The 67,108-nt window shown below is 49.8% G+C and overlaps 6 protein-coding genes across 10 annotated transcripts; 2 read left to right on the forward strand and 4 right to left on the reverse strand.

The window, feature by feature from the left end:
• The first annotated feature begins 542 nt into the window (after positions 1–542).
• On the forward strand, positions 543–3,856 carry GALT (galactose-1-phosphate uridylyltransferase). Of its 2 annotated transcripts, none has more exons than XM_028115108.2 (11): positions 543–690; positions 977–1,146; positions 1,375–1,450; positions 1,541–1,589; positions 1,711–1,840; positions 1,995–2,051; positions 2,194–2,316; positions 2,600–2,732; positions 2,833–2,916; positions 3,236–3,390; positions 3,685–3,856. In XM_028115108.2, exons 1-11 carry the CDS (start codon positions 609–611, stop codon positions 3,763–3,765), a joined length of 1,140 nt encoding a protein of 379 aa, XP_027970909.1. In that variant the 5' UTR covers positions 543–608; the 3' UTR covers positions 3,766–3,856. The 2 variants fall into 2 exon arrangements, with proteins under 2 accessions (XP_027970909.1, XP_087875377.1); XM_088019251.1 differs by having other exon boundaries at positions 1,571–1,589.
• Positions 3,857–5,466: 1,610 nt separating this feature from the next.
• On the forward strand, positions 5,467–20,756 carry IL11RA (interleukin 11 receptor subunit alpha). Of its 3 annotated transcripts, none has more exons than XM_088019249.1 (13): positions 5,467–5,533; positions 8,552–8,651; positions 8,949–9,009; positions 9,775–9,944; positions 10,079–10,193; positions 10,346–10,378; positions 10,464–10,630; positions 11,410–11,573; positions 12,377–12,518; positions 12,853–12,972; positions 13,082–13,178; positions 13,432–13,514; positions 20,423–20,756. In XM_088019249.1, exons 2-13 carry the CDS (start codon positions 8,552–8,554, stop codon positions 20,485–20,487), a joined length of 1,317 nt encoding a protein of 438 aa, XP_087875375.1. In that variant the 5' UTR covers positions 5,467–5,533; the 3' UTR covers positions 20,488–20,756. The 3 variants fall into 3 exon arrangements, with proteins under 3 accessions (XP_087875375.1, XP_027971033.1, XP_087875376.1); XM_028115232.2 differs by lacking the exon at positions 20,423–20,756 and adding an exon at positions 14,020–14,519; XM_088019250.1 differs by lacking the exon at positions 5,467–5,533 and adding an exon at positions 7,227–7,303.
• Positions 14,522–16,155, reverse strand: CCL27 (C-C motif chemokine ligand 27). 2 transcript variants are annotated; one of them, XM_088019252.1, is made up of 4 exons: positions 16,068–16,155; positions 15,166–15,435; positions 14,890–15,022; positions 14,522–14,701 (listed from the first exon to the last, which is right to left on the reverse strand). In XM_088019252.1, the coding sequence occupies exons 2-4, from the start codon at positions 15,233–15,235 to the stop codon at positions 14,554–14,556; spliced, it is 351 nt and encodes a 116-aa protein (XP_087875378.1). In that variant the 5' UTR covers positions 15,236–15,435; positions 16,068–16,155; the 3' UTR covers positions 14,522–14,553. The 2 variants fall into 2 exon arrangements, with proteins under 2 accessions (XP_087875378.1, XP_027971034.1); XM_028115233.2 differs by lacking the exon at positions 16,068–16,155 and having other exon boundaries at positions 15,166–15,623.
• Positions 15,712–19,041, reverse strand: LOC114218234 (uncharacterized). The gene is made up of 5 exons (XM_088019253.1): positions 18,997–19,041; positions 18,633–18,700; positions 18,342–18,401; positions 16,369–18,219; positions 15,712–16,144 (listed from the first exon to the last, which is right to left on the reverse strand). The coding sequence occupies exons 2-4, from the start codon at positions 18,677–18,679 to the stop codon at positions 18,063–18,065; spliced, it is 264 nt and encodes an 87-aa protein (XP_087875379.1). The 5' UTR covers positions 18,680–18,700; positions 18,997–19,041; the 3' UTR covers positions 15,712–16,144; positions 16,369–18,062.
• A 17,857-nt stretch (positions 20,757–38,613) lies between the features above and the next one.
• On the reverse strand, positions 38,614–39,852 carry CCL19 (C-C motif chemokine ligand 19). The gene is made up of 3 exons (XM_028115234.2): positions 39,792–39,852; positions 38,998–39,124; positions 38,614–38,773 (listed from the first exon to the last, which is right to left on the reverse strand). Exons 1-3 carry the CDS (start codon positions 39,850–39,852, stop codon positions 38,614–38,616), a joined length of 348 nt encoding a protein of 115 aa, XP_027971035.2.
• A 14,803-nt stretch (positions 39,853–54,655) lies between these two features.
• Positions 54,656–55,355, reverse strand: CCL21 (C-C motif chemokine ligand 21). The gene is made up of 4 exons (XM_028115189.2): positions 55,289–55,355; positions 55,075–55,195; positions 54,804–54,986; positions 54,656–54,698 (listed from the first exon to the last, which is right to left on the reverse strand). The coding sequence occupies exons 1-4, from the start codon at positions 55,353–55,355 to the stop codon at positions 54,656–54,658; spliced, it is 414 nt and encodes a 137-aa protein (XP_027970990.1).
• Between the last annotated feature and the right edge of the window lie 11,753 nt (positions 55,356–67,108).

Genomic DNA, 67,108 nt, shown 5'->3' on the forward strand with positions numbered 1-67,108 from the left:
GGGGACGGGGTATGATTTCCGTGAACAATCCACTCCTCCAGGTAATAACTGGAGGCCAGGGTTCTGCTGAAACAGATCACTCCCACCCTCACCCCCATGCCATTTTGCTTTTCCTCCACCATAGCCATTGAGGAAGTAAGTGAAGTAATTGTGGATCCAGGGTTATACCCCTACTTGGCCCTAGAGTGTAAGCTGCGGGAGCAGAGACCATGCCTGACTTGTGCAGGGGCATCCCTTTGTCCCATATGGAGACTAGGTGCCTGGCACACAGCTACTCAGTAAATATTTGCTGAATGAATGACCGAATGAACTACTGAATTCAGCAAAGAAATCTTGTAAGCGTCATGGAGCTGAAGGATCTGCAATAATCGGCTTTTACAGAGATTCTTTTAGGGCAGTGACTTGGCCCAGGGGTGTACTGGGATGACCAAAGTCGCCCCCAAAGCCACAGGCTTTCCTGAGCCCCGCCCGCGATTGGGCGGGCGGGCCCTTAGGCAGTCACGTGCTGGAGGCTAACCAATCATCGGGTGCGGGCGGGGCGGACCCGGAGATGGGTGAGAGTCCGCTTTGTCGCGTTCCAGACGATCCCCACCCAAGCAAGTGGCCTAATGTCGCGCAGCGGATCAATCCCTGAGCAGCGCCGGCAGGCGCCAGAGGCAGACGCCACGGCCACAACCTTCCGGGCGAGCGGTAACTGCAGGGCGTCTGGGACTTGCTGGAACGCGGAGCCGAGCCCTCCCTTTGCTTAGAAAGTTATCGTCCCTTCCCCTAGATCGGCACGCCCACCCCACCAAGCTGGCGCGCCTGAGTGGGGACCCCAGGCTAATACGAGCTGGGAAAGCTCAAGCCTGGGCCTTTGGCTCTTGAGCAGGCAGGGCTGAGAGGGTGCTTCCGAGCTTGGGTCAGCTGGTGGGTGAGACCCAGGGCAGAGAGGGTCAGAGAGTTTTGCTGACTGATATTGCCTCTCTGTCCCCAGAACATCAGCATATCCGCTACAACCCGCTACAGGATGAGTGGGTGCTGGTGTCAGCTCACCGCATGAAGCGGCCCTGGCAGGGGCAAGTAGAGCCCCCGCTTCTGAAGACAGTTCCCCGCCACGACCCCCACAACCCTCTGTGTCCCGGGGCCACACGGGCCAATGGAGAGGTAAGCCTTTAGAACGTACATCTGCAACTGGGCCAGGAGTACTACTCCCTCTTAGAGCTGCCCCTCACCCACAAGGGAGTGGGTCTCCTGTGTTATGTCCCACCAAGTCTTTCTGACCCCACAGCGGGTCTTCCACACCCTCTTTGTAGCCTGTCCAGCCCCTGAAGCCTGCCACATGACTGGTGGTTTAGGGAGCAGCAGATGCTTCTAGCCAATCCTTGTCAGTAGGTGAATCCCTACTATGATGGCACCTTCCTGTTTGACAACGACTTCCCAGCTCTGCAGCCTGATGCCCCCAATCCAGGTAACCTGGCTCTAGCTGCTGTTGGGGGGGAAGAGAGGCTGGACCTCTTGGGGGACTTCTGTTACAGAGAGTGACACCCCTTTATCTCAGGACCCAGTGATCATCCCCTTTTCCAAACAGAGGCTGCTCGAGGAGCTTGGTAACTATGGATTTCCTCTCTTACCTTCAGCCCTGGGTTGGACTGAGCACTGGGGTTGAGCCCTGCCCCTAGCACAGCCAAGCCCTATATCTCTGTCATTTCTCCCTCCCCCACCACCCAGTAAGGTCATGTGCTTCCACCCCTGGTCCGATGTAACGCTGCCACTCATGTCAGTCCCTGAGATCCGAACTGTCATCGATGCATGGGCCGCAGTGACAGAGGAGCTGGGAGCCCGGTACCCTTGGGTGCAGGTCTGTGAGGTTGCGCCCCTACCCTGGATGGGCAGGGAGCAGGTGGTGCAGCTTTGGTGCTGGGAAGCGGTATTCCTGTTTTCACAGGGTGTGGTCGGGAGAGGCTGATCTAGTGTCTTTCTGGCTACTAAAGCTCCGTACCTCTACCTGATAGATATTTGAAAACAAAGGAGCCATGATGGGCTGTTCCAACCCCCATCCCCACTGCCAGGTAAGTGTGTCAGGGGCTCCAGTGGATTTCTGGGGTGAATCCAAAGCAGTACCGTGGGGAAGGGAAGTGGAGGGACAGAATAAGTCATGTGGAGGCTTGGGGCTGAGGGACCTGCCAGTTCTCGGCTCTTGCCTCTTGACAGGTGTGGGCCAGCAGTTTTCTGCCAGATATTGCCCAGCGTGAGGAGCGATCTCAGCGGGCCTATCAGAGTCAACATGGAGAACCCCTGCTAATGGAATATGGCCACCAGGAGCTGCTCAGAAAGGTGGGAAAAAGCCAGACCCTGCTTTCCCAAGGAACCCCTAACCTCACCCCAGAAGCGAAAGGTGTATGAAGGAGGAGGTAGAAGGGAAAGAGCAGAGAGACTTGACGGGAAGCCATAGCAATAATCCAAAGGAACGATGATGGTGGCTTACATTAGGGTGGTAGTGGTGGAGGTGATGAGAAGCCATCAGATTCTGGGTATATTTTTTCTCCTTCCCCTGCCTATTTGCTGACAACAACCCCCTCCCCACCTTGATGACTTCATCTCCACTCGGTCTGCCCAGGAACGTCTGGTCTTAACCAGTGAGCACTGGTTAGTACTGGTCCCCTTTTGGGCAGTGTGGCCCTTCCAGACACTGCTGCTGCCCCGGAGGCATGTGCGGCGCCTTCCTGAGCTGACCCCTGCTGAGCGTGATGGTGAGTCTCCCTACTGGGACCCAGGGGCCATGTACAGGATGGGGATGGCTCTGGTAGGGCCAGCATCTTGGCCCCAGGCTGAGTCAGGCTCTGGTTCCAGATCTAGCCTCTATTATGAAGAAGCTCTTGACCAAGTATGACAATCTATTTGAGACATCCTTTCCCTACTCCATGGGCTGGCACGGTAAGGCTTTTTGAGCATCCATACCTAGCCCCAACACCATTTCTGAGGTCCTGAGGCTGAGCTCAGTGGACTGCAACCCCCAGCAGGCTTTGAAATACTTGTTGGGGGAGGGGGGAAGTGTCCCGAGTAGGGATGCTGGGACTGAAGGTGGAACAACAAACTTGGTGAAACTATGTTTCCCGGTGTTTTAATGCCTGGTCTACTCACTCCAAGGAATGCTGGGAGATGTAGTTTTCAGATACCTAGCCTGGTTTGGGGGTAGGGGCTAAGCTGAAGAACTAAAAAATGGCCCTCCCCAGTTATCTCTTCTTCCTGTCAGGGGCTCCCACCGGATCAAAGGCTGGAGCCAACTGGGATCACTGGCAGCTGCATGCTCATTACTACCCTCCACTCCTGCGCTCTGCCACTGTCCGGAAATTCATGGTTGGCTATGAAATGCTTGCCCAGGCTCAGAGGGACCTCACCCCTGAGCAGGTCAGATTTCAGAGCACCCTGGGTCCTTGGGTTCCTTTTGTCTCCCATTTCCCCAAGGGAGCCCAATAATCATGACCCCGAAAACCTCTATAACCTAGGCATTCCTAAGGACTCAGAAGCTGCTCGGCTCTATCCTCTAGTTATTCTGGCGGTCCTTATTGCCATCCTCCTGGTGCAAGAAGCCTTCCCCCCAGTGCCACCTAGGCACTTGTTACTACTGTTCCACCCATACTGCTCCATACCACCATTCTGGGTGGCCCTTATCCTCCCTGATTGCTCCCTGTTCCCTTCCAGGCTGCGGAGAGACTAAGGACCGTTCCTGAGGTTCATTACCGCCTGGGGCAGAAGGATAGGGAGACAGCAACCGTCGCCTGACCACACTGACCACAGGGCCTTCTGCTTGAGGGAACCAGGGCCTAGGGTTGGGAAGATGTGGGATCAATAAAACTAAACTGTGTTTCTCAAACTTTAATCACATATTCTAATGACAGAGAAGTATGAACTATAATCCTCAGGGATCTCGGTTAAAGGCTGATGGCACAGCACCAGCCACAACTTTTCTTTGACTGCAGATGTGCAAGAACTTAGAGTACAAAAATTACACCCCAAATCTCTGAACAAAATGAATACTCAATGTTGTGTCTGGCCTACAGATTCTCTTATTCCTGGAGTAACAAAGCCATCACAGTTACAGAAATTTTTTAAAATCCTGAGTTCTTGTCTGTGGCTAAGGCTTTGGGAAGTCCAGAGCCCTCTTCACTACTACCCCTAGGATGATACGTCAGCTCAACAAGCCTAGGCCTGAGGGTTTGGTGGGGAGCGGGTGAGCAGGATCCTGGTCCCAGTGGTCAGTGGCCAGACATTGGGCTGCTGGCCAGAACCCTGGCTTTGTGAGTGGCGGCAGCTTGGCTCTGCTCCAGCCCACGGGCTGAAGGGGTGGGTAGGGAATGTGTACATGGCTTTGTGTCCTTGAATTCTCTAGACTCTCACATGCAGCATATATGGGCAGGCTCTGCACACTTGTGTTGCCCATGTGCCGCAATCATTGCAGGGGAAGAAAGAAAGAAAACAGCTCTGGCAGGGAAGGGGCTATCAGAGTTAGGAGCACCAGCCCTTTAAGGAGGGCAGCTTGAGTCTGCCCCCTCCCTTCTGGACCTGTTTCCTTTGGAAGATTGCATGCAACCCAGGAGACTTGATGCCACCTAGGGCCTTCCAAACTTATAGGTGAGGATAGGGCTTGTGAGCAATGCAAGGACGGCCGGAGGCTTTTTATCTTCATTCTTCTCTCAAGGCAACTGATTTTGGGAAGGGCTATCATGCCAAGACTAGACAGTGATGACTTGGCCCAGGAGAACCTTGGCCGCCTGACTTCTAGTCAAGGGTTTTTTCTTCCTTGAGACTCTGAAGGGGTAGGGTCTGGGACTTGGAGTGTCTGGAAGGAACTTAGACAGACATGGCACACATCTCCCTTGAGACCCCACTGACTGGGGAGTAGATGTGAACCCTGAATGGGGGTGGCTGGTTTCTTAAGGCATACACCTACACAAACACCTGACCCTACAGTCTTGATTTGGCTGCGTTTTGGAATTATTTGGGAGTTTTAAACACTGATGCCAAGGCCAGCTTCCAGAGATTCGGATGTAACTGGTTTGGAGTGTGGCTTAGCAGTTTAATAACCACAATGTCCAGCAAAGTTTGAGAACCGCTGCCCCACACAAGTCCTCCTTATCTGAAGTCAGGGGCACCTTCAGCTTCTCCAGTCACCTGCCCAATGGCTCCTGAGCCACTGAACTTGAGGCTTTGTTTTTGGACAAAGCTGGAAGGAGGAGGGGCCTGAAAACTTCCAGTCTTGCTGTCCCAGGAGGGCAGGGCTGTAGGGAGGACCCAGGAATCCAGCTCCAGACTCTGTCCCCCAGCACTCTCCTCAGTCCCGGACAGGACAGGAAGTGTCCGGCAGAGGTGGGGTGGAGGTGATTGGCAGTTGGAGGCTCCAATGGGCCCAGACCCCCTCCCTTTTCACCCCCGTCCTTCCATTGGTGCCTGGGCGGAGCCGCCCCCTCTGCGGGGGGCCCCAGGGCGGGAGGGAGTGGAGGCCGGGGCAGAGGGCGAGGGCGGAGGGCGCAGGCGGCGGAGGCCGCAGAAGGTGAGGCCTGGTGGGGCCGGCGGGAGTACCCGCGGAAGGCTTGCCAGGAGAGGGCGGGGCAGGGTGGTGAACGATCTGAAGGGCCTGGACTGGCGGACGGACTGTCAGTGTGTGCGTGTGACTGTTAGCCTGTGTGTGACGGCGTCGGTGTGTGGACCTGAAACGGAGGATCACTTGGGGCAGCTGTCAGTTAATATGACTGCGTGTGTCGGTGCGCATGTGGTTGAGTCTGCGTGTGGCTGTGCGAGTGTGGGATTCAGTTTCCGTCAATGTGCAGTTTTTGGTGAGATACTGGGTTGCCTGCTTGTGTGTGAGAGGGCCTGTGACCACATGGGGACTGGGTTTGCGGAAGGTCTCTGTGGGGTTTAAGACTGTGTCTGCCTGTGTGAGTGTGGGTGGCTGGATTTATGTGTGCCATTGTGTGACTTCAGCAGTGGCAGAGCGAGAGTGAGAGACTTGTATTATGTGTGTGTCCTGTGTCCTGTGTCAGACTGTGTGAGGGTGGAGCTGTGTTGTATCTCGGGGACCAACTTCAGTAGTCAGTGGGACTGACCTTTCTGCTTAATGTCCGGCAAAGACAGACCCACCCCAACACACGTGTCTTCCCTTCCTTTCTGTGCTCTAGCATCTCTGTCATTGGTCTACTGCTTATTTTCTGTTTCCCTGTCTCAGTTTCCTTTTATTTCTTTTTCTCTCCCTACTACTGTCTTCCTAGAGCTGTCAGTCACGTGTGTCTCCTCACAGTTTTGTCTCCCCAGGTATCTCTGTGTATCTGCCTCTCACATCCTCTACATCTCTGTCTCTCTCTGCACCCTTGTGCCTCCTAGCTCCCCTGTTCACCTCTGTCTCTTTGGCTACATGGGGGCCTGGAGGAGTGATGAGATGTGGGATCTGCCATTCTAAGAGCTCCCTGGAAGAGGGGACTTAAACCATTATGAGGATTTGCTTTTAGGGAATGCTGCGACCCCATCCCAGGGGCAGAGTGCTAAGTGTCTGTGTGTCTGTGTGTGGTGTGAGGGTATGGGTATGAGTCTGAGTGAGGATGTCTGAGTGTATCGATGTGACTGTGAGTGGCTATATCTGAGAGTGTGTGTCTGAGGGTAAGTGTGGGTCTTGTATATCTGGCACCAAGGGACCAAAGGCATTTCCTGATGCTGGGGCCCAAAGAGTGGAGGGGGAGGTGAGAAATGGCTGGAACGTCCAGGGGCGGAGGGACTGGACTCTGGATTTTCTTTATACCCCCCAACCTGGGGCCTCCCTTTCCCTCAAAAAACAGCTAGCTATGCCCTAAGGAAATATTTGCTGGGGAGTGAAAAGAGTGGGGGCATGAGTCTGTGTCTGATTTTTCATTTGGTTATGTCCACGTGTGTTCAAGGGAGTGTCTTTTTGTTGACTGTGCTTAGTGAGTCCAGGCATGAATGTGGCTGGGTGAAAACATAGGGAATCTCTCCCTGACAGGGACATGAGCAGCCCTCCTTTCCCTCTTGCTGGCCATGGCTGTGCCTGTGGCTTCCTTTCCAGACTGGGGGGAGGCCTCTTCCCTTCCCAGGGCCTCGGGTGGGAGGGGGGGTGAAAGGGGAGGAAGGAGGAGGAAAGAGGGAGGTGGGGGCCTAGCTCAGGGCGGCTGAGCTCTAGGGCCCAGAGGGGCGGAGGAGGGAAGGGGAAGGAGGGGATGATTCTGGGGTCCCAGAACTGAGTGGAGCTGAGACGGGTGCTGTAGCTGGTGGAAGTCCTGGAGGCCATGGACACTCAGCCACTGGGATCACCGAGGTAGGGCGGGGCTGAGCAGGGTAAATGTGGCTGGGGTGGGGGTTGGGGGGTGTGAGCCACCAGACACATTCAGACAGATACACAGACACTTGGAGGCCCTTGTTCTGCTCTACTTGGGAGGGGTCTGTGCTCTTCCTCTTTTGGAGCCCTTGCCTGCCTGGGCCCTCTCCCTCCCTATCTGCTCCTTCTCCTATCCCCATGGCCACTTCCCCACTGCCTTTCTCATCCTGCTCTTCCATCCGGAATCCCTCTCTCCCAGCACTCCCACAAGCGGTGGTTACCATACACAAGCGGTGGTGACCTCCTTTGCCTTTCTGGTTCCTGCGGCCGGCTGGCCGTACACCAGCCCTTGCCTCCCTGAACTCCCACCACCTCCCAGTCTTGATCTCGGAGCATCTCTTGATCCCGTGGCCTCCACCCCAGGCCCCTTTTCCCTGCAGGCTCCTCGCTCCTCTCAGCTTTCTCTCCCCTCCCCGACACCCTGTCTCCATCCCCTGGCTCCTTGCCCACCCCCAGCCTCTGGCAGCAGCCAAGGCATCTGGATCTGCTTAACTCTGCAGCCTCAGCCTGCACCCTAGCCCCATCCAGCCTCATAGGCTCGAGACCAACAAGATTCCAGAGTCAGGCCCAGATGAGTGGCCCAAGGAGCCAGGCCCAGGAGAGAAGAGGCCTGGCAGCCAGAGCAGGGCTAGGCCTCGTGGTAGGAATATAGCGTGGGCTCAGACCCACTTTGACAGCCCCCCACCCAAGGTTGATGAAGCCTGTCTCAGGTTAACCAGAGGCAATGACTAGCCCTGGGCCAGGTGGGGGTGGACACTGGAATTCCCAACAGCTGGGTTGGAGGAGTTAATGGGAATGACTGAGCTGGTGCCAGCACTTGGTGCCAGGGGTGGGCGCCAAGGGTGGTGTGTGTGTGTGGGGGGGGGGGGACTGCTGGTGCAGTCTGTCGCCTCCGGCTTTTGTTCTGGGCCCTAGGCCCAGGACTTTGATGGAGGGTGTGTGCGTGTGTGCGTGTGTGTGTGTGTGTGTGTGTGTGTGTGTGTGTGTTTGCCTGTACGCACATGCAGCACTGGGTATATGGTGGAAAGGGGAACCTTAGATCAGATCCCCAGATATTTTCTGATATCCTTACCCCATTTGGTACTAGTTTTCTTCCTAGAAAGTCCCAGTTTAGAAGAGGAGGAGGAGGCAGGCTTTAGCCTCCCATCTGGGAATGGGGGATTGCTGACCCTGCCTCTCTCCCCACAGATGAGCAGCAGCTGCTCAGGGTTGAGCAGGGTCCTGCTGGCCGTGGCTATAGCCCTAGTGTCCGCTGCCTCCCCCTGTCCCCAGGCCTGGGGCCCCCCAGGTGAGATGATGAGATGAAGATGAAGAATCCTGCTATATGACTCTAACTTTGACTTGCCACCCTCACTGTGTACCCTTTCCATGCCTAATCTGTGACCCCCACCCCCTGACATCCAACCTGGCAACATTCCTTCTCTCCCCTGTCTTCTGACCTCTGTCTCTAGATTATAACATGATGCTTTGACCCAATGACCCCACCCAGGGCTTAAAAGTTTGCCACTTGCCCTGTCATGCTAAGTGGGGGCTGGGATGGGAGAAAGGGAAAGCGAGAGCCTTTCCTCAGAAGTGCCCTCCACAGGGTTCCAGTATGGGCAGCCTGGCAGGTCCATGACACTGTGTTGCCCTGGAGTGACTGCTGGGTAAGTGCCCCACCTGCCCACTGGGCTGACATTCATGACCCTTTCTTGACTCAGTCCAGTCCTCGTGCCCCTCCCATCCTTGCCCCCGGTGTCTATAATCCTCATCTCTCTAGCTGTCCTAACCCTCAAACCATCCTTATTCAACAGAAAATTTTAACCAACATGTATTGAGCACCTGCTGAATCCCTGGTCTATCCTAGGCTCTGGGATCTAGCAGGGATTAAGCCTGGCAAGATGCCTGCCCTTGCAGAGGTTACATTCTAATAGGGCAGACAGATAATAAGCAAATATGAATCTTGCCAGGGAGTGGTACCTGCAGGGCAGAAAGTCAAAAGAAAGTGATGTGGAACAGGATAACTGATTGGTTACTTTTTCTTGGTAATCAAGGAAGGCTTCTCTGAGGAGGTGACATTGAAGATAATTTCTAGGGTCAGGAAAGAGGCAGCCATGCACAGGTTGGGGTACAGGCATTCCTGACAGAGGGAACAGCTAGTGCAAATGCCCTGAAGTGTGAATGAGCTCAGTACTCTTGAACAGAAAGAAGACCAATGTGACTGGAGTGTAGTGGGTGAGGGGGAGAGAGGGAGGAGCTGAAGAAGGAAAGGAAGGCAAGGGCTAGATCACCAGGGGCTTTGTAAGCCCCTGGACTTAAAGGACTTACAAAACTCTGGGTTTTATTGCAAGCACAGTGAGAAGCCAATGGAGAGCTGTGGCATGGCTGACACTTTAAATCTTCCCTCTGTCATCACCTCATCTCACCCCCAGGGCCCCGGTGTCCTGGTTTCGGGACGGGGAGACAAGGCTGCTCCAGGGACCTGACTCTGGGCTAGGGCATGAACTGGTCTTGGCCCGGGCAGACAGCACTGACGAAGGCACCTACATCTGCCGGACCCTGGATGGTGTACTTGGGGGCATTGTGACGCTACAGCTGGGCTGTGAGTTGGGGAGGGAGTATTGGGTGGCAGTGATGAGGCAAGGGGCTCCTGAGGAAATCCAGGCCCTGAGTAAGCCCTCTAGGATGGGAAGGACCTGGGACTTCTCAGACTCCAGTTGCACTTTCTGCCTCTAGACCCCCCAGCCCGCCCTGTTGTCTCCTGCCAAGCAGCTGACTATGAGAACTTTTCCTGCACTTGGAGTCCCAGTCAGGTCAGCGGTTTACCCACCCGCTACCTCACCTCCTACAGGTGTGTGCATAATTGGGTGTGTATGCCTATACATTTGGGTGTGTAGGCACAACGTGGGTATGGGAGGCAGTGAACGAGGTCCTGAGGAAGGCCTTGGAGAGAGGAAGGATCCTCTTTTCCTTCCTGACCTCAGATGGCCCCCTCCCTGCCAGGAAGAAGACCGTACCAGGAGCTGATGGCCTGAGGTAGGACATAAGGGAGAGGATGGGGGTTCCAGCTAGACCCCACAATGAGCATTTCCAAAGCCCAAGACCACATCCTCCCTCCTAGGATGAGTCCATCCACAGGACCCTGGCCATGCCCCCAGGATCCCCCAGGGGCTGCCCGCTGTGTAGTCCATGGGGCCGAGTTCTGGAGCCAGTACCGAATAAATGTGACTGAGGTGAACCCCCTGGGGGCCAGCACACGCCTGCTGGACGTGAGCTTGCAGAGCATCTGTGAGTACCTACCTGCCTGTTCCTACTGCCCCCTCAGATCCCCACCTCAGAGACCCCGAATGGACTCCAGGGTACAGATCTCCCAACACAGAACCTCCACCTGCCAAACAGTTCCCTTCTGACATAGACCTCATTTTAGCACGTAGGTAGCTACCGTGGAGACTAAGAAGCCAAAGAGATCAGAGCCTAGGAGGCAGGGTTACCTCAGCCTCTGGAGGCTGCTGCCACTACCCCTTCCTGGGTGCCTAGCCCACAAGTCCTTCCTGGGTGCCTGCCCCACAAATCCTTCCTGGGTGCCTAGCTCCAGAGTTGCCCCTGCTTCTAGGGCCTGTGCTGAAGGCAGCCGTGTCTCATGTCCTTCCTGCCCAGTGTAAGCCCTTGCTGGCCCCTCTTTCCTTTTGATCCGTATGTGGGAGGGGGGAACTAAAGCTCTAGCTAAGGGCTAGAGAGGGACAAGCAGACTCCATGCTGAGCACAGAGCCCGACGTGGGCCCAATCCCACGACCCTGAGATCATGACCCGAGCTGAAACCAAGAGTGGGATGCCCAACCGGCTGAGCCACCCAGGCGCCCTAGCTCATTTTATAATAAGGATGACAGACAAGTCCTGAGGATCCAAAGGATGATCCAAAGGATGATCAAGCTTAGGATTTCCCCAAACCCCCTTGGAAGTGCCTCCCTCAGGTACCTTTAGGCATATACCCACCTTCCCTTGGGAGGTGGTGGGGAAGGGATGGGTACCTGTCGCCCATCCTGACTTCGCGTCTCCACCACCCTCAGTGCGCCCTGACCCTCCCCAAGGGCTTCGCGTCGAGTCGGTCCCTGGCTATCCCCGCCGCCTGCATGCCAGCTGGACGTACCCTGCCTCCTGGCCCCGCCAGCCCCACTTTCTGCTCAAGTTCCGACTGCAGTACCGTCCAGTGCAGCATCCAGCCTGGTCCACGGTGAGGCCTGGAATATGTCCCAGTCTGGGGCTATGGCTTCTGCCTCTGGTTTCATGTTCCTGGTTATTCTGCCTGGCTTTCTGGCACACTGGCAGGTCACCAAAGCCCTGTCACCTCCTCCAGTAGAGTGCTCTCCATGGGCGAGTCTTTGTGCTGGGTGCTGGGGTTTGCAGCAGGGCCTGGTAGGCCTAGCCTCTGCCCTGTGGGGCTGTAACTTTGACGTCAGCCCTTCTGTGGGAAGACAGGAGTAGCTTTTTACAAATGACTTTCCTAGGAAAAGGAGTGCCTTTCACCCAGAGGCACATTCTCACATAAACATTCTATACCCAGATGAGGACAGTAGTGAATTTCTACCTCTGAAGATGTTAAAGATTGGCTAGCATCAAGTCTGGGAAGCAGCTGCCTCAGATAATGCCCGATATTTATTGAGCACCACCTGTCTGCCAGCCACGGTCCTACACATTTTACATGCATTATCTTATTCAGGTATAGTCACCTCTATTTTACAAATGAAGAGAGCAAGGCACAGAGTGGCCCAAGGTCACTCAGTAAGTGTTACAGCAAAGATTTGAACCCAGGCAGTCTGATGGCACAGCCTATGTAACCGTTACGCACTTTCGTCTTCCAAACACTAGGTGTACACCTGACACCACCAGCCACCAACGTGAGGCCCAGGCAGCTCCACCGGTCTGACAGGGACGGGACTGGGAGGAAGGGGTGCTCTTTGCTAACTAAGGTTGGGGGCAGGTAGGCTTGGCATTTACAACCTGGATAATGGGCCAAAGAACCATCTTCATTCCCAGGTGGAGCCGGCTGGATTGGAGGAGGTGATCACGGATGCTGTGGCTGGGCTGCCCCACGCTGTACGGGTCAGTGCCAGGGACTTTCTGGATGCTGGCACCTGGAGTGCCTGGAGTCCTGAGGCCTGGGGGACTCCAAGCACCGGTGAGAGACTGAGCCCAGGGCACGGGCAGTGGGCCCTCCCACCGCATCTGTTGGCTGGACGGGTGTGCAAGTGGGCTGCATGCACATGTCCTGCCACTCAAGCATGGCCGTTGAGGTCCCAGTCTTCAGCCTTGGTTGTCCACAGCCCCGCCCCAGCTTAAGCCCTGCCCCTCAGCCTCCACCTCCGTTAGGCCCCCAGAAGCTGGCTCTACCCTTTCAGCTTCCACCTCCTGGGCACCCCGTGTCCAAGCCAGGCCCTCGCGTCCCCTGGCAGGCCCCGTCTTCCGCCCCCACCCCGTGTGGACAGGTCTCCTCAGGTCTCACCTCCCTTCAGGGCCCCTACCGGAAGAGATACCAGCTGGGGGACAGACACAGAAGCAGCTGGAGGAGGAGCCTCAGGCAGACAGCCCTGCTCCCCCCAGGCCCTCCCTCCTGCCAGACCCACGGCCACTTGGTAAGCTTGGGCAGGTGAACAAAGGTTGTATAGGATGGGAAAGCCCCGGAGAGAAAGGGTTTGGTCAGGCAGCCTCTCTCTCACAGTGGCATGCGACCCTCCCTCTCAGACCACAGAGACCCCCTGGAGCAGGTAGCAGTGCTGGCATCTTTGGGGATCTTCTCTTTCCTGGGACTGGCAGCTGGGGCCCTGGCACTGGGGCTCTGGTAAGTAACTGCCAAGGGCCCCTCAAATTCTGATCCCACACAGATGTTCTGATACCCACAGACCACACCCATTCCCGCCCTTCATGATTTCCCAGTGAAACTTTCTGATTCTGGAACAACTCCCCCCTCCTCCCTCCAACCCCCACTTCATTATTTTCACTGATTTCTCTCCTCACCGTTTACTAATACACTGTTTTGGTGGAGACAGAGATGTACAAATTGTCAGGGAGACAGCTACGTTTTTGTGCTCCAGGCTGAGACTGAGACCAGCTGGGAAGGATGGACCCCAAAAGCCTGGGTTCCTGGCTCCAGTGATTCCAGTGGACAAGCTTCCAGGTGAGTAGGACATCTAGGAGGTTTGGACTCAGGATGTGTACCCTCGTTTTGAGTGTCTGGATTAAGAGCCAGATGCTCTAGTCATTGTAAGGGTGTTGGGAATCAGAGTTGGGTCACCTCATTCATATGATGTCTGAGCTCAGGGATGGACCTTTCATTCTTGAGTCCTTGGGCTCAGATTTGGGTCTCTTTCCTTCTCTCACGTGGTATTGGGGTTCCTAGATGGGCCCCCCTCATTTTCAGGGTGTTAAGCTCAGAGCTGGATGTCTACCCTGATTCTTGGGCTGTCTTGGATCAGAGTTGGGTCCCCTCCCTTACTCTTGATGTATCTGGGCCCAGAACTAGGAATACTTCATCTTCAGGGTGTTGGGGTTCAATCAGAGCTGGGCTCCCCTATTCATTCCTGGTGTTGGGCTCAGAGCTGGGTCCCCTCCCTCATTCTCAGGGTGTCTGGGCCAAAATCTAGTCCTATTATCTCTCTTGATTTGCCTCCTGCTTCTTCTAGGAGCCCCAAACCTGTAGATGATCCAGGAGGGCTTCAGCTGATTCACCTATAATTCTGTCATGCTGGTGTGGATGGACAGACAGATAGAACCCAGGCAGGCTAGTAGACCCCCATGGAGGCAGGAGGGCGGGGAGTGGTCTCAGCTGGAGGTTCTGTTTGGAGCCCAGTTCTGTCAGACTCTGTTCCAAACTTGCCAGCTGAAAGGTGCTGGACCTCTCATTTCATCTCAGAATTGGAGGTCCACCTGAGGAATGAGTGTAGATATGTATGTTTGTGTCCATGTGTGCCCATGTGTATGTGAGGTAGGGAACATGTGTTCTCTAAATGTATGCATGTAGGTGCTTGGGGAGTATTTGTGGCTCCTTGGCACTTGGCCTTGCCCCTGGAGGGGTTTGTGAAGATGTGAATAAAGAGAATGAGGAGGTTCTTCTGTTTATTGACATGTCTCCCAGCTTCAGATTCAGGACTCACAGGAGAATGCATAGAACTTGGAAACCACAGAGACTGTTGTCCAGTGCTGCTTTATTGTTTCGGCTACTGGGGGCCCTGGTCCATTTTCCCTGTCAGCCCCAAATTCAGGTTAGGCAGAGTCCCCTGGAGTCTCCTCCCTTGGCGCTCAAACCACCGAGCCAGGCTGCGGTTCTGAGGGTGGATGCAGACACTGCGTCGAGACAGGTGAAGCCTGGGAAAGGAAAGGTCCAAAGCCATAGTCATAGCGTGGGGATGAGGTTAGGGTCCAGGGGTTAAGGCAGAGGCTAGATGAAAACCTGAGTCAGTCTCAGAATTAGCAATTGGGGTTGGGGTTGGGATCAGCATCAGGGGTTGGGACTGAGGTCAGACGTCAGTATGAGGGGGAGGGTCAGAGCTCACACGAAGGCCTGGAGGTGACAGTCCCCATCAGCTTCCTGCACTTCCACCCGGATGACCCTTCTCAGTAGCTTGTTCGAGAGTGGCTGGCGGTAGAGCTGAGTACAGCAGGTAATGCTGGTTGGCAGTGGCAGGGCTAGGGGACAATGGGGCCATGTGTTCAGAGGGCTTCTGACCCAAAACCCTTCCATCAGGCAGCTGGAGGATGGACTTCCTGGGTCCCTTTCCCTCCATCCCATTCACCCAAATCCCTGACCTTCTAGACCCCCAAGCACTCACCTGCTCCAGGGTCTGGGCTCAGCAGCAACAGTAGCAGCAGGAGGCTGCTTGTGGATGAGGGCCCCTTCATGCTGCTCAGCCTGGATACTTCTCTTTCCTCCTCCTCCCCTACCTTTTATCTGGGTGCCTTTTACCTGGGGCACCAGGTGAGTCAGAGGCAGGTGAAGATGTATTGCTCATCCTGTGACATTCCTGGGCCCTAATTGCCACAGACCCCTTCCTCTTCTAGGGCTGCCATTTCCCATGGCTTCTAAGCCCTGGACAGAGAAGCTGGAGAGAGGGGTAGTGCATGATGTGACGACTGATGGTACAGTGACTGAGTAAGGGCACCTAAGTATCCACAGTGGCATCCAATGATGGACATTCACACTCACATACCCACAATCACATTCAGTCACACCTCAACCACTCAGTCAACTTTACACAGTCAGACAACCAAAGACAGAATCACATAGCCCCAGTTGTACTCAAAGTCCCACTCCCACATAGTTGTGTCTTCACAATCATTCAATCACACAATCATATTGGCACACACAAATTCTGATAGGGGAATTGTGGGTGGGGTGGGAGCAGAGGGAAGGCCAGTACCAACTTGCCTTCATCCTCTCCTCCCTTTCTTCCTGCCCTAGCCTGCCTGTCTTATCAGGAAAAACTGATGGGTATGGACCCCTAAAGCAAGCTCTTCTGGCTGATGATGAGTCTTGGCTGGGACAGTCACAACCAGAGTGAGAAGCTGGGTGCTATTGGGGTACCTCTGGGATGCTGAGGTGGGGGCTGCTTTCCCCAGGGAGATGAGACAGGGAGGAAGGATGGGGTGGATAAGGTGGGAAGATGAAAGAAGATAAAGTTCTTTGGTGCCAGGTTGCTGCTGTCAAACAGGAAAAAGACCCAAGAAATCTTACCTTCCTGTTTTTGCCTGGTCCTGTCCCAGAAATGCCAGCCTCTTGCCAGCAGGGGCCTGGGGCTTCCAGAATCAATCCTGGCTTATTGAGACATCAGACTCAAGAGCTCAATTACCTCTCTTTTGTTCAAATTCCAGCCTTTCCCTGTTGCCCACCCAGGTCCGGTAATACACCCCCCACCCCCCACCCAACCCTTATACATTCTGTATCCCATCCTCTTGCTAAAGCCCCAACCTCTCCTCTCCTTCCTGTCTCTTGTCTCCGAATCCCATTCCCAGCTCCCACTCCCTTCTCCCCTTACCCCCTAAAGCAAAACTCCTCCTCCTCCTCTTGTCCTTTCCAGGAAGCTGGGGACTGCCTATGGTGGGGGCAAGCCGCTAAGTTTAGTGCCTCTGGCACCTTGAAGAACTTCCCACTCCTGCTCTGGGGATTTCAATCCTCAAGTCTTGCTCTGTATTTGAAACATAAACTGAGTCATTACCCAGTAATCCCCAGACCTTATCTGGTTCTTGTAAGAGTGCCTTCTGCAGCCTTCTGCTCTGTGGCCAGCTATTCTCTAAGGAGCAGGCCTTCTCTTGGGATAGGGACTCAAACCTGTCCTGGGCACCTTTCTGCTGCAGGGCTGCTGAAACAATCAGGAGGGACCATCAGTTCCAAGAGTAAGAACTCGTCCCCCTCCCATGCTGAAAAACTCAAGCTTCTCCTCCTTCCTGTCCAGGGTGAGGCTTGAAGGCCCCTTCCTGGAGTTTGTCTTGTGAATACTCAGGAATTCTGACAGTGTCCTGGTGAGGTGTAGGCCCAGGGCTGCACAGGGCACTCCACTTTTGACAGGGTTCTTGATGTAGACATTCTGAGGAAATGGCTCAGGAGCCTGGGTCCTTTCTTGAAGGTGGCCACAACCCAGAGGTCACCCATCTTGAACTGCTAGTACCAGAGGCCTTGGGTCTCTCTCCCACCCTCCAGTTTGGACTTGTGCCCCAGAGCTTGGGTGCAGCTCTTGGGGTGCCATTTACTTATCACAGATCTCCATCAGCTGGTTGTCTGCCACATACTTTGTGTTTTTTCCTGGACCAACTGGTCTAGATACCTGGAAAGGCAAGAAACGAATTCTTCCAGGTACGCACCCATCTCTCCCCTTTGGCTATTCCAAAGATAGGGCCAAGTCTTCTCCCCAGCCACAATCTGCTGTGGCGGGGGCAGCCCCAGGCTGAAAGTTAGCTTTGCCCCAACCCATAAATTGGGTTGTCTCGTTAACTTAATCTTCGGATAACTTTTCTGGTGCCGGGCCTAGTCCTTTACTGAAAGCAGGCCCACTAGGAGTCCCTCACCCTCGGTACTTCAGGAGCTAGAGGGTTTCAGGTCAACTAGGGGAACAAGACAGGGGTGGCAGGGAGCCGTGGCCTTTGGGTTCTCCTAGGGACAGAGCAAGAACTGCTAGGTAAGCTGATGCCAAGTATCTTTAAACCTGAGAAAAGACTGGGGGAGCCAGAAGTTGTGGCATTAATTGTAGGAAAGACCTCCAACAGTCCCAAGTCACTCCACTGTGGCAGGCTGCGGGAGTCAGCCTCTAGGAATCTTCCCCTCCTCTCACAGCCTACTTCCTACAACTCTGGGCTTACAATAGTTTAGATTCACTCTCAGAAGAAGATTCTCCAGACACCTGGCAAAGTCCTGTCTAGGAGGAAGGTGGAACACATCAATGTGGAGATAGGCTGGGAGGAAGACCGGGACAGGGCTACTTAGTTCCCGTCATATAGGCTATTTACAGCGAAGTGGGGGCGGGGGGGGGTTAGGTGGCGGAGGGCAGTCAATGACAGTAATGGGAGGCCTGACACTGATGAGGGATCCTTAGTAATAACGGGGGCCTGGATATGGAAGGGCACCCTATCAAGGAGGGAGGCCCTGTCAGTAACGAAAAGCAGGCGTGTAGAGGGGCTCCCAGCGCGAATGGCGGCAGCGGCGGCAGAGTCAGGAGGGCAGCACGGTGGCTTCGGTTTAAATCTTTAATGCACCGGCTGGCTGGGCAGTGGCGGTGGGGGTGCGGCGGGGGAGGCCGCGACCCGAACGCTGGGGGGCAGGGCCCAGGCCGCTTGACAGACAGCTCATCAGGCCTCGTAGAGGCTCCAGCTTCTGCTCCCGGGAATGCGCCGAGCTGTGGGGCAACCCGACACTGGCATGAGGCAGGGAGGGGACTCCCGGATTCCCCCCATCCATCCTCCTTGAGGCTGAGCCTCGTGTGCCCCGGGCGGGTCCGCGGTGTCGCAGCCCCCTCACCTCCTGTCCCTCCGCCACATGCGCAGCCAGGGGAAAAAGTAGAAGCAACCCCAGTAGATCCTGCGGAGAGAAGGCCGAGCCGGGCCGGGCGGGGCGGGGCTGACCCCACAGACTCCGCCGCTCAGACGCCTCGCCCCTCTCTTGAAGGCTCCGCCCCGCCCTTTAGAGGCGGTTCCCTCCGCAGCCCACGCCCCCTGAGGGGCCCCACGCCTCCCGCCCGCGGAGAACTCGCGCCCTCCCCCCACCCCGGAGCGGCTAGGTTCCTCCTCCGCAGAACCCGCCTCCACTCACTCCTCCTCCGCCTCCAGCGCCACCTCGTATCTCCTCAATCCCGACATGTCCTGGGCTCCGAACGTCTCCTGGGGAGCGGCATGATTGGATCAAGGATACCCCAACCCTAGGTCCCCTTCTCTGTCATTCTCGGGACCAGTCTGACCTGTTCTCAGGTAATCTGAGGCAGGTGCCCCCGGGAAGCCTCAGTTGCCACTTTGGGACAGGGTAGGACTGAAGAATTGGGAGGCACCAGACGTTAAGGATATAGGAGGTCGGTCACCTCGGGGGCCTGGGGCATTCAGGGGGTCAAGGCGAAAGGCTTTGCGGTCATGGACCTGGGATATTTGGGGCCCAGGGTGAGGATTTCGGGGGTTGGGATCACCTGGAGGGGGGCTGAGGGGTCGGTGCAGCCTAAACTCCCGCCCTCCCTGGCTCCACCCCGGAAACAGACCGTTACCGTTACGTCATAGGGACTCCGTCGCGCTCCAGGGGTGGGGCTTGCCTATTACCCGGAAGAGGCGAAGTCTGAGCGTTTCTTCTTCAGAGGAGGAGTCAAAGTGTCACTGGAGGTGGAGCCAGGGTCCATCTGTCACTAAAGGGGCGGAGTCAGGCCTTATTAACTAGGATGCGGACGGAGCACGGGACCCTCTTTTGTGGGGGTAGAGTCAGATTTTGGAGCTTTCTCCCTGGAGACCTCAGTCTCAGGCAGCAAGATAAGAGCTTTGGGACGTTATCCAGTACGGTTTTCCCAGTCTACTTTTCTTTGCCCTCTGCACTGCTGCCACTTGTATGACTCTGGTCTGAGGAGGAATAGGTCTCCAGAGCAATCCTAGCCTAGATGGAGCAGACTACAGAAGTACTTGATGTGTGAGTGGCTTTGGCCAAGTCACTTAATGGCCAGAGGGTCACAGCCCTTCCTCTCTGAGCTGAAATTTGTCTTCCTGTGATTTTTGTTCCCACAGTCATTCAATCAGCAAATATATCAGGCTAGGAATGGGTATACAGCAGTAGAGAAGCCAGATTATTATAGTAAACATAGCACACTGGTTGGAGGCAGTAGACGGTGCTGCAGTAGAGCCTAGAAAGCGCAATTAACCCAGTGTTGGAGGTTGGAAATAGCTGCCCCAGTTAGTCTGGGGAGGGAGGAAGAGAGCCTTCTGGCTGGATTGTAGGGGAGTCACCAGAAATAAGTGAAAGTTCCCTCAGGCTGAAATGTGGCAAATGGGTACACTACTCTTTCCCCCCATCCCACCTTCTTTCTCCCTGTCATACCTCTCTTCCCTGCCTGGGCCACAAACAAGATTGCAGACAGATCTGTGGGTACAAGTTGAGCGCTATTGGAAGCATTGTGGTCTAGGTGTGGAGGAGAAGCTGCACTTCTGCTACGCCACACTCACCCCTGCTCACACTCACACTCACACTGACACTCCAGGCCGTGTCCTGGCTGGGTCAGGTCTGGTGCAGAGTCACTGGAGGCCTGGTCCTCCCTTCTTTTTTTTTTTTTTTTTTTTGTTTTCTGGTCCTCCCTTCTGATCCTTGGTTCCCCAGGGCTACAGAGACTCATATCCCTTCACTCAGACACAGGGCTCCCTCCGGGGCTGTCAGGGGCTAACTGCCGTGGCGCTTGTTCTAGGGGAGGAAGGAGAGGCAGGGTCATGGGTTGGGGTCTTGGGAAGGGGCTCTGAGGGAGGAGGCAGGGCTGGGGAGGGCCGGGCTTGCCTTTGCAGAGTTCTTCTGCAGTCTCCGGATGATGCGGTCCACCCAGGGCTGGTCTGGAGGTGCACAGAGCTGGTTACCTCTCAACACAGTGAACCTGGAATCAGAAGGAATGGAACAGTCCTGGAACCCAGCTTCCTGGCAGGCCTTGGTGTGAAGAGCAGAAACTGAGGACCACGTCTGGAAACCTGTTTCAGGGGCTTCCTTGTGGGGAGGAGCTTGGCAAGGAAAAGGGAAGCAAGATGATGAGGCCCAGGTGACAGAGGAGGTGATTGGGAGAGGAAGAGACTGGTTACTCTTCACCCTCCCCCCCAAGACAACAGTACCCTACAGCCATCAATGAGAAGGAGATAGGAACAAAAAGGCACCAAAAATGTTCCTGGGAATTGGGTATTGGTTCACCAAGAGACAAAGTCCTCAGAGTTGTTAGCATCACTCAGAGGTGGGGGTGGGGTGGGCATAAGGGTTAGGGCTTGAGGGACTTTTGGGTGGGAAGACCACAGCCCTGACTAGAATTCAGGACGCCTATCCCCAGTGTCATAGCTTTAGTGTTTCTTTCCTTTCCATCCACGTACACTGTCCTCTTCTTCCTCTGGAAACCCAGACTAAAGGAGATAGAGCCTCTAGAGAGAAGGGCAGCCAGAGAACCCAGGACCCATCCGGGTACTGGCATATTCAGGAATAGCAGGGGCACAGGCACATCTATATTACACGGGTGCACACCTGGGACATGGCCACACCCACACCACACAAGTCCATGTATAGATTGCACAGGAATGTGCACAATGCACAGGTATACCGACGCTACACAGGAACACAATCACAAGGGCACACCCATTTGGCACATGTACACTCTAGGACCTGGGTGTTGACCTGAACTCACAGTCTCCTTCACAGACTCCCTAATCCCTCCTCTGCCCCTCATGTTACCATTTTACCCCTTCCCCTTTCCAGGGGAGACCACGAAATCAGTATGCTGAGAAGAGGAGTAGTTGTGTCCAGGAGGCCATGGAAGACGGAGAGAGATGGACAAATGGGTAGAATCTTTGGAAGCAGCAAGTGTGTGGGTTGCAGAAGTCCTGCTTGTGTGGAGTCTGCATGAGACTGTGAGGCTGGATGGCAGAGAGTGAGCGGAAGAGTGATGATGAGGGGGAGGGAGTCCATGGTGGTTCTGTGATGTGTATGTGAGCCTGTGTGAGGCTGTAGCTGTCTCTTGTTTATGGCCACCTGAAGCCTTCATTTTTTATATCCAGAAATTTCTTCCTTTCTGTTGTGTAATAAAGAATTTGACTGGTTTTTGTCCCTGATTTCTGAAAAGGAGACTTTAAATCTTTGAATTTCCCAAGTAATAGGAATGTCTGTTATTTATGAGCCCCTTGGATGGTCACACCTGAGTTTATGCTAAGAGATGAGATGACTTAGGATCATCTGGGGGATGGTCACAAGAAAAACCAGCCATGTCACTGAATTGTCAGGGCTTTTGAGCCTGCGCATCCTCTGGGAGTAGGAGGGGCACTGGAGATTGAGTTCAGCCAATTCAGTCATGCCTACATAATGAAATTTCAATAAAAACTCTGGACACCAGAGCTTGTGGAACTTCCTGGTTGGTGAACACATTGATGTGCCAGGAGGGTGATGTGCCCAATGGGGTTTAGAGCATGAAGCTCTGCATTTGAGACCTTCCCAGACTTTGCCCTGTGTGTCTTCATTTGGCTGTTCCTGATTTATATCCTTTATAAAAAACTGTAGGTATAGCACTCCTGACTCTCATGAGTCTTTCTAGTGAAATATTGAAGCTGAGGTGTCTTGGGAACTCCCTGGGCTTGTAACCAGTTGGTCAGAAATGCACATGGCCTGGCAACCCCACAAATGGGGGCAGACATGTTGGGGACTGTGCCCTTAAACTTGTGGAGTCTGATGCTGAATGGTTAGTGTCTGAATTGAATTGGAGTACATGAGTTGGTAGGATAGCTTTCCAATGAATTTTTTTTTTTTTGGTTTTATTTATTTATTTGACAGAGATAGAGCTAGAGAGCACATTAAGCGGGCAGGGGGGTAGAATGGCAGAGAGGGAGAAGCAGACTCCTTGCTGAGCAGGGAGCCCGACGTGGGGCTCGATCCCAAGACCCTGGAATCATGACCTGAGCCAAAGGCAGTTGCCCACAACTGAGCCACCCAGGTGTCCCTCCATCGAATATTTTACCCACTGTCTCTAGAAGAAACTTCTATCCCTTTCATAACTCCTTAATAGCCTTCCCACCCCCATTTCCCATTCTTTATCTTTTAGCTCTGAGAATCTTAGTAAATCAGCAGTTTGGACAAGGCAAGGTGTGTGTGTAAGGGGGTGTTGGCGCTGCCACCCTTAGGCGAACATTTACAATGTCCTCTCCTGAAGGAATTTGAACAATCAGTCTCAAGGCTAGGGGTCAAGTCTTGGTTCCAGATTAGAGGTCAGAGTAAGGAGTACCTCTCTTTCCCAGGCTTCTCACCTCAACTCTTTGTGGTTCTAAGATACCTGGGAATGGTGGCAGGGGGGGGCACCTGGGTGGCTCAGTCAGTTAAGCGTCTGCCTTAGGCTTAGGTCATGGTCCCAGAGTCCTGGGATCGAGTCCCATGTCAGGCTCCCTGCTCAGTGGGAAGCCTGCTTCTCCCTCTGCCTATTGCTCCTGCTTGTGCTCGCTCTCTCTGTCAAATAAATAAATAAAATCTTAAAAAAAAAAAGATACCCGGGGATGGGAGGAGTGGGAAAAGTGGGAGCCAGCTGGTTCCCCAGATTCCCTAGAACAATGACAAGTAGCAAGATAAAACTGGAGAGGGTGGGGGGCGCATGGGTGGCTCAGTTAAGCATGTGCCTTAGGCTCAGGTCACGATCCTGGGGTCCTGGAATCGAGCCCTGGATGGGTCGGGCTCCCTGCTCGTTGGGGAGTCTGTTCCCTCTGCCTCTGCTTCTACTCCTGCTCGTGTGTGTGCTCTCTTTCTCACTCACTCAAGAAAAAGTCTTTAAAAAACAAAAAACTGGAGAAATTCCCTTCTCAGGTTCACCAAGTCTCCCTAGGCCCATGACAGTGCCTTTGCATCTGTCATTTGAGACCTGGTCTTCCCTCAGACAAGTATCGCTAAAGGGAAAGTTTTCTGGAAGCAGATCCAATTCCTGTATCTCACATCTGAGGACTCTAGGGCTTCACCCTCCTGACCCAGCCAACACTGACCCTTTCCCCTGTCGACCCATTTTCCTATGCCTCAAGCTGAGTCAGAGGAATAGCTTGAGGGGAACCTGGCCTAGAATACCCCTTCTACCATGCTTTCCCTATCGTGGGGATGGAGAGAGAATTTCTGAGCAGAGGGGCTGGTCAGCTTACAGAGACAAGGAAACTAGGTAGGAGGGAGGGGAGCAAGTGCTTTCCTCACCCGATAAGAGGCCCAAGAGACAAACTAGAGGAGGAGACCTCTCCTAAGAGACTAATTGTAGAGTGCTCCTCTGTTACCTTTTCCAGCCCTAGAGCATATGATGTGACAAACTTAACTGTGGACCCAGTTTTTTTTCTGCCTTCTCTATCACCCATCCATGTGTCCATGTCCACCCCTTTGTCTATCAGTCTATTCTTCCTTCTTCCATTTTCATATCTTCATTTCCATTGGTTCATGCATATGTTCAACCATTTTAATCCAGTCATCATCTATTAATGCATTTATTCATCTATCTATTAGTTATGTTAATAATATTTGTTGGTACTTGAGTGCCAGGCACCATGCTAAATCCTTTAAATTCATTGTCTCATGGCAAATCTATGAAGTAGAGTGCTGTGGGCTAGGCTTTTGTTCATGCAGACACTTTCTATACTCTTTTTGTGGTTTCTTTGGGTAACTCCTCTACCATCTCGTGTGGTCTTGATGGGTCTGTCAGTCATAGTGCTCTGATCAGAGTACCCCATTTTCTGACCACTGGAATATATTGAAGAATTGAGTATGTGTTATAAGCACAGTTAGCTGGAGCTTTTCATGAGATTTGGTGTTAGGAGAAAGAGGGCCTCTCATATATATATGAGCTGTCCCTTATTTATATATATATTTAAGACTTTTTGCGGCGCCTGGGTGGCTCAGTTGTTAAGCATCTGCCTTAGGCCCAGGTCATGATCCCAGGGTCCTGGGATCAAGTTCTGTGTCGGGCTCCCTGCTCTGCGGGAAGCGTGCTTCTCCCTCTCCCACTCCCCTGCTTGTGTTCCCTCTCTTGCTGTGTCTCTCTCTGTCAAATAAATAAAATCTTTAAAAAAAGACTCTTTAAAAAATATTTATTTATTTGAGAGAGAGAGTGTGAGAGAGAGATCACGAGCAGGGGGGAGGGTTAGAGGGAGAAGCAGACTCCCTACTGAGGAAGGAGCCCGACTAGGGACTCAGTCTCAGGACCCTGGGATCATGACTTGAGCCACAGGCAGACATTTAACCTAGGCGCCCCTATTTTTTTAATATTTTATTCTTAAGTAATCTCTATACCCAACAAAGGACTCGAACTCACAACTCTGAGATCAAGAGTCACCTGCCCTACCAACTGAGCCAGCCAGGCACCCCAGAGGGCCTCTGTTTTAGATCGCTCACTATAAAAATGTAGACTTGAGGCTTCCAGGGTCCGTATTTCCTGCTATCTACAAGAGGAATGAAACTCCCTAAAAAGAATTATAAGTTAAAAGATGGAGTTATCATCTGGACACCTAGGGCAGAAGTAGACTAAAATCTATTTTAAAAAAATTATTTTTGAGAGAGAGGGAGAGAGAACGTGACTGGGGGGATGGGCAGAGGGAGCGGGAGAGAGAGACTCCTAAGCAGGCTCCATGCTCAGCGCAAAGCCCAACCTCACCACCCTGAGATCATGACCTGAGACAAAATCAGGAGTCAGAGGCTTACCCGACTGAGTCACGCAGGTGCCCCTAAAATCTGTTTTTAATGGACCTATTTATGTGATACAACAATTTTAACTTTTTGCTTAAGCTACTTTAAGTTGGGTTTTTGTCATTTGCAATGGGAAGAGCTCTGAATAATAATTACTATTATTCCCATTTTACAAATGAGGAACCTAAGACCCAGCAATTTTTCCAAAGTTTCCCAGCTTATAAATGGCAGAACATTGGTATTTGGAGCAAACTCTGATACACTACCTATAATATCCATCCACTGTTCATTCATCTGTGCTCTATCCCATTCATTTATTTACTTGACTACCCTTCAGGGCTAAGACTCTGAAGGCAATAAGCCTTGTCTCACTTGCTAACTCTAGTTCTGAGGCTGAGTTTGAATCAGGGGTTGGCAAACTTTTTCTGTAAGGGGCCAGATAGTAAATATTTAAGGGTTTACTGGCTGTACTCTAACTATAGTGACTACTCATCTTTGCTGTTGTAGCCCCAAAGCAACCATAGACCATATATAAATGAACAGGCATGGCTGCATTCCAATAAAACTTTATTTACAAAAACAGGTGGCAGGCTGGATCTCTCCCATGGGCCATAGTTTGCCAATCCTTGGTCTGGATCAATATTTTTAGGAACATGAGTTGGGAGTGGGATCATGCATGCCTTGCATTTGTCATTACCAATGAAGGAAAACAACAAGATTTTTTTTTAAGATTTTATTTGAGAGAGAGAATGAGAGAGAGAGAGCACATGAGAGGGGGGAGGGTCAGAGGGAGAAGCAGACTCCCTGCTGAGCAGGGAGCCCGATGCGGGACTCGATCCCGGAACTCCAGGATCATGACCTGAGCCAAAGGCAGTCGCTTGACCAACTGAGCCATCCAGGCGCCCAAACAACAAGATTTTAATATTCAAACTCTTGTGTTTGAATCTGGCTTTATGACCTTGGCCAAATGAGGGAAGAGATGAGAGTTTCTTCACCTGTAAAATAGAAATAATGTATATCCTATGAGGTAGTACATGTGCCTCGCTCACAGTGGGAACTCAGTGAAGTTTAGGTCCATCCCTGTTCTCATTTATCACCCACCATGTATTGCCAGTATCAGGAGACTTCTCTTTATGGTATCCTGGATGCAGTGAGGACAGTTCAACCTAGCTTGCTAAGTTTAAGAGTCCAGCTTCTAAGAATGAGATTTCACACAAATTATATAGATTAAGCTCTTGCAAACTCCAAATTTCTCTTTTCAATAGCTATACCCCAACTCTTATCTGCGCGGTTGCAAACTTAAAACCATTCTAGTACCCAGCTAAACAAAGGGCTCTCCAGTCAACAAGCACTATTAGACCTAGAAGCAGTTCAGCCTCCTTTTATATCACTCAGGATGTCACCCTGTTCCCCAGGTGTATTTTCAACCTATTTCTTCCAAACAAATACTCCTCTCTAAGACAAAAGATTGTGTCCATGTGTGTTTGTGTGTCTGTGTGTCCATGACACGTGCATGAATCGTGTGTGTCTGATATGCCCTTGTGTCCATATTGTGATTATAAGATTAAATGTCTGTGGTGTGTCCTTTGATGTATATGAGTGATTGACTGTGCATGTGTATGTGGGTAGGACATATGTAAGTGGGTGAGGGTGTCAGCACTTGTTTGTATGTGGGTGTGTATTCTGGTTGCTGTTCAGTCCATCCATTTGTGATTCCCAACCTCACAGGGCCTGCAGGGAGCATCTATTGCATAGGGAAAAGGAGATATGAGGCTTCTGGCTTGGGCTCTCAACCTCATGGGGCCTATAGAGGGCGTCTAGTGTATGCAGAAAATGAAAATGTGTGGTTCCTGGCCTCTGAAGTGGGGGCTTTGGCCTGGGGAGGCTGGGCTGTCTTCTTCCAGAAAGGAGTTGGAAATGAGCAAGAAACCAAATGACTCAGCTCCTGAAAGTCCCTCGTAGGAAGGGGTCTGCTTCACACCCCATCCTTTTCTAAACCTTCTGTCCATATCCAGAGGGTCCTAGCCCAGCCAGAGGGGCAGAACTTGGCCCTTCAGTCTCAGGGTGTGGGTAGAACATTGCGTAGGACTTCCAGAGGTGACAGGACATCAGGATGGGGTGAAGTCTTGAGCAATAGTACACCCCCCCCCTTTCCTGCCTCCTGCCCTCTGGAGTTTGAAATAACACCACTGCCAGGATTTTCTGAACATCCCCTCTCCATTTCCTGCAATTTGGGCTACTTCAGGCCCCAGGGTTCCTTGCTGGGAGAAGTGCAGGAAACAAGGGCCCCTGAATCCAAAATAGAAAGTGATTTATGTGGCTGGAGATGAAGAACCCTGGGGGGTCAGAGAGAAGGCAGAGGAGACTACATGGACGAGGGATCTCTGCAGAGCATCGAGGATGGGTGAGGCAGGAGAGAGGACATTCCAGGTAGAATGAACAGTAAGCACAGAGGCTCAGAGGAAGGACAGGGGTTTGGGATTAATCCCAATGTGGGTGAGGAAGGGGAAGGGCAAGTGGTGAGAGAGGCTGTGTGTGTGTGGGTAATACCTGTGGTATTTGGGGCACTTTCTCCTGGTGATGCCATGCCTAGTGGTCAAAGTTAATGGAAAACCCTTGTGGCCTTAATCAGGCAGGACCACTAGGGTCTAGTATCCCTTGGGTGTGAAGGGTTGAGTCTCTTTGCAGTTACAGAATGTCAACCAGGTGAAGTGCCAGTTGGAGGTAGAGGGAATGAGTCACAGGGGAAGTGTGGTGAACATAATTCTAAAATTCCTGCCCCCAGTGTGTATGCCCTGCATCTCCTTGATTTGAGATCACCTTAACCTATTGACCTGTAAATATGATGGCATATCCTTCATGGGATTAGGTTATGATAAATGACAAAATGGAGGGATTTTGCAGATGTGATTAAGGTCCCTAATCAGTTGACTTTGAGTTCATCAAAAGGGAGATGACCTTGGATGGGCCTGACCTAATCAGGTGAGCCCTTTAAAAAAGTGTTTAGAGATAAGAAATAAGCATCAGCCTTAAAAAAAAAAAAAGCAAACTTAAAAAGAGGGTGCTTTGGGGCACCTGGGTGGCTCAGTTGGTTAAGCATCTGACTCTTGATTTCAGCTCAGGTCATGATTTCAGGGTTGTTAGATAGAGCCCTGCAGCCGGGCTCCGTGCTGGGTGGGAAGCCTGCTTAGGATTCTCTCTCTCCCTCTGTTCCCTCCCAGCCCCCCCGCACCCCCCACACTCCTGCCAACTCACGTGCTCGATCTCTCTCTCTCTCTTAAAAAGAAGGGGGGGTGCCTGGCTGACTCAGTCGGTAGAGCATGTGACTTTTTTTTTTAATATTTTATTTATTTGACAGAATGAGAGCACAAGCAGGGGGAGTGGCAGGCAGAGGGAGAAGCAGGCTCCCCGCAGAGCAGAGAAGCCCCATGCGGTACTCGATCCCAGGACCCTGGGATCATGACCTGAGCCAAAGGCAGATGCTTAACTGACTGAGCCACCCAGGCATCCCGAGCATGTGACTCTTGATCTTGGAGTCGTGAGTTCAAGCGCCACGTGTGGCGTAGAGTTTACAAAGGAAGGAACAAAGAAAGAGAAAGCAGCAGCAGCAGATGCTCTCATGCTGGCTTTGAAGAAGCAAAGTGCCATGTTGTAGAGAGGGCCATGTGGCCGGCAGCTATAGGAGCTCGGGGCCTCGCCCTGCCAGCACAGCTGCCAATACCCGGTGAGTTTGAAAGAGGACGCTGAGTCTGAAATGAAACTGCAGCCCTGGCTGAGGCCTAAGTTCAGCCTGGTGAGACCCTGAGCAGGGAGGACCCAGTCAATGCGGACCTGGACCCCTGACCCACAGAAACTGTGAAATAATAAATTTGGATTTTTCGAAGCTCCTAAATTTGTGGCGATTTGTTATATAGCAATAGAAAAGTAGTATGAGAAGGAAGTACCTAATAAATGCTAGTTAAGCCCCAGGGTTTCTTAACTACAGACTATAGCTTTTAACCATATTTTCCTCCTGGTTTTGAAATGGCCCTCTTTCTTTAACTGACTCCCCTTTTCTTTCATCCTTTTTTTAAAAAAAGATTTTATTTATTTATTTGAGAGAGAGTGCATGCCCATGATTGGGGGGGAGGGGCAGAAGGAAAGGGAGAAGCGGACTCCCTGCCGAGCTGGGGGTGATGAGGGAGGTGGCACTTTGTCCCAGGACCCTGAGATCACGACCTGAGCCAAAGGCAGATGCTTAACCGACTGAGTCACCCAGGTGTCCCTATTCCGTTCTTGAAGATAGATTTTTGTGGTGGTATTATTACTACTCACCAAGATGCTGATTCACTTCTCCTGGCAGTCTCTCCCTTAAAGTTAAGTATGATTGGGGGCACCTGGGTGGCTTCACTCTTTAAGCATCTGCCTTCGGCTCAGGTCATGATCCCGGGGTCCTGGGATCAACCCCCCGGGATGGACCCCAGGATCATGACCTGAGCCGAAGGCAGATGCTTAAAGAGTGAGAGGGAGAGAGACAAGTAGGCTTCCCGCAGAGCAGAGAGCCCAGGGAGTCTGCTTGTCTCTCTCCCTCTGCCCCTCCCCCTGCTCATGCTCTCTTGCATGCTCGCTCTCTCTCTCTCAAATAAATAAAAATAAAATCTTTTTTATAAGATTATTATTATTTTTTTGAAGATTTTATTTATTTTTTGACAGAGACACAGCAAGAGAGGGAACACAAGCAGGGGGAGTGGGAGAGGGAGAAGCAGACCTCTCGCTGAGCAGGGAGCCGGACATGGGGCTCGATCCCAGGACCCTGGGATCATGACCTGAGCCGAAGGCAGACGCTTAACGACTGAGCCACCCAGGCGCCCCCAAAATAAAATCTTTTTAATAAAAGTTAAGTATGTTTGTATGACACACTTTGGCCAATGAAATGCATTTGGAAATGGCATGTGTCGTTTATGGATAGAAGTGTTTAAACAAGAGATCCCCTGTCTTTTCTGGCTGCAGTGATCATGGAAACATGTGTTGAGATGAAGGAGCGTGCCAAAAGATCAAGGCAGCCTAGAATGTTGAACTGCCACATGGAATCCAGCTGTGCTAAGGACCCGCCTAGACCCATAGCAGGCTCGGTATGCATGGAGAATAGAGTTTTGTTGTGTTAAGGTACTCAGATTGGTGTCATCTGTTATTGCAACATAACCTAGCCTATCCTGCCCCATCAGGTGTGTTGGTGGTGGTAACCAGGTGTTGTAGAATAGAGATGAGATTATAACAAACTAGAAGAAGAATGGATGCTGTGGGCCAAATTGGTTCTGTGTGACTGTATCTGGAGATAGGGTCTTTAGGAAGGAATTTAGATTAAATGAGGTCAGAAAGGTAGGGCCCTAATCTGATAGGACTGTGGCCTTATAAAAAGAGAAAGAGAGAGCGATCTCTTTCTCTCTGTCATGGGACATAGTGAGAAGGTGGTCAGGTAGAGAGATCACACCAGAAACTGACCATACTGGCACCTTGATCTTGAACTTGTCCTTGATCTTGAACTTGTAATCTACAGAATTTGAGAAAATAAATGTCTGTTGGTTAAGCCACCCAGACTATGGTATTTTATCTTGGCAGCCCAAGCTAAGACAGATGTGGTAATTGCTAAAACTCTGAATAGTCTCTTTTTGAGGAGGAGTGAAGTTTTTTTGGTTGTATAAGCAAAAGTGATATTATATTTGGTGATGCCCTTAAATTTTTAAGAAGCCTAGGGTTTGGGACAAAGGGTGTATTTTGATGTTGGATAGCCAGAGGGTAGACTATGGAGGTATTTATCATTGTTTTCACTACCTACAACCTTAAACCCTTTCTATATTTGAGGAATTTCCTATTGGTCTTAGTTACCAATAGTTATGTTCCATCATAAAATACCCAAAGGTCACATACTAATTCTCCCCCCTTTTGCTGTTAGGCCTTGGGCACATGACTTGGGTTTAACCCATCAGAAGCACCTTCCAAGGATTGTGAATAGGAAGAGAATAGTGATGCAAGGGAGCAGGATTAGTAGAGAATCTATTTTGATGGTGATAGGAGTGGTAGCAGAAGTGATGTCTGTTTTCCAGGGGCACTGTAGTTGTGATTCCAGAGGTAAAACCTGGCGAGCTGATCACTTAACATTGTGGGGCTTGGAGCAACAGTACAAATGAAGGGCCACATACCATGTATCTAAATATTTAAAAGTTATGGGGCACCTGGGTGGCTCAGCTGGTTAAGTGTCTGCCTTCGGCTCAGGTCATGATCTCGGGGTCCTGGGATCCAGCCCTGGGTTGGGCTCCCTGCTCCATGGGGAGTCTGCTTCTCCCTCTCTCTGTACCGACCCCCACCCCCCAGCCCCGCTCGTGCTCTCTCTCTCTCAAATAAATAAATAAATAAAATCTTTACTGACTGAGCCACCCAGGTGTCCCAGTAAATAAAATCTTTAAAAAAATAAATATTTTTACTTTTTTAAAAGATTTTATTTATTTATTTGACAGAGAGAGAGACAGTGAGAGGGGGAACACAAGCAGGGGGAGCAGCAGAGGGAGAGAGACAAGCAGGCTTCCCGCAGAGCAGGGAGCCCGATGTGGGGCTCGATCCCAGGACCCTGGGACCATGACCTGAGCTGAAGGCAGAGGCTTAACGACTGAGCCACCCAGGTGCCCCCAAAAATAAATATTTTAAAGTTATAAATCAAGATAACACATTGTCAAATAAAAATACCTCTCTCTTACTGTCTTGAAAAATATGCATTTAGAGCAATTCAAAGGCCAGGTTCAAATTTAGAATTCTTGGACTCCTTGGAGTTCTATGATGGAATGAAGCAGTAAAGGGAGAGCCAAGCTCCAGTGCTCTACTTGTCTTCCCACCCCTTCCTCTTCTACCCTCAGTTCCATCATGAACCATGAAGGGCCTCATGTGCCTGGTATAGGCAGTCTGGCCCCATACACACAAGCTCCTTCACTGTTCCCTGGAAATAGCTACCTCTTGGCAACCCTCTGGATGCAGGGAGTGACGCAGTACATTATAGGAAGGATGGCTCTGAGGAAGAAGCCTGCACGGACTCTGGAAGCTGCTCGGGGCCACTTGGGCCGAGAGTTCTCTAGTTTTCAGTTCCTGAAATGTGCTCTAGAAGGAGAAGCACAAGTTCCAGGTGGGCATGTCCCCTTAGCTCTGTACCCAGAGGTGTGACTGGAGGAGAGCCGGAGCAGAGCCCTCTGAAACATGGAATGCAGGGCAGGGGCTCCAGCTGTCTGGACATAAGCGTGGTATTGGCATTTGGCTTTCCTTCTGGGGATGCTGCCTGGAGGGATGTCTGGACTGTCCTGGCTCTACTGCAAGATGTGCAAGTGGTTCCAGCTGCTCGGGCTCTCTTACTCCTCCATTTTCTACAATTTCCCAGGGTCTTTTTAATAAATTACTTTTCTGAGAGTTTTAGTAGCTTGCAAGTAAGAATCCTTATTAATACGTTTGTCTATTTGCCTTTTTGTGGGGGGGGCAGGTAATGTAACCTTCATTAGAAGGTTTCATTCAGCTTCATGAGGCCCAAGACCGTATCTGTCTTTTTTTTTTTTTTTAAAGATTTTATTCATTTGACAGAGAGAGACAGCGAGAGCAGGAACACAAGCAGGGGGAGTGGGAGAGGGAGAAGCAGGCTTCCCGCCGAGCAGGGAGCCCGATGCGGGGCTCGATCCCAGGACCCTGGGATCATGACCAGAGCCGAAGGCAGCCGCTTAACTGACTGAGCCACCCAGGCGCCCCAAGACCGTATCTGTCTTGTTCACTATCATATCACCAGCACCTAGAACAGTGCCTGGTAAGAATAAATGTTCTGGGTTCCAGTGATGTGGCATCACTTTAGACACAAGGATTTGCCAGGGTTAGGACCCTATATCATGGCAGCCCTGAGACTACTGGGGGCCCTACACTAACAGATATTCTGACACTTAGGGCTGCCATGCCAAGAGGAGCCATTTACATAGACTACAGGGGAAATGGTGTCCCTGGAGTTATACAATGCTGATGTCTTGTCTGACAGGCATGGTGTTCCTGACAGTGGTAAGATTTCCTGAGAGGAATAGTAACCTGATAGTAATGGGGGACCTTGACATTAATGGGGGTCCTGTCAGCAATGGGGACATCATTAGGTATTAGGATGTCCTGTCAGTCAGTGTTTGTGAATTGATGGAGGGCTTTTAAAGTGTTAGGCCCCTGGTAGGAAGGGGTGGCTTCTTCTTGGAGGAGATTTTTTGAAATAATGATCTGACAGGTATGAGATCACAAGGTGACTGAGGTTTTGATGGTGATGGGTCCAGATTTCCAGGGACTGTGACTCTGAGATCCAGAGCCCTGGGGGATCAGGTTGTCCTGGTTGGACAAGGTGGAAGCTGCTGGGGTTAAAGCCATCCCACTTCCACTGGGTTGGAGCCCAGGGTGGTTCCTGTCTTCTGCCTCCCCACAGGACCCATGGAAGGCTAGAAGGTCCTAGGGACAGGAGCAGGGCAAAGAGGTCTGACTCCCCGATTTACTCTGATCCTCAGAGGTTTTATCCTCGTTCTTGTTCTCCTCCCCTGTCCTGCCTGATCCTGACCCCTCAGGAGATGGACATGGCCCTCAGAAGCCAGTCCTTCCGGAATCTGATCCCACCTCTGTGATCCCCAGATTCTCTGCCCTGTGGAGGTAGCACCCACTCTCGCTGACTCTAAAGGCTGGCCCCACCCCTTCCAGAATCCTTGCCCACATGACCCCCCGTGTCCTGCCCCTACTTTTCAGGATCCCAAGCCCTACCCCTCATTCCTCCTGTCCTTTTAACATCCCCTGGTCCTGGCCTCCGATACTTGCCTGGGAATGGAGGTAAGGATGTGGGCATGTTTGTGGACGGACCTCCATCTCCACTGCTCCTCCTTGGGAATACTGAGACTTGAATAGCCTCGGAGAACTGCGCCTATTTCCTCTCAGCAATGCCACTTACTAGTTTAGTGGACCTGGGAGCTCACACTACCTCTCTGTGCCTCGATTTCCTCCTCTATAAAATGGGACTAGTGATCTCCACCTCATAGGGTTGTTAGAGGAAGCAGTGATATAATGCACATAAAGGACTCTGCTTGGAGCCTGGCACATGGTTAGCACCCCAAAGTTAATGGCTTTCCCTATTCCTTGAGAGCCACTTCCTCAGACCTGGTCCTGCTGTATTGTTTCCCATTTTTATTTAGGATGTGGGTCAACTCACGAGGTGGTATGTGTAGTAACTTAGAGTACAGATTCTGCAGCCAAATTGCCCAGCTGGGATGCCCCCAGCTCTGCCACTTTACCATCTGTCCAGCCTGGGCAAGTTACTTAATCTCTGCACCTCAGTTTCCTTAGCTGTAACGTAAGAATGATACTAGTACTTAAAGCAGTGCCCAGCACTCATGGTGAACTAGCTAGTGCAACAGGGCTTGTCTTTCCATGTGGACAAGTCTCAGGAGCCACTGAGGAAGTCCTCTGACCAGAGGAGTGCCAGCTTATTCTTACAGAGGGGTTCTTGAGGAAATTCCCCACTTGGGAGTCCTGCTCCGTTGTGAGACTGTTATTTCCAAGATTTTTCTGGCTGTTTCTGAGTTTCCCGGAGGCCAGAAAAGGGGAGCCTGGGGGTGGGGGCTTACCAAGAAATCGAACATGAGCTGATGAAAATATGATCAAAACCGTATGGGGCTGGCTCTTACCAAACACTTACCCATGCAACAGAGGCAGTCCCAATGTCTTGAGAACTGGATGTGCTCCAGGTATGAGTTGGGTGGGGCATCGTGGGAAAGGGCCATTTTCAGTTACATTTTTTGTTAATCAAATGAGTTCTGGGGCTTGTTCTATGCCAGCCCCAGAGCGGAGCAGTGTTGGCAGTGGAGATGAACAGGTCCAATATCATTCTCTGAGAACTCTATCAATAGACAGGACGGGGAGCTTGTTGTCCATCCTGTAGATGGGAGCTGGGAGCTCTCTGAGCAGGATGTCAGGTCCCTTTAGGGAGATGTTGGCTGCTGGGGCCTTAGGCCTTCAGGGTAGAGAGTTTTCACTCAGCTGTTGGCCTTAAACCGGTAGCAGGCGCTGTGTGCCCTAGACAGGAAGGTGTCTTCTCAGAGGCAGGCAGCAAGGCCTCTGTATTCTGGTTGGGGAGCCAGAAGTCCATGCTGTCCCTTGGAGAAGGTGGCAGCCTCATCATTGTCAGGTAGGCAGGTCGGCTTCTGGCCCGCGAGAACTCGGGATAGTGACACAACCCTTGTCAGTAAATCATAGTAAAACAGGGAGCGGGTGTGATTAGATAAAGTGACAGTGCTGAGAATGTTTGAGTGGGTAGGGACAAGTCACAGATTGCTGGGTTAAGCCCTCATGTATCTGGCAGGGAGGTAAGAGGCTAGCACCCAGTCCCCAGGAGGAGTTGGTGGCTGGGGGCGGGAAGGCACGGGCTGGAGAAGGGGTAGGGAGGGCTGTATGCCTGCTCTCTATGGTACTCGGGTGTCCACCCCCTCAGACTTTCTTGAAATTCTTTATTCCCCAGGCCTCCAGGGTCTGGCCAGAGGCTGTTCGATCCAAGCCCCTTCACTAGCTCCTGAATTATTTTCTCTCTTCTTGAGTCTCAGTTCTTGCTTTGTTCCCAGAAGGTGGTCCCTGAGGCCCCAAGAAGTAGGGACATTTCTGAAGGTACATGACTTTGGGGGAGCCTGTGTGAATGTTGGGGGTTTAGACCCAAAGATTCATGAGTCAAATCTTTGGAGGGACTCTTAAAAATTAAGCACCTCTCCCCGTACACCTGACTGATGGGGAACTAAGGTTTTGGAGATGGGGAGTAAGGAAGAGACTTGCCTGGAGTGGCACAGTGAAGTGCTGAAGCAGGGCTGAGGGCTGGGCACTGAGTTCAGGACTTGTTCCTGTACCCCCCTCAGTGGCGTGGCAGGGAGGTAGCGTCCAGGGCCTCTGTCATAGTAACATCTTCCTCAGGGCTCCTGCCCTCACTCCCCTACTCTATCTGGGGTTTTCCTCCGAAGGGAGGTTTTCTGTCTTCCTCTGTGGCAGGCTGACTTCCACTTGGCTTCCCTGGGAACTGAGAAGGAGTTGAAGCAATGTGCCCCTCAAACACCTGTGTTTGTCCTCTGCCTGCTGGGGCACAGGGCACGGGATCTAAAAGGTGTCTGTAGCTGGGCCCCCGGGGGCTCCATGGTTGGCTGCCTTAATGGATGAATTAATGGATGGATGAGTAGATGGGTGGAGGAGCGGATGGATGGATGGCAGTCTAATGGGTGCAGAGATGGCTAAATGGATGGGTGCACAGGTGCACGAGTTGGATGGCTCATTTCCTCCAGGCAGCAGGGCCACACTTCCCAGCTGTAACAGTTGTTCTTGCATCCCACCCACTCCTGGGGCTCTAGGAGATGGGATATCTGAGATTTTGAATACCTTACTTCTGGGAGCAGAGGGGAGAAGGAAGCTGCTATGCACTCAGCTCCGTGAGGAGGGGCTGGCACAATCCCCTCACCACTGCTCCCCTTCCCAGACTGCCCAGGCCTGGCTTTGTTATCAGATGAGGTATAGCTGGTAAGTGATGACCCACCCCTTCCCAGGTAACAATGCTCAGTCTGCTGTCATATAGCTGTCATCCAACCCCAGTGCCACAGTCTTGCTGCTCTCAGTGGGACAAGTCCTTAGAGGCCCAAGTGGGAGACCAGCAGCTTCCCCAGGGGACTTACCAGGCGTGAGGAGTTCACTCCTTCCAGAGCAGCCCTGTGGTATGCTCCAGGCATCACAGCGCTTTCACCTCCCCCGAAGAGGAGACTCCTCTGTAACTCCCTGATCTTTGTGTTGCCTTGGCTCAGGTACCCTGGGGGCTGCAGGGCTGGCGGTGGGGTTCCTCCATGCTAAATCTTCCTAGCTCCCTGGCCGCTCCTTCTTCCACCCTCTGGGCCCTCTTCCACTCTGCCTTCTGGCTCCCAGGTCTATCTGTCAGTATCCCTGACAAGTGTGGCCCCAGGATTGCTCAGATGCGGCTGGACCTAGCCCAGCCTCCCTGAGTGAGAGAGGAAGGCTAGCCCAAAGGTCAGATTCTGTGTGGACAGATGGGCCCTCACCGCTGGCTATTGAGCCTTTCCTCACATATGTACTCATTTTCTATTTTTTAAAAATATTTTATTTATTTATTTGACAGAGGGAGACACAGCGAAAGAGGGAACACAAGCAGGGGGAGTGGGAGAGGGAGAAGCAGGCTTCCCGCGGAGCAGGGAGCCCAATATGGGGCTTGATCCCAGGACCCTGGGATCATGACCTGAGCCGAAGTCAGACGCTTAATGACTGAGCCACCGAGGCGCCCCTGTACTCATTTTCTAGACAAATATTTATTGAGTGACTACTTTGTGCCAGGCAGTGAGACCACCAGGGAGACAGTGGAAACCAAAACAGACGTGATCCCTCTTGAGGAAGGCTGACAAACTATCAGTTATAACCCAGTGTGATGAGAGCTGCAAGGGGAGAGGGGCAAGGGCCCTGGGAGCTTGGGAGGGAGGGAGGCTACTTAATCTAGCCTTGAGTCGGGGTGGGGGGGGGTGCTTCCTGGAGAAAGAGTCATCAAGACCCAGATGGGAAGGCAGGTGAGCCGGTGAGAGAAGAGTGTTCCAGACAGAGGGAATGGCGGGGGTGGATGAGTACTTTCCCTGCCCCCGGCAGCAGAGTTGGGCCTCTTCTTGCCCCCAGCCAGGAAAGCTGGTTCTTGACAACTCCCTCCCCCCTGGTGACACCTGATCCCTGAGACACCTGGATACTTTGCCTTGGAGGAGAAAGACTGGGAGGCGTGAAAGAGTTTGGCTCAATCAGAGAACAGGCACAGGTTTGGTGTGGCTGAACCGTGGAGAGTGAGTGGGCTGTGAGGGGACCAGGTGGGGCTCTGATGATGGGAATTGGTCCCGAGAACGCAGGGCGTTAAGGAGGGGTCCATGAGGAGGTTGCTCAGGTTGCAGAGGGAAAATGAGATCTGCCATTCCATCTCCCCATTTCCTACTCTGGTCCTCCTGGACAGACAACAAACAGCAGACAGACAGATCCGTGGGTACCAGTTGGGCTTTATTGGAAGCACTGTGGTCTGGGTGTGGAGGAGAAGCTGCACTCCTGCTACGCCACACTCACCCCTGCCCACACTCACACTCACACTCACACTGACGCTCCAGGCCCTGTCCCAGCTGGAGTCAGTTCTGGTGCAGAGCCACTGGAGGCCTGGTCCTCCCTTTTTTTTGTTTGTTTATTTGTTTTCTGGTCCTCCCTTCTGATCCTTGGTTCCCCAGGGCTGCAGTGAGTCACATCCCTTCATTCAGATGCAGGGCTCCCTCCGGGGCTGTCAGGGGCTAACTGCCATGGCGCTTGTTCTAGGGGAGGAAGGAGAGGGTCATGGGTTGGGGTCTTGGGCAGGGGCTCTGAGGGAGGAGGCAGCGCTGGGGAGGGCCGGGCTTGCCTTTGCAGAGTTCTTCTGCAGTCTCCGGATGATGCGGTCCACCCAGGGCTGGTCTGGAGGTGCACAGAGCTGGTGACCCCTCAGTGTGGTGAACCTGGAGTCAGAGGTCAGAGGTCAGAGAGAATGTAGCCCTGGAACCCAGCCTCCTGGCAGGCTCTTGGTGTGAGGGGCAGAGACTGGGGACCACATCTGGGAGCCTGTTTCAGGGGCTTCCTTGAAGAGGCTGGGCTTGGCAAAGAGAAGGCAGATAGGAAGGTGGGGTATCACCGGTGGCTGCTGGCGGAGATGAGGCTAGACGAGCTCCTCCCCACAACTCACACAACGGCAGGCACTCTACAGCCGTCCTTGATGAGGAGGTGGCGAAAGGCTCTGATGATGTTCCCTGGGATGGGGCGCTGGGTTACAGACAGGCAGCAGTCTTCAGCGTCGTTGGCACCACCCAGAGCTGGGGTGCGGGTGGGAGAAAGAAGGTAGTGTCAGAACACAGGCACCCTGAGGAGGGGAGGCCACGGCCCTATGGCCCTAAGTGGGATTAAAGAGAAGTGTGTGTGTGTGGGGGGGGGGGTGCTTAAACCTGTCATTCAGCCGGTATGGACCCATATGGCCCTAATGGTTGCTAAATATATTGAAGTACCTCTAAGCTGTTTGGTAAACCCCAACCTCTCCCCCAGGACCTGCATAAATGAAGAGTTGATGCTGCTCACAGCGCGGGGTTGGGGAGGAGAGGTGAGGAGTAAGGGCTAGGGTAGTAGGAGACTGGGGTTAGAGGAGTTATGAATTGTTAAATATTTGGACTATTAGCCCTGTCTCAGCATCTCCCATTCTCTCCACCGTAAACAAATATATACTGTTCTCTCCTGTCTGGGAAACAGAGGCAGCAGGAAAGAGAGGCTGAAGAGAGAAGGCTCGTCCTGGGCCCCGGGACACACCAAGAGACCGACAAACATTGAATTCAGGGGCCCAGTCATACCCACACTCACAGGGCTCAGGGAACCCTCAGGTTCACCCAAACATGCAGACCTAACTCCGTGTCCCTCACATCCAGCGCCAAGTAGTCTGAGATTTAGACACCCCCTCCCCAATGCCCACCATAAGCCTTCACTCAGCCTTACCCGGGGAGGTCCAGAGAATCAGCAGGCTGAAGGCCAGTATTGCAGCTGCTTGGGATGCCATGGACGGCAGACGGAGGCAGACCAACCGTGAGACAGTGAGCACGGGGAAATCTCTGGGTGCGGGGCCGGAGTCTTGTGAGGCTGAAACTTGGCTGGCAGTGGGAGGGAGCAATGGGAAGTGCACAGGCGTCCTTGTGGGCTGTGAGGGGTTCTGGGAATGTGTGTGAAAGCCTGTGTGAGGCTGCAACTGCCTCTTATTTATGGCTCAGAACTTTCACTTTCCCTGCTCAGAAATTCCCCTCCACTTCCATTCCGTGGATTCCCCTTTGTCCCCCTCTTTCTGATGGAACTTGCCCCTGCCCCCCTTCTTCCTGCCTCAGTAGCTTCCCTACTCTTCTGCTTTTTTTGGCTTCATCTCTGAGAATCTAAGCAGTCCGCACTCTGGCCAAGAGAAGGGACCTCGCCATGTCAGCCAAAGATACAGGGTCTGCAGTATGGCCTTCTTGGTGGCGTTTGCATCATGAACCATAGGGCTGGCTTTCAGAGGTGATGGTTCGGTTTGGGGGGTCAGAGTGAGAGGTTGCATCCCCTTCCCTAAGTTTATCCCTCATTCTCGTTCTTGTCTCTGTGGTTCTTCTCTTCTCTCTGGTGCGGGTGGTGGTGAAGAAGGTTCTCTGGTCCTTTCAGAACAATCACGAAGCCTGGGGTAATCTCCCTATGCTGCCCATCCGTTATCTGGGAACCAGTCCCTTCCTTGGGACAAGCACAGTCGAAAGGGAATGTTCCTTGGGAAGAGGCTCAGCACCCATCTCAAGCCTCTGGGATTCAACCTCTTGGCTCAGCCAGCACTGGCCCTTTCTCTATTTGCCATGTTCATATGTCTAACACCTGGGTCAGCAGAACAGCTGGAGGGAGCTGGCCTGGAATAGTTCCCTTCGTCTTTCCCCTGCTCTCAATCCTGGGAACCAAGAGGGGATTTTTAAGGAGAGGGGCTGGTCAGCTCATACTCAGACAATCCCCAAATTTCAAGGAATCGACAGACGAAGGAAGGGACAACTAATTTCCCATCCTTATGAGAAAGACCAGGACTCAAAAGGGAAACTAATATGTGGAACACCCTTTCAACCATCCCACCCAAGCTCTGGACCCTCTTTTGGATGGGGTGGTGTTTCTCTCATAAATTTCTGACTTACCTTTCTTTCCATCCATTAATAATAATAATAGTAATCATATTTCTTATCATTTACTCTGTTAGGCTCTGTATCAAGGACTCCACTTTACTAACTTTCCCAACAAAACTACGAAGTAATTTTTATTTATTTATTTGTTCATTCATTCATTCATTTTATTTATTTATTTTTGAGAGAGAGAGAAAGAGAACATGAGTGGGGGGAGGGACAGAGGGAGAAGCAGACTCCCTGCTGAACAGGGAGCCTGATGTGAGATTCGATCCCAGGACCCTGGGATCATGACCTGAGCTGAAGGCAGATGCTTAACCGACTGAGCCACCCAGGCACCCATAATTTTTATTATTAACATATTACTATTTCTATTTTACACGTAAAGAAAATGAGGTTCAGAGCACAAGACCCTATAACAAGTAAGTGTCTTGTACCTAGGTGTCTTTTGCTGTAAGGTTACACTCTTTACCACTATCCCATGCTGCCTGTCTGCCAACTGTCCATTGATCATAGAACAGTATAGATGAGTGAGACTCTACAGATAGAATGCCTTGCTTGGGATTCAAATTCCACCACTTGCTAGCTGTGTCACCATGCGCAAGTTATCCAGTTCCTGTGTCTTAATCTATAAAGTAGGATTGGTACTAGATCTACTTCTCAGGATCAAGTGAGGTAATCCAAGTCCTTAGTTTAGAGGCTGGCACATAATAAACACTCATCAAATATTGACCATTGTTATTATTCTATCCTTTCATTCAGATATATGTCAGTTCATCTATCAATCCATTTTTCATTGATCTATGCATCCCCCTGCTTCTGGTGGTTCTGATTATTCCCTGTTGTCCACCCTCGTCCATGCTCTCACTCTTCTCTACCCTGTTCTGACCTCTCTAGACTGAATTACTCAGGAAGTAATTCCTGAGTAATTCCTGAGTAATTCAGCCTTCCTAAAGAGGAAGGCTGACCTCTCTAGACTGAATTACTCAGGATTCTTGCCCTCCAGCTTCTGTTTGAGTTTGGTCCACAGGAGGCAGCAGCAGGAGATCAGTGGGTGATAGGAGAGAGAGGTTAAGTCCCCAGATTCTTCATCTTGCTGCAGTCCTGGATACGAATAATTTTCTTTTTGGTAGTTGTTTTCAAAGACAGTTCTTCAGACAGCAGCAGCAGCAGCATCACCTGGGAGCTTGTCAGTTTATTGATATTGGTGCCCTCATCCAGTAACTGTATTAGCTCAGCACCTGGGAGTGATGTTAATAGTCTGTTGGGTTGGTTACTGGAAGTGTAGACTCAACAGTGGCCTTTGATCAATGAGGTTGAGATGTTAGAACCTCACTGACATATTGTAGAACAACGCTTCTTAAACTTTAATGCGCATGTGATTTACATGGGAGTCTTGTTAAACTCTAGATTCTGATTCACTAGGTCTGGGGTGAAACCTAAGATGTTGCATTTCTAACAAACTTCTAAGTGATGCCGATGCTGCTGGTTCTCAGACTATATAAGGAGCAAAGTAAAGGAAGGAGTGCAAAGTTGAGAGAGATGGGAATGTTGGAGTGTACCTGTGATGTGCAACCACTAACTGTACACCTCTGAAGGGCCCAAAAAGATGCTTACTTCTCCAAAGCAACAAGAAAAGTATTAATGAGGGGAACAGTAGCTTCTTTGAAAAGCACTGTAGTGGCTTCTTTAGGAGGCAAGAGATGGGGATAGGAGATGCCTTCTTGGGACTGGGCAATCAAGGGGGATAATGGAATCCATGAGTGGTAGAGGTCAGATGTTGGCACCTAACCGTGAGCAATAAGGTAAATGAGATTACTATATAAACTGTAGGGACAAGTGGTAATTTATGCGCTTTGCCCACAGGGATCTGTGGTGTTATCTAATTGATCATAGTGTTCCTAGCAATGAAACAGATGGACAGCTTACTGATGTGCTACTTGACCTGTGTAAGTGGAAACATCCAGCCCTGGTGGGCAGAAATTTGATCCAAATTGTATTGTACAGTCTTTTATCCAGTTCCTCTACTTAAGTCATTTTCCTAGACTCAAAGCCCTTTGGTCAGGTGGGAGGTGGGAGGGTGTGAGTCTCTTTCATGGGTGGATTCTATAAATCTTTCTCCCAGTTAGTGGTTTTCCTAGTGCATCTCCAACAGCATCTGCATCACCTAAGAACTTGCCAGAAATGCAAATTGTTGGGCTCTGCCCCAGCTTCACTGGATCAGAAACTCTGCAAGTGGTCCAGCAATCTATACCTTAACAAGCCTTTCTTGTGATTCTGATGTATGCTAAAATTTGAGAATGACTACTCCAAGCCTTCTCTACAGAGAGATCTGTAGCCATTTGCTAGGGTGAGTCTGAATGTGGAACAGGACATACTCAGACCTTTGGGGTGTTATTAGCTACAGTCTATCTTATGTTAATACTAGTCTCGGGGACCCAAAATCCCACTGTGGTCCACCAGTCAGAGTAAGGCTTAATAGAGGTCAAGTGATAGAAGGATCTTGATCCAGATCCATCTCACAGTGGGTCTGTTAATAGCTGCTCACTGGTTATTTCTCTAGGTTCAGAATGTATAGTGGGAATAGGTATACTCAGTCATTATCCAAATCACACTGGTTCCTTGACCATGGAGTAAGGAAAATTATGGTAGGAAGGGCCAAGTGGAAGTCCTTTGAACTGTGCTTGCCCTACCACATTCCCTGCTACAACAGGAAACATAAAATTAATGCTACATTCCTAGAGAAATCGCATAGATTAAAGCACCTTCAAAGACTTAAAAGATGTCATAGCCCTTGGCACTGGGCAATCTTATTTCAAGGGGAATAATGGAACCCGTGAGGGCTAATAATCTAACACATTCCTTTTTTCTATATCAGTCAATTAAAGACCATTGAAATCGGTTTCTTTTTTCTTTTCTTTCTTTCCTTTTTTTTTTTTGAGAGAGTGTGAGTGTACAGAGTTGGGAGAATGAGGTGGGGAGGGACAGAGGGAAAATAGAGAATCTCAAGCAGGCTCCATACCAACTGTGGAACCCAATTTGGGGATAGATCTCATGAGCCTGAGATCATGACCTGAGCCAAAATCAAGAGTCAGATGCTTAGCTTACTGAGCCACCCAGGTGCCCCAGAAATCAGTTTCTTTTCAATTGGAATGACAGGTGTACACTGTCACTGTCTTACCACAGGGATATATCAATGTTCCTGCTCTTTGTCATAAGATAATCTTGACATCCCAAGAATATCAACTGACGACATTATGCTTACTGCCTCTGGTGCACAAGAAATAGTAATCACACTCCTAAAGCCAATATTATACCATATGTTAACTAACTAGAATTTAAATAAAATTTTGAAGAAAAAAAGAGCAATCACCCTAAATGCCTTAGTAAGACCCATATATGCCAGAGAGAGCGAGAGAAAGAAATCCTACAAAAATCCAGGACCCTGACACATAGGTGAAATTTTTAGGCCGTTGTGGGTGGAAAGAAACTGAAAAATGGTGGTCTGTGGTGTGTTGCACCTTCACCATGAAGAAAGAGACACAATACTTAAAGGAAGTTTGGATTTTGGAGGCAACATATACCGTATTTAGGTGTAGTGTTGCAAAATATTTATTGGATATGACGTGAAGCTATGGTTTTGAATGAGGCCCAGAGCAAGGAAGGGCTGGGCAGCAAGTCCATTTCCAGGAAAGTTGCCCTGCTCCTTGGGTCTTATGGCTCATAAATCCATTGAACTTCAGCTTTTCTGTGGCAGAAAAGGTTGCTATAGGAACCTCAATGGGAGAATTACACCTTAGGGTGTTGGAGTAAGGCCACACCTCTTCTGCTAACAAGTATTTTCTATTTGAAAAGCAGCTCCTGATTTGCCACTGGGCCCTGGTCTAAAACTCAGACTCTAGTTCACCCAGTGACAATGTGGCCCAAGGGTGTTACCGATAGCAAATGATATAGTTGGATGTGCAGAACAGCATTCCATTGTTAAATGGTCATTGTACATATGAGTTCAGGCCTTAGAAGTTTCAGAAGGCATGAGTAAAAGCGTGGGCAGGGGGCTCAGATTCCTATTTGTATTGTTTCTTCTTCTGATCACATTCACATCTTCATGGAGAAGTTTTCTACAGTTAACAGAGGGAGAAAATGCATGGTCTTGATTTTTAGATGGATCTCTAAGGTAGGCTGGCCCTGAATGACGGTGGTGAAGGGCAGTCCTTTCAGTGGGCAGAATTTCAGGCAGTACATTGAATGCCAACATTGCCAGGAAGGAGAGATGGCCTGAGGTTTGGAGGTGGACTAATTCACCTGCAGCGGCTGCCTACAACAACCCTGCCCTCACCTTTGTAAATGGTTCCTTCACATTTTTTCCCATTAAACCTTTTTGGACATGCCATTTATTTCCCACCAAGATCCTGAATGATATAAGAGTATAGTGCAGAGCTGGCATAAAAGTTTCAATTAAATTTTAATACTGTCTGCCTGGAATGCCTGTTGGGAAAGATCCCAAGAATCAACAGGCAAGAGTGAAATAATGAAATAATAATAAACAAGGATTTGTAACACATTCATTAAATAAATATTTATTGAAGGCCCCCTATGTTCCAGACACTGTTCTTGGCACTGGGATACAGCAGTAAACAAAACAGACATTTCTGCTCTTGCAGACTTTTTTTTTTTGGTAAATATTTTATTTATTTATTTATTTGACAGAGAGAGACACAGTGAGAGAGGGAACACAAGCAGGGGGAGTTGGAGAGGGAGAAGCAGGCTCTCTGCTGAGCAGGGAGCCCGATGCAGATTAGCCCGATGCGGGGCTCGATCTCGGGACCCTGGGATCATGATCTGAGCTGAAGGCAGACGCTTAACAACTGAGTCACCCTCGTACCCCTCTTGCAGAGTTCTTAATCTAATGAAGGAAACAGGCAATAAACAAACAAGAAAAATATATAGTATTTCAGATGACAGTAAGTGCTATGAAGAAAAATCAAGAAGGCCAGAGGGAAAGGGAACAATGGGGAGGGTGGTCAGGGAAAACTTAACTGACAACATTTGAGAAGAAAGCTTGTGTGAAGAAGATGAGGGAGAGAGCCATGCAGAGATCTGGGGAAGATGTTCCAGGTAAAGAAAATAACAAGTGTGAAGATTATGAGATGAGAGTGTGTCTGAGGAATAGAAAGGAGACCAATGTTTGGGAGGGAAGTGAGCAAAGAATAGCATGGTGGGAGATACAGTCAGATAATAACAGGGGCCAAATGGTGTAAGGCTTTGTAGGCCATCATAGGGTTTGTGTTTTACTGTGAGTGAGATGGGGAACCATCGGAGGGTTGACAGAGGTGTGACATGATCTGACTTGTTTTAAAGACTCCTCTGGCTATTGGATGGAGAATAGACCAAAGTAATGCAAGAAGGGAAGCACAGAGACCAGGTCAGAAGCTCCTGCAATAATTGAGGGGGGACATGATGTTACTGGGAGTGGAGTTGGTGAGAAGTGGTTACATTCTGGAAATATTTTGAAGGTAAAGTTATGGGCTTTGCTGAGGGGTTCGTCATAGGATGTGAGAGAAAGAAGAGACAAGAATACTGCAATATTTTTGGCTTGAGCAATGTGATGGATGGGGTTGTATTTATCAAGATGAGGATGACTGCAGAGGAGTGGGTTTGTGGGAAGATCAGGGCCCTCTTTTGACTTGTTAAGATAAAGCTGCATTTTGGACATAGAAGTGGAGATGTTAAGTAGGCAGCTGGTAATATGAGTCTGAAGATCAGGGGAGAGATTTTAGCTGAAGATACAAATTTGGGGGCATGTGGATGGTCTCTAAGGCCGTAAGACACTGAGCTCTCCAAGGGAGTGAGTACAGGTAGAAGAGGTTCATGTTCTCAGCCCTGAAGCTCCCCAACATTGACAGATCAGGGATATGGAGAGGAATCAGGGAAGGAGGGGAGCTATCAGGGTGTTATGATGGTACCCATTATCATGGCTAAAAGGGAAAGGACACGGGGCCCAAGGATGGAAGGTTTAAAGCACCCACTCCCTAACCTTTGGTTTAGATGATCCAATGGGAGTGGAAGTGGGAGATTGGATGCCAAGGAGGTGGGTTTGAAACAGTTTCTGACCACACACACAGAACCCTAAGTAGGCTACATGCTTCACCTAGTTCACTCTCTTCCCAGCCAAGTCGTCTTTGTGGGGTTCCTGGTTCAGTGTGAGCCCTGGACCAGTCACCTTACAGCTCAGGGCAGCCCATTCCAGCCTAGACCCACACTCCTCCAAGAAGCCCACATAGTCTTCACGGCGTCCTGGTCTGACCAGAATCCATGCTCCAGGAGCAGAGTTCTTGGATGGTGGGCACCTTAGCTATTGGGGCAGGGGAGGTAGCCGCTGGGCCTGGGAAGTCAACCAAGTCCTTGGTAGGGGTGAGAGTACAGGGGAGTGAATGACTGTGGGGAGAGGACCTCTATTAGGTGCTTAGTGTTTGTTGAATGGTTGAGTGCGTGTGTCCCAGGCTGCGTTCCTGGAGGTGTGTGTGTGTGTGTGTGTGTGTGTGTGTTAGTGGTGTATGTGGCTGGGTGTGGGTGTGGGTGTGTGTGAGTGGTGTATGTAGCTGTGTGTCAGCCCTCCCAGGCCTGCAGAGGGCGCCCCAGTCTGAGAAGGGAGGCTCTGGAGTAGGGCGGAGCTCTGGTGGAGGGGTGAAGGGAAGCTGTGGCTGGCTGGGGGTGCCTGTAGCAGGGGCTGGGGAGGCCTTGACTCGGCGGGCCCCTCAGAGGCTGAGGAGGGCGTTGGGCCCAAAGTCACTGGGCCTGGGACGGCCTCTGGTGCTCTCCCCGCTCCAGGCACCCGCAGGCCCCGAGGCCGAGCGTCCTAGCCCGCCCCAGGGTCCGGGGAGTGGGCCGGCCGCGCGGAGGGGAGACTCAGGCTGTAGGTGGGACCGCACTCCCGAGGACGTGGGGCCCTCGTGGGTCTCGGATGTTCCCCAGGAGGCCGTTACCCCAGGCTTAGCACAACAGCATTCCCCTCCCCCCGCCCAGATCCCCGCCACTCAGGCCCTGAACCCGCCAGGTACGCGGCGGGCTGGCGGAGACGCGTGGGCTGGCGAAGGCCAGTGTCTGGCTACGAATATTTCTCTCTCCCACTGCCACTCCAACCTACCCTGAGTCCGAGCACCCAACGTAGAAGACTGGACGTAATGTTTGCCTTAAAGTTCACATCACCTCCGGCACTTCCTTCACAGAATAACCTGCACCCGATCGATTCCTTACGCCGCATAATTACGGTGCGAACTCTAAGAAAAGATTTCTTTATTCAGCGGGGGTTTATTGAAAGCCTAACTGTGCCGGGCGCGAGGCTCCACGCCAGAGGGTGAAGGGCTTTAACAGGGACACGACCAGAAAAGGAGTTGGTCCTACTTGTCAGTGGACACAGGAAAACGCTAAGCCTCTGGCCTATCATGAGACACATTTGAGGACAAATAATAAAAATAATTTTAAAAATTGATCCCAGAAAGATGAAGGAAATGAGAATAGAAAATTAAACTCACAAGCCTGCAGTTAGCCTTTAGCCGACCGAGGACCGCGGCGACGATGCTGCCCCCTGGTGGCGGAATGGGGCAATGATGCTATCACAGCCAAGTGGAGTTTCACGTGGTAATGGTGATGGTGGTGACTGGGATTCTGAATCAAAATTGGCTCTGGCTGCCCAGGTGACCAAAAGTGGAGTTTGGCTCTTTTAATATTAGATTGACATTTATTATTACCACAATCCATAGTCTAAATGAAAAGTCTTCAAGAACACGGCATCAGAGTTTGCCTGGGATGTTTTGGGTTTGCCACCCACTGAGAAAGGGATGTCTTGAAGAAAACAAAGTCTTCAGCTTCTTGGCATAGCTAACACATTCTCTGTAGGGGAACTGTAGACACCAATAGAAGAATTACAAATATAGGTGTTAGAAAACGAGGCTTGGCAACTTTAGCATTTATAAAAATGGCAATTCAGGGGCTCCTGGGTGGCTCAGTCCTTAAGCGTCTGCCTTTGGCTCAGGTCATGATCCCAGGGTCCTGGGATGGAGCCCCGCATCAGGCTCCCTGCTCTGCGGAAAGCCTGCTTCTCCCTCTCCCACTCCCCCTGCTTGTGTTCCCTCTCTCGCTGTGTCTGTCAAATAAATAAATAAAATCTTTAAAAATAATAAAAAAATAAAAACAGCAATTCATTGGTCAAGACTGCAGCCAAAGGACAGAAGCATTGATGACTTTAACAAAACAGCGTAGCATCATTTTGTCCCAAAATACAGGGAAAAATAGCACCTGGATGTGGGAAAGAAAGAGAACTTCACAAGAGAGACCAGTGAAGCTGAAGACATTTTCACAGGTAAATGATTAAAGCTAGGAAACAAATTGATTTTGAGCTTCATAAATAGCAGGTATAGACCGAGTCCCTCTGCCCTTCCTGTGCCATAATGCAAGGCAGAAGATGCCAAGTGTGTCAATGGTACTGTGCTGTTAACCCCATATTGTTCCATTTTTAATTTAAAATTTTTAAAAGATTTCATTTATTTCAGAGAGAGAGAGCACAAGCAGCAGGGAGGGGCAGAGGGGGAAGGAGAAGCAGACTCCCTGCTGAGCAGAGACCCCCCCCCCATGTGGGACTCGATGCTAGGACCCCAGGATCATGACCTGGGCTGAAGGCAGATGCTTAATCAACTGAGCCACCCAGGTGCCTCATTTTTAATTTTTAAAAGGAATACATCAAAAGAAAGAACCTGGGGCGCCTGGGTGGCTCAGTCAGTTAAGCGTCTGCCTTCGGCTCAGGTCATGATCCTGGGGTCCTGGGATCGAGCCCCACGTCCGGCTCCCTGCTCAGAGGAGAGCCTGATTCTCCCTCTCCCTCTGCCTGCCACTCTGCCTACTTATACTCTCTCTCTGTCAAATAAATAAATAAAACCTTAAAAAAAACCTTTTTTTTTTAAAAAAAGAAAGAACCTAACTGTCATTGGTGATCATGTCCCTCTAAAGGCTGGATTGATGAGTAAAGAACGAAGTAGTGGCTAGCCAAAGTGTGGCCCAGGTATCGTGTGTGGCGGGGGGTGGGGGGGAGGAGGGTGTTAAGACATCTGGCTGCTTAGTTTGGAATTAGTTTCAGGTTCATATGACTGAGGTTGTTAAGATGTTTTTATTAGCTATAATTCTGGGAGATCTTACTAGCTCTGTCCATCCCTTACATTTTTATCAAAGGGGTGCTTAAAGGATTCACAAACAAGGAGGACCACGGGAAGCAGGAGGCTTCTGATTCTGAGGCAGCAGACGCGAAGGCGCTGGCCCACCATTTCATAAGTGTGTGTGTGTTATTTCACGGAAGAGAAAATGACAAAATCATTTAAAAACATGGTATTAGTAATTTTCTGGATGGCCCTGAGGATGACTTATTCGTAGCAGATAATATTGACCCAGTTTTAAAGCAATGAAATGTTTTAGTGCTTCAGTGTAAAGGAAAACTCTGGATTCCAGGGATTACAGTGAGTTTTCATGATGGGGGGTGATGATTTTGTAAACTTTGAGGATGATTGATCTTTAGAATTTGTTTTCTTCTTTTCTTTTACATTTCTAGTAGAAGTCATTAATTGTCTTCTTGTTGAACATTGGTATACTAGTATTCATAAAATATTTTTACATATGCATGAGTGAGGCATTGGAAGTTCTTCAAATTTATAATTTTATTGTGTGCTTTATACCTGTTTTTATGGAAATATTTCCTGTCTAAGCAGCATCTTTGGAAAGTTACCTTTATGTCCTCTCTCATTTGGGCCTTTACACACATACATACACCAAAAACATTAACTATAGTTTTAGTTGGGGCTCAGGAAGAAGTAAAAATAAATGCATGTGTTTAATTTGCCGTCTTTACCCTGAACTTCTACTAGTCTTTGAATTTATTAAGATTTTATTTATTTTTTGACAGAGAGAGAGAGACAGCGAGAGGGAACACAAGCAGGGGGAGTGGGAGAAGGAGAAACAGGCTTCCCACTGAGCAGGGAGCCCGATGCGGGGCTCGATCCCAGGACCCTGGGATCATGACCTGAGCCGAAGGCAGACGCTTCATGACTGAGCCACCCAGGTGCCCCTAGTCTTTGAATTTACTTGTGTCGATCTTTTCTTTTATGGTTTGTGTTTTATGGTTTTACATCTTAAGAAGTTCTTTTCTATGTCAAGGTGATAAACATACTCATCTACGGTTTCTTCTATTCCGTATATTTTAAACATTAGGTCTTTCATTGACCTCAAATGATGAAACATTTGAAAAATACTGAAGCTGTGATAATGGCAAGACAGAAGTATTTTTAAAGATATTTATTTATTCATTAGAGAGAGTGCATGAGCAAAAGGGGGGAGGGAGAGGAACAAGCAGATTCCACACTGAGCACAGAGCCCGATCTCAGGACCCTGAGATCATGATCTGAGCCAAACCAAGAGCTGGAATCTTCACTGGCTGAACCACCCAGGCGCCCCACAAGATAGAGGTATTTTAAAAATGGAAGAGAAGTTAGAACTTAGGAAAAAAACCCCTAAAGGCTGAGTGATAAAGGAAAAGTAAGCAAAGTGCACTACTTTGCTATGCAGCGAATAATTACATGGTCTTTCCAATGTAAACACTGATCATGATCTAAATATAGTGGTATGACTATATTTAGAGGATAGGGTGACAGAAGAGGAAAGTTGGTAAAAGAGTTAAATCTCTTTTTATTTTTTATTTATTTATTTTAAAATATTCTATTTATTTATTTGAGAGAGAGCACAAGCGGGGGGTGGGTGTGGGGAGGAGCAGAGAGAGAGGGACAAGCAGGCTCTCTGCTGAGCAGGGAACCCGACATGGGGCCCAATCCCAGGACCTTGAGAAGGCAGCTGCTTAACTGACTGAGCCGCCCAGGCTCCCCAAATCTCCACTTTTTATAATAGGAAGCCAATTGGCAATGTTTAAAATAGATAAACCAAGAAACAGAAGTATGAACAAAATATTTAGACGTATGGCACCAACTCCTAGAAGAAGTTGCTTAAGAGTTAAAATGTGCAGGAAATGGTTTTCAGAATAAGTCATTTGGTACTTTTCAATATTTTTAAAAACCATGAGTATGTATTATTTGATTTTTAAAAATTATGCATCTTACAGAAAAAAGAACAGGACAACATTGTCAAAGATGAAGGCAGACAAAGAGAGTGGTCACTCATTTTCTGATGTAATAAAGAATATATTGCACGCCTGCTTGGGGAAGTGTTTGAGGCACATACAAGGCATGTAATGTGGCAGGATAATTTAGCAAAATACGAAGTTTTGTTTGTTCTGCCTATGTGTTTCCTTTCTCTCTCTGAAGCAAACAAGAGTTTTGGCAGGGCTGAGAACAGAGGCATCCCGATGTCAAAGGCCCTTCTGCCTTTGTAAAAGTCCAAAGCAAACCTGGGAAGAGCTTATGTCCCGGAGGGGCTGGGAGGAAGGATTTTGAAGAGAGGTCTTTATGACTGGGAGGGGATTGGTGTGCAGGTCCAGCGGTGGACTCTGATGTAGCAAGTGGCAGGACCTGAGTACATGGCTCTGGGGGTGGCTGGGGAAGCCAGGTTCAAGCCCAGAGGCTCTCATAGCTGAATTTCCATGTCTCAAATACGGCCCAGAGCTAAGAGTTTGCGAGTCCAGCACCTGAAGAGCCATACTGACTAGTACTACAGGGGCCTTAGCATTCGCTGGTAAGACTAATGTCCAGAGATGGGATGGTGTGTGTGTGTGTGGTGGGGGGCAGGTAGGAAGCCTCCTCTGGGCCTTGGTGTTTTTCTGACCTTTTGCACAGCCCTTGGTAGCTGAGGGATCTCAAGACTGCCAGATGAACTCCTCACTAGCACTCCAGTGCAGGGGCTCGGAGTAGGATTAAGGTCATTGGTAGCACATTTTAAAAAGCAGGTGTTCGGGCGCCTGGGTGGCTCAGTTGGTTGGGCGACTGCCTTCGGCTCAGGTCATGATCCTGGAGTCCTGGGATCGAGTGCCGCATCGGGCTCCCTGCTCAGCGGGGAGTCTGCTTCTCCCTCTGACCCTCTGACCCTCTTCCCTCTTGTGCTCTCTATCTCTCATTCTCTCTCTCTCAAATAAATAAAATCTTTAAAATTTTTTTTTTCAAAAAAAAATAAAATGCAGGCGTTCTTGCACATCTGAGTTTGCAGACTAGGGTCATACCTGCTACACAAGGATAGCCGGGAGAGCCCCTGTTTTCACCGGTTGCAGGAGGAGCAGACAGCAAGTATTTTAATGGCTTTATGATAAGTAGTAAATGATGTGGTGTGCTCAGGCTCCCACTGAAGGAAAAGATGGTGGGGCAGTCACCTCTAGCTTCTTGCTCCTCACCCAGGATCTATTTCCTTCTTTCTCACATGGCCTGGCCCCCATGATGGTCGTCCCTCTCTCTATAATAGGGGTGAAGAAGGGAGTAAGAGGATCTCTGCTCTGGGGAGGAAGAGGTAGAGGAGAGCCAGACCAGAGTCTTTTTTGGAGAGGACACTGATTTACATCTGAATTCTGGGGTTCTGAATACCTGGCAGAGGTTAAAGGGGCTTGGTCTCCAGAGGTTAAAGGGTTTAAAGTACCCTAGGGGAGAAAAGAAGGGAAGGGCTGGAGGCTTTCCCAACTGGAAGGGAGCTGAGGGAGTCAAGAAGCCCAGATCACAATAAAGACGCACACAGCCCTATTAAACGAAGGGGGATCCAACTTCACTGATTAGGGCAGAAGGGAATCCACTTGGATGTTTGGGAAGGGATCCCAGGGATGGAACTGTGCTATAGGGTAGGTTTAGTAGAACTTGAGTTTGCCTGTGTTACAGGTCTCCCTTCCAAAGAAGGACTTGGGAGTTCACATTCAGAAGGCCCCCAGGGAAAGTAGAGGCAGTCCCAGGCAGAGCTAGGAAAAGATCTGGAGGCCACTCCTGGAGTGAGAGAATGCTGGATACAATCAGGAAAGGGCTCTCTTCAGGGTCTCAGAGGCCCACAGAGCCTTTGGAGATGTGTGCTGTGGGTCCACCATCTCTCACTGACAGGGATTTCTCAGAGACCAGGGGCAGCCCAGGTCCCTTCTACTGCCAAGGTAGCTGGGGTGGGGATGGGGGGCAAAGAAACTCTTGGAGTAAGTGAGAAAATAGAATTAGGTAATAGAATTAGCTAAACCAGGTTTAGCTCTTGGCTGGGACCCCAGAGTGTGTTGACCCCACCCAGTAGTGATAGTGACACTAGCTTCCCCACGGGCACAAACACACAGGAACAGATATTTGGGTGGGAGACTGGAACAGGTTTTTATTGTTAGGTATAAATCATGTTTACGAGGAAGCAGTGGGTGCAGTGGGAGCAGGGTCAGGTCCAGAGGGTCTTGGGTGACCTTTCCTCAGAGGGGACAGCCCTGCTGCCTCCTCTCACTCTTTCTGGGGGACTATCCCTCCGCTGCCTTTCTGGGCCTGGCCTGGTGTGGGCAACTCAGCCATGCGGGGTAGGGCTGGGAATACAGAAGGGATGGTTGAAGCAGGAGAAGGGGTGGGGCAAGGCCAGCATGAGGTGGTTGCTCCGGGGCCCCTAGGGCCCCTGAGTCCACCCTTTCTCCTAGCCCACTTCTTGCTCCTTGGATCAGGGCTCCAAGCCCTCGTGAGGCTGGTGGGGGCCTCCTGGGCTCCAGGCTGGTCACTGGGCTATGGACCCTTTTGGGGTCTGTGGCTGTTCAGTCCTGGGAGGGCAGAAGAGGGGAGGGGCTTGAGGGGCTGAGCGAGGCTCCCCTTTGCTTCCCTCCCCTCGCGCCCCCCCCCCCCCCCCGTCCCTTTAGCTTCCTCACCTCTTACAGCCTTTGGAGCCCTTTCCCTTCTTGCCAGACTTGGGAGCCCCCTTGTCCTTCTTACAGCCCTGGACTTGTTTCTGTGGGGCCGGTGGCTGGTCCAGACGCTGCATCAGCTGCTGCACCCAGGTCTCTTTAGGGTCTGCACACAGCTCTGGTTGAGAGCGCTTCCGAGGTGAGAACCTGGGGGTTGGGCATGAGCAAGCCGGTCCTAGTCTTGCCCCCCAGGCCCTCCCCGCTCGGCGGCACCCATCTTCTTGCACTCACTCACAGGATGGCCGGGATGGGGCAGCCCAAACTTGGCTCCTGCTTCCGGTAGCTGCGGACAACCCGGGCGGGAATCTTCCTCAGGCTGTACTTGAGGCAACAGTCCTGTGCCCCTCCGTCACTGCCTGCAGGGTGGGGTTTACCGGGAGCCAGGGCTTCTTGTAGGCTCCGACCCAGCCTCCCCTTCTCCCCATCCTTGGCCACTCCCTCCTTGGTACCTTGGGTCCAGGGGATGCAGAAGGCCAGGACCACGACAAGGAGGCTCAGAGCCAGTGACTGAGCCATGGCTGTGGTGGTGGGTGAGTGTGAGGCCAGAGCAGTGGGCGAGGCGGACCGCTGCAAGCTGGGGGTCCGTGTGCCGGCTAGGACCGGACTATTGCCTATTTATGCAGGCAAACACTTTCACTTCCTCCATCCCCAGTCACTCTGTCCAGGCAAGAATAGGGATCTCCCTCCTTTTCCTTCCTGAAAGGCAGATCCTGTCCTGGCACCCAGCCTCACGAGTATGCGGAAACAAAAACTTCACACGGCTCGTCAGGCTCAGCAGGGTTCCAGGCTAGTCAGGCTCAGCAGGGTTCCAAGCCGCCTGAGTCTTTCTCCTCAATATGAGTTGATTCTGTCAGGCCCTCTTTTTTATTTTATCTTATTTATTTATTTATTTATTTATTTATTTTTTAAAAGATTTTATTTATTTATTTGAGAGAGAGAGAGAATGAGAGATAGAGAGCATGAGAGGCAAGAGGTTCAGAGGGAGAAGCAGACTCTCTGCTCAGCAGGGAGCCCGATGTGGGACTCGATCCCGGGACTCCAGGATCATGACCTGAGCCGAAGGCAGTCGATTAACCAACTGAGCCACCCAGGCGCCCCTTTATTTATTTATTTTTAAAGATTTTATTTATTTATTTGACAGAGAGAGACACAGCGAGAGAGGGAACACAAGCAGGGGGAGTGGGAGAGGGAGAAGCAGGCTTCCCGCCGAGCAGGGCCTCGATGTGGGGCTCGATCCCAGGACCCTGGGATCATGACCTGAGCCGAAGGCAGACGCTTAACAACTGAGCCACCCAGGCGCCCGTGTCAGGCCCTCTTTCTACCTTTCGCCACTGTCTTGGTGCAGGCCTCCCCACCTCTCTCCTGGAATGTCCCCCAGGAAGATTGCCTCTTCACTGCATTCCGGGTTCCACACTCTCCCCATCCTTCCAGCAGGCTGAGGACTGTTCCTAAAATGCACATCTGATTATTGGACTGTAAGGGTTCTTTCTCTGTTCTGGACAATAGACCCTTATCAGATACATGATTTGTAAAACTTTCCTCCCTTTCTGTGGGTTTTCACTCTCCTGATAGTGTCCTTTGATACACAGAATTTTAAAATTTTGATGCAGTCCAGTTTATCTATTTTTCTGTTGCCTGTGCTTTTGGTGTCATATTTAAGAAACCATTGTCAAATCCAAGGCCATGAAGATTTCCCCTTGTTTTTTTTCCCCCAGCTTTATTGAGGTATAACTGAAAAATAAAATCTATGTATTTAAAATGTTACAATGTGGTGATTTCATATAGGTATACATTGTGAAATAATTACCACAATCAAGTTAATTAATACCTCCATCACTTCACATAGTGACCTTTTTCTTTTCTTGTGGTGAGAATGTTTAAGATATATTTTCTTAGCAAATTTCAAGTGTACAATATAGTATTATTATTTTTTTAAACATTTTTTAAAAGATTTTATTTACTTGTTTGACAGAGCGAGAGACAGCGAGAGCAAGAACACAAGCAGGGGGAGTGGGAAAGGGAGAAGCAGGCTTCCTGCCGAGCAGGGAGCCCGATGGGGGGCTCGATCCCAGGACCCTGGGATCATGACCTGAGCTGAAGGCAGATGCCCAACGACTGAGCCACCCAGGCGGCCCCTACAATATAGTATTATTAACTACAGTGACCATATTGTACATTCATTCCTTAAAACTTGTTCATCTTATAACTGAAACTTTGTAACCTTTGACCAACATTTCTCCATTCTCTCCCTGCCCCAAACCCCTGGCAACCACCATTCTGTTTCTATGTGTCTGAATTTTTTTTTAAATTACACTTATAAGTGATACGGTGTAGTATTTGTGTTTCTGTCTGGCTTATTTCACTTAGTAAAAGGCTTTCTAGGTTCATCCATGTTGTCTCAAAGGGCAGTTTCTTTCTTTTTTAATGGCTGAATAATATTCCATTGTATGTATATACCACATCTTCTTTATCCATTCATCCATCAATAGACACTTAGGTTGTTTCCGTGTCTTGGCTGTTGTAAATAATGATACAGTGAACAAGAGAGGACAAATATCACTTTGAGGCAGTGGTTTCATTTCCTTTGGATATATACCCAAAAGAGGGATTGCTAGATCATATGATAGTTCTATTTTTAATTATTTGAGCAATATCTATACTGTTTTTCATAATGGATGTACCAATTTACATTCTCATCAACAAGGTTACAGTGTTCCCTTTTCTCCACATCCTCTCCAACATTTATCTCTTGTCTTTCCTTTTTTTATTTGAGAGAGAGAGAGAGGGCAAGAGCACATGGATGAGCATGAGGGGAGGGGTAGAGGGGAGAAGGGGGGAGGACAAGAGTGAGAGGGGGAAGGGGCAGAGGGAGAGGGAGAAGCAGACTCCCTGCTCAGTGGGGAGTCCCATGTGATGCAGGGCTAGATCCCAGAACCCTGAGATCAGGACTTGAGCAGAAGACTGACACTTAACCGACTGAGCTACCCCAGGCACACCTATCTCTTGTCTTTCTGATACTAGGCATTCTAACAGGAATGAGGTGATATGTCATTGTGGTTTTGGTTTGCATTTCTCTGATGATTCTCTGCACCTCCTTGCCCAGTGCGGAGCTTGATGCCGAAATCAAGAGTCGGATCCTTAGCCGATTGAGCTGCCCAGGTGCCCTGATTACTATAGCATTTTAATATAGTTTGAAATCAGGAATTATGATGCCTCCAGCTTAGTTTTTCTTTTTCAAGATTCGGGCTATTTGGGGTCTTTTGTGGTTCAATATGAATTTTAGATTTTCTTTTTTCTATTTCTGTGAAAGAATGCCATTGGAATTTTAATAGAGATTGCATTGAATCTGTAGCTCACTTTGGGTAGTATGGACGTTTTAACACTAATAATATTCTAATCAAAGAACACAGGATATCTTTCCATTTATTTGTGTCTCCTCTTCAATTTCTTTCATCAGTGTCTTATATTTTTCAGTTTATAGGTCTTTCACCTCCTTGGTTAAATTTATTCCTAAGTATTTTATTGTTTTTAATGATATTGTAAGTGGGATTATTTCTTAATTTCTCTTCTAGATAGTTTGTTGTTAGTGTATAGAAATGCAACTGATTTTTGTATGTTGATTTTGTATCCTGCAACTTTACTGAATTTATTAGTTCTAACAGTTTTTTTGGTGGAGTCCTTGGGATTTTCTATATATAAGATCAAGATATCTACAAGCAGAGACAGTTTTACTTCCTTTCTGAGCTGGTTGCTTTTTATTTCTTTTTCTTGCCTAATTGCCCTGGCTAGGACTTCCAGTACTGAGTTGAATAGAAGTGACAATAGTAAGCACGCTTGTTTTGTTCCTAATCTTCCCCAATGTGGGGCTCAAACTCACAACCCTGAGATCAAGAGTCACATGATCTGCCAACTGAGCCAGCCAGGTGCCCCGGATATTTTTTTTACATAAACTCTGTGACCAATGTGGGGCTTGAACTCAGACCCCTACATCAAGAGTCTCAAGTTCTACTGACTGAGCCAGCCAGGTGCCCCAGTTTTGTTCTTACAGAAAAAGCATTCAATCTTTTGCTCTTGAGGATGATGTTAGCTGAAAGCTTGTCATCTATGACCTTATTTATATTGAGATACGTTCCTTCTATACCTAATTTATTGAGAGTTTTTATCATGAAATGATGTTGAATTTTGTCAAATGCTTTTACATCTGTTGAGATGATCATATAATTTTTATCCTTCATTCTGTTAATGTGGTGTTTCACATTTGTTGATTTGAGTATATGACCCGTTTTGCATCCCAGGGATAAATCCCACTTGATCATAGTGTATGACTCTTAATGTGCTGCTGAATATGTTTTGTAAGTATTTTGTTGAGGACTTTGCCTGTATGTTAATCAGGGATATTGGCCTGTAATTTTATTATCTTGCAGTGCTCTTGTCTGGCTTTGGTATCAGGGTGAGGCTGGGCTCATAAAATGAGTTTGGGAGTGTTCCTTCATCTTCAATTTTGGATAAGAGTTTCAGAAGGATTGGTATTACTTCTTCTTTAAATGTTTGGTAGAATTCATCAGTGAAGGATTCACCTGGTAGAATTTACCAGGACCATCTATCTGGTCCTGGGCTTTTCTCTGTTGGGAGATTTATTATTACTGATTTAATGTCCTAACTAGTTATAGGTCTATTTAGATTTTCTATTTCTTCATGATTCAGTCTTGGTAGGTTGTATGTTCCTAGGAATTCATCCATATCCTCTAGATTATCCAATTTGTTGGTATATAATTGTTCAGCGTGGTCTCTTAAGATCCTTTGTATTTGTGTGGTATCATTTGGAATGTCTTCTTTTTCATTTCTGATTTTGTTTTCCAATAGAAACCTCCAGATGTTTCCATTGCTACACAAATTTACATCACCACCAACAGTGTATTATGGTTCCCTTTTCTCCACATCCTCACCAACACTTATTTTTTGTCTTTTTGGTTAATAGCCAGTCTGACAGGTGTGAGGTGATATCTCATTGTTGTTTGATTTGCATTTCCCTGATCATTAGTGATGTTGAGCATCTTTTCATGTGCCTGTTGGCCATCTGTATGTCTTTGGAAAGATGTTTATTCAAATCCTCTACTAATTTTTTAATTTTTTAAATATTAAGTTAATATTAATAAACTTAATATTAAGTTTAAATATGAATTCTCTATATATTTTGGACATTAGTCTGTTCTTGGATGTGTGATTTGCAAATACCTCTTCTGATTCAGTAGGTTACCCTTCATTTTGTTGATGGTTTTCTTTGCTGTGCAGAAGTTTTCTAGTTTTGATGTAATCCCATTTGTTTATTTTAGCTTTTGTTGTCCTTGCCTAAGGAGATTGGCATCCCCCACCCCAAAAAATATATTGCTAAGACTGATGTCAAAGAGCTTACTGTCTGTGTTTTCTTCTAGGAGTTTCATGGTTTCAGGTTTTATACTCCAAGTCAGACTCAATAATTTCAATTGCCTTATCTTCAAGTATCTGATCCTTCCTTCCACCTTCTCAAGTTTGTTGTTGAATTCCCCTAATGAATTTTTTCATTTAAATTATTGTATTTTTGGCTTGGGCACCTGGGTGGCTCAGTTGGTTTAATGTCTGACTCTTAGTTTTGGCTCAGGTCATGATCTCAGGGTCCTGAGATCAAGCCTTGTGTTGGACTCCATGCTCATTCTCCCTCTCCCTCTGCCCCTCCCCTCTCTCTCTCTCAAACAAATAAAATCTTTAAAAATTAAATTATTGCATTTTTGGCTCTAGAATGTTTGTTTGGTTCATTTTTTTTTAAAGATTTTATTTGACAGAGAGAGGGACAGCGAGAGAGGGAACACAGGCAGGGGGAGTGGGAGAGGGAGAAGCAGACTTCACGCAGAGAAGGGAGCCCAACACGGGGCTCGATCCCAGGACCCCGGGATCATGACCTGAACCGAAGGCAGACACTTAACGACTGAGCCATCCAGGTGCCCCGTTTGGTTCATTTTTAATAATTTGTACTTCTTTATTGATAGTCTCATGTTCTTCATACATCATTTTTGAGATTTCCCGTTGTTCTTTGTCCATGGTCTCCTTCAGCCCTTTGAACATATTTTAGACAGTTAAAGTCTTCATCTAATATGTCCAATGTGTGGGCTTCCTTATGGATGGTTTCTGTCAAATACTTTTTCTCCTGTGAATAGACCGTATTTTCTTGTTTTTTTGTATGTCTTGTAATTTTTTTTTTGAGAACTTGACATTCTGAATATTATAATGTGATATCTGTGGAAAGCTGATTCTTTCATTCCTTAGGGGTTGCAGATATTTGTTTGCTAAGGGCTGCAGCCACGTGTTTCGACTTTTCCAAGCAATTTTTGCCAGGTGTGTATTCTTTGTTTTGTGTGGTCCCTGAGGTTTCTGTTCTGTTATCTCTGCAGTTAGCCAGTGGCCTGACAAAGGTTTCTCTATCCATCTACCACTAAAAGGGTTCTGTCCCTTTTAATATTGTGATTTATGCCACCATGGAAGCTGCTGCAGCCCAAGAGGTCTGCAACCAAGGCAAGCGTATCACCTGTCCTTCAGGGAACCCCCAGACCAACCAAAATGCACAATCCCCAATTTTTGGAGGACAAGATTCTCTGCTACCAGCAAGATACTCCAGGAATGTGGGCCACTTTCCCTACAGCATTAGCTGGTAGCTAGTTGATGCATGATGCTCTCTTATGAAAGATCAAGCATCCTCTCCCTTCATCAAGCACACCCCTGATTGTTATGTCTAATCAAGTTACAGAGTCTTGAAATAGGTACTCCCAATTGCTCTTTCCAGTTCAATGGTTGCTTCAGTGGAGGGATCAACCCCTAGAGCTTCCTACTCTGCCATTTTGCATGCTGTCATTCCTATAGTTTAGTTTTTAACGTTTTAAATCTTTTATCCATTTGGAGCTGGTGTATGGTGTGAGTATTATTAGGTCAAGACTTAGAATCTGTGTTTAAAACCAGATTGGGACTTCAGAGTTGTGATTATCAGATTAGGACTGGAAAATCCATCTAGTTCCCAGAGTGCTAACCTCAACACCATGCCCCCTCATCCCCAGGCTTATCCCAGATTTCTGAAGGACAGCTTGTATGGGGACAGGGAGACCATAGAGAGATGTGGAGAGGATAAGAATGGGGAGGAATAAAGTCAGGACAGGGTGGGCCAAGTACAAGATAGTGACAGAAATATTATGCCCATGATAGGGGTGTTTTTGTGGGATACAGAGGGGGTGGGGATTGGAGATGGGGATATTTTTGGATAGGGATGAGGATGTGGTATTTTATCCCAAGGCCCACTGAGTAGAAGGACTGAAATCTGAGTGAATTAAAGGAGAGATAATTGAGCTCTTGAGCCTGAGGTTTTACAACAGGCTGAGACCTTAAGCAGAGCAGGGAGTGCCTCAGCTGGCAAGAGGCTGGCATTCTTGGGACAGGACTGGGCAAAAACAAAGAGATAAGATTTCTTGGGTCATTTACCTGGTCTGATGGTAGATCCTGGCACCAGAAAACTTAATTCCCATATCTTCAATCTCCTTCCCCACCTACGTCACCCTCTGTGGAAGTGACTAAGTAAGGAGTGAGCAGCCTGTTTCTGAAGAGTTCCCAGAGAGGTAGGATAGCATGGGTCTGGGCAGGGGTCATGTAGATGATTCCAGAGGCATATCATATTAAATTGTTCCTACCGTTTCCAAATTTGGCTGTACTTCAGAATCACATGAGGAGCTCATTAGAAATACAGAATTAGAGACACCACTCTAAACCATCTTTTTTTTTTTAAGATTTCATTTATTTATTTGTGAGAGAGAGAGTGAGTGAGCAGGGGTAGGAGCAGAGAGAGAAGGACAAGCAGACTGCGCTGAACATGGAACCTGAGCTGGGGTTTGATCCCATGACCCCAAGATCACGACCCAAGCCAAAATCAAGAGTCTGATGCCCAACCACTGAGCCACCCAGGTGCCCCCCCTCCCCACACCATCTTAAATAGAATCTTAGAATAGAGCCAAAGGTTCTGTATTTTTTTAAGGTTCTCCAGATACTTTCAAACATTTGATGGGGTGGGGCTGGGAGAGCCACCTGGGTCTATTTTGCTCCTCCTCCTAAACTCCAGATGGGCACAGAGCCTGTAGTAGGTAACAAAGATGGTCTGCAGGAACAGGAAGCTAGAGTGATACACCCCCAACCTTCCTGAGGGATGGGACTTTCTGGCCTGGCACAATGTATAGAAAAAGGGAGAGCATGGCTGGGAAGAGTTGGGGACTGTGCTATTTCCTTTCCTAAAATCCCAGGTTCCCTCTGTCTCCCAAGATGTCCTGTCCTTCCCCTTATTTATGCCATCATGGGGGGAGGCTCTTTTTTGTCAGATGGTGTCCACAGCCTCCTTAGATCCCATCCTTGACTGCCTTTCCTCTACTCAGGAGGCTTTTCCTAGGATCTACTCTAAGTCCCTACCTCTGAACTTGAACTTGTACTGGTAGATCAGCTATAGGGAGATGTTTTATCCTGGAGATATTGGGGCCTCTGTGCTTATTCCTAGGACTTATAACCTTAAGTTAGGGACCCTGAGAAAAGCAAGGGAAAGACTGAGGCTTTGCTGGAGGTAGAACTTGGCTGGACAAAAAGCCAGAACTGGAAAGAGCTGCTCTCAGAGCAGGAAGATGACAGCAAGTCTCTGCCACACACTAGGCTGCAGGTGACTGAGCCTATGAGGTGGAGGTGGGGGGCATGGCAGGGAGGCAGTGGGGGAGTCTGGAAGGTAGTGGAGACCTGGTATAGATACAGTCCACAGAAGAGGGGTTGAGACAATGGAAGGAGTTGTTATTCTTTGGGAACTCAAGACTGCCACACAGCCATTCCTCTGCTCTCAGCTGCTGGCCTGGGCTCATTCCATCCATAGTTCCACTTGAACCCTAAGCTTGGTGCGGGGGTGGTGGTGGTCTGGAGCTTGCAGCCCTGAACCAAGCCCCTCTTTTGATCCTCAAGATAGGCTGGAATATAGACATTGGGGAAAGGAACACAGAGATTTGAATGACTTTCTGTCTAACAAGGGTCAAACGGTCTGGGCACCTTGGTGCTCCTGGGTTCCCAGCTGAACACTGAGCCCTCCAGGGACATCCTGCTCTGATGACTATGCAGGTGTTACTGAAGGAGCTACTGAGTTCCTGGAGTGCAGATAACCCATACTGTCATAAGTGTGTGATATTTGTGGGACTAGTGGAGGTGCAGACATTACTCAGTGTATAGCTATCTAGGGTTAGGTAACTGCCTAGAATAGCCTTGATGTAGTTGGTTACAGATTGGAGGTAGACAGTGGTAAGCATAAGGCAAGGTAAAGATTTTGGGAGGTAATACCCACCAGCATTATTTTGAAAGGTCTGCTTTATTCTTCCCTTAGGGTTTGTGTCTGCTGAGAGGCTGGGGGTCCGGACCTTGCAGTAAACTGGGGACACTCCTGGGGATGGAGATGGGTGTATAGGTGAGGGATGGGGCTGCCGAAGAGGGCAGTGGACTCACTTGCTGATCTTGTCATTTCTTTGAAGCCCACAACCAAGTTGTTGAGACCAGAGGTATGCATGTGAATCCAAGACTGTCCTTACTAAAGGACAAGCAATGGGACAGAAGTTAGAAAGCAGGGTTTAGAGGAGGGAAAGACAGGCCTGGTTGAAGGTGGCCTAGGAGCTTTATGGAGGAGAGCAACTTTGAGGGATGGATTTGGCCTGCATTTGTGTTTGTAGGTCTGCAAGATGGTCTGTATGTGTTTGCAAATGTGGAGACTGTCTTTGTGCCGGCATGTGTGCTTGTGCCAGCTCTGCTCCTGCACGTCTGACTCAGGGTGTTCTTGAGCCTATGTAGGTGTGTTTCCTGGACATGTCTCCGGGTACCCTGAACTAGTTTTGGAGTGGCAACATTGAATTTGTGTCTTTGTGTTTATGCATCTGTGTGGCTGGATGTGTGTGTCCATGTGCCTTTGACTATGTGTGGGATTCTGCTCCGGCCTCTCACTTTACCCTGCCCCTCTCCCCTGACACTCCCCAGCTGCCAGCATCATTTACCGCAAGGAATGGCTTCCGTTCCCTTCCCGCTGTCTGGATTCCCACGGGTCCAGCTGCCTGCATAGGGTCCTGCCCCTGTGGCCTCTGTAGCAGGCTCGACCTTGGGAGCAATACACTCTGGAAAGCCCCCAGTGCGCTCCTTGCCTGGCCACAGACCCAGAGAAGTTACAGTGGAGAAGAGGGGCAAGGCGGGAAAGGGGGGGCAGTTGGCAGGGCCCACCCCTCCTTCTGGAAACAGAGATCTCCCTCTGGCCCCTTCCCAGGCCTCCTTTCCCTCCTCATGCTCTCATCCAGACCAAGTATTCAGGGTCCCGGCCTCGCTGTCTCTGGGGATAGGAATGAACAGTCCGCGGCAGGCCCAGCCAGAGCCATAGGGCTCTTGTCCTCTGTGTCCCCCAGCGCCTTACATGTCTGCACTGTGTTCCTTCCTCATCTCCCCACCTGAAGTCCAGGCGGTCTTCCCTTCTTTCCTCTTCCTGCATTGGACGCAGCAACTATTCTTGTTCTTCATTCTCTGACAGCCCTGGCCTCTGCCATGGGCCCCTGACCCAGGTGGAAAATTAGGCTTTGGATGGCTGGGAAAGAGCAGAAGCCCAGCCCCCTCTCACGTGGTGCAGAATTCCTGTTCTCATTCTGTGTTCACTGCTGTGCCTGGCTGGGCTGTGGTACGCAGGTACAAAAATGAAGCGGTCATGGTCTCTATCCTCTAGCACTCAGTGTTGGACAAGAGGAGTGATTTTGTGGAGAAGCCACTTTCCTCCACCACAGGTAGTCAGTTGCCTGAAATTCTCTTCATAGAATTCTTAGGTGTCCTCGGCAGAGGTCGAGGGAAGGGCTCCAGAAGAACCTTTCACCATGACATGTTATTTCAGAGGGCCAGAGGTGAACTCCAGAGTTTCCGAGCAAGCACTGATATATTCCTAGCATCTACCACCAATTCTGGAGTTGTAAATGCTTGAGTTTCTGTCCTCCATGAGGCCATTTATTCTGATTTTAACCTCTCTTGAGCCTAGGGAAAGCTGGAAGGTGGGGCTTGTGCTAGGGTTATGGGATGGGATGAACAAGGCTTCATCCTTCAACAACATCCTGTGTGAGTCACAGGCTCTGACCCTGTCCTCTCTCAGCTCTTGACTTTGCTGAAAACTGAGAATCCTGAAGGTGTTTGTTCCAGCTCATCTTTATGCCCTCAACCCTTTGTTGTAGGACTTTGGTCAGCACTATGAACTCACACTGCTCTGGGACAGGTAGGAGCCTTAGGGGACCATGGAAAGGACCTGTTCCACCTAAGTCAGGATGTGTGTACATTAACCTTGGCTTCCCACGTGATGCTGCTGTGACCTTTCTGGGTCATTCCCTTCATGCTGCCCCCCCTTCCCCTTTATCTCCTTGCTCTGTGGCTGTCTGCCCAACTCTCACCAGGCAGGGAGGATGTGCCTGTCACAAGACCTCCTATGATCTCTGGGGATGCTTTAGGAAAACACCTGGAGAGTGTTGGCTCAGCAAGCTTGGGCCTTGTGCCTCCTCACTCTGAGGGTCACAACAGGGGCTGGGCTCCCATCCCTTAGGCAGAGTCACCATTCAGAGGAGGAACACATTCATGCTTCTCTCCATCCTGGGTTTTCTGCATCCTGGTAGCAGTGGACACACTGGGTCCTATCAGAGGAAGACAGTCCTGCCACCACCTCTTGGTTTGATGGGATGTTGAGTCATCCTGGATTTCCTTAGGAATTAGTAAGGCAGGGGCATCCCATAATCCTCCATAGCACATTATAGGGAAACTATAGCACTTCTTCCACTTCCTTGAGCTCTTGGCTCCTGTGAGGTAGGTCAGAAGGTGGGAATGCAGAGATGCCACCTTTTGAGAGATACAGAGAGTCCAAAACAGAGATTCTTTCCATCCACTCAGGGAAGCCTCTTTGTCTTTTTGCCTTCCAGTTCTCTCCTCCCACCTCAAAACTACCCTAGTCCCTGGGTGGACACCAGGAACCACAGCTTCCCTATTTCTCTGTCTCAAGCCCCCTCCTCTTCCTTATGCTCCATGCATTTAGAGCTTTCTCTGCCATCTCTTCTACTGTGTTCCAAGAACAACTGTTTCACACTTATGATCACCAAGTTCAACCACTTTTTCTGACTACCTGGGCTCACTGACTTCTTAGGTCCTAAAAATAACTAACCATGGTAATTTCTAGAATTCTG

This window comes from Eumetopias jubatus, unplaced genomic scaffold (genome assembly GCF_037043125.1).
Source record: "Eumetopias jubatus isolate StellerSeaLion01/CBP00866 unplaced genomic scaffold, mEumJub1_p1.0 scaffold_15, whole genome shotgun sequence".
In the NCBI taxonomy this organism is placed as follows: Eukaryota; Metazoa; Chordata; class Mammalia; order Carnivora; family Otariidae; genus Eumetopias; species Eumetopias jubatus.

What these genes read in the sequence shown, in the direction of transcription:
- GALT (XM_028115108.2), top strand. Translation starts at nt 609, where the DNA reads ATGTCGCGCAGCGGATCAATCCCTGAGCAGCGCCGGCAGGCGCCAGAG. An exon ending in CACAACCTTCCGGGCGAGCG is followed by an intron (nt 691 to 976) that starts GTAACTGCAGGG and finishes CTCTGTCCCCAG; the next exon opens with AACATCAGCATATCCGCTAC. An exon ending in GGGACCTCACCCCTGAGCAG is followed by an intron (nt 3,391 to 3,684) that starts GTCAGATTTCAG and finishes GTTCCCTTCCAG; the next exon opens with GCTGCGGAGAGACTAAGGAC.
- IL11RA (XM_088019249.1), top strand. Translation starts at nt 8,552, where the DNA reads ATGAGCAGCAGCTGCTCAGGGTTGAGCAGGGTCCTGCTGGCCGTGGCT. An exon ending in CCAGGAGCTGATGGCCTGAG is followed by an intron (nt 10,379 to 10,463) that starts GTAGGACATAAG and finishes CCTCCCTCCTAG; the next exon opens with GATGAGTCCATCCACAGGAC. An exon ending in AGCATCCAGCCTGGTCCACG is followed by an intron (nt 11,574 to 12,376) that starts GTGAGGCCTGGA and finishes CTTCATTCCCAG; the next exon opens with GTGGAGCCGGCTGGATTGGA.
- CCL27 (XM_088019252.1), bottom strand. Translation starts at nt 15,235, where the DNA reads ATGAAGGGGCCCTCATCCACAAGCAGCCTCCTGCTGCTACTGTTGCTG. An exon ending in GAGCCCAGACCCTGGAGCAG is followed by an intron (nt 15,023 to 15,165) that starts GTGAGTGCTTGG and finishes ATTGTCCCCTAG; the next exon opens with CCCTGCCACTGCCAACCAGC. An exon ending in TGTCACCTCCAGGCCTTCGT is followed by an intron (nt 14,702 to 14,889) that starts GTGAGCTCTGAC and finishes TTCCTTTCCCAG; the next exon opens with GCTTCACCTGTCTCGACGCA.
- LOC114218234 (XM_088019253.1), bottom strand. Translation starts at nt 18,679, where the DNA reads ATGTCGGGATTGAGGAGATACGAGGTGGCGCTGGAGGCGGAGGAGGA. An exon ending in GCGCTGGAGGCGGAGGAGGA is followed by an intron (nt 18,402 to 18,632) that starts GTGAGTGGAGGC and finishes TTCTCTCCGCAG; the next exon opens with GATCTACTGGGGTTGCTTCT. An exon ending in ATGTGGCGGAGGGACAGGAG is followed by an intron (nt 18,220 to 18,341) that starts GTGAGGGGGCTG and finishes GTTGCCCCACAG; the next exon opens with CTCGGCGCATTCCCGGGAGC.
- CCL19 (XM_028115234.2), bottom strand. Translation starts at nt 39,852, where the DNA reads ATGGCATCCCAAGCAGCTGCAATACTGGCCTTCAGCCTGCTGATTCTC. An exon ending in GATTCTCTGGACCTCCCCGG is followed by an intron (nt 39,125 to 39,791) that starts GTAAGGCTGAGT and finishes CCCGCACCCCAG; the next exon opens with CTCTGGGTGGTGCCAACGAC. An exon ending in TGTAGAGTGCCTGCCGTTGT is followed by an intron (nt 38,774 to 38,997) that starts GTGAGTTGTGGG and finishes CTCTGACTCCAG; the next exon opens with GTTCACCACACTGAGGGGTC.
- CCL21 (XM_028115189.2), bottom strand. Translation starts at nt 55,355, where the DNA reads ATGGCTCAGTCACTGGCTCTGAGCCTCCTTGTCGTGGTCCTGGCCTTC. An exon ending in CTGCATCCCCTGGACCCAAG is followed by an intron (nt 55,196 to 55,288) that starts GTACCAAGGAGG and finishes CCCACCCTGCAG; the next exon opens with GCAGTGACGGAGGGGCACAG. An exon ending in GGCTCCAAAGGCTGTAAGAG is followed by an intron (nt 54,699 to 54,803) that starts GTGAGGAAGCTA and finishes CTGCCCTCCCAG; the next exon opens with GACTGAACAGCCACAGACCC.